At 45.2% G+C, this 72089-nt stretch overlaps 3 protein-coding genes across 3 annotated transcripts in view; 2 read left to right on the forward strand and 1 right to left on the reverse strand.

The window, feature by feature from the left end:
• The first annotated feature begins 6887 nt into the window (after positions 1–6887).
• Positions 6888–43508, forward strand: LOC306737705 (trinucleotide repeat-containing gene 6C protein-like). Its single transcript, XM_079219473.1, is given in 25 exon segments — positions 6888–6983; positions 9235–9336; positions 9584–9605; positions 19292–19693; positions 28430–30136; positions 30288–30290; positions 30293–31087; positions 31905–32159; positions 32719–32885; positions 33002–33076; positions 33296–33353; positions 33710–33852; positions 34109–34255; positions 35100–35246; positions 36141–36260; positions 36561–36644; positions 37081–37357; positions 37746–37910; positions 38803–38994; positions 39446–39595; positions 39818–39937; positions 40679–40894; positions 41712–41785; positions 42207–42346; positions 42989–43508. Coding segments are annotated over 24 exon segments (5886 nt in total). The 5' UTR covers positions 6888–6983; positions 9235–9273; the 3' UTR covers positions 43353–43508.
• Positions 43509–58532: 15024 nt separating this feature from the next.
• Positions 58533–64892, reverse strand: LOC306737624 (BUB3-interacting and GLEBS motif-containing protein ZNF207-like). The gene is made up of 10 exons (XM_079219373.1): positions 64767–64892; positions 63999–64125; positions 63674–63812; positions 63143–63328; positions 62484–62559; positions 62157–62218; positions 61674–61813; positions 60313–60564; positions 59769–59925; positions 58533–59323 (listed from the first exon to the last, which is right to left on the reverse strand). Exons 1-10 carry the CDS (start codon positions 64805–64807, stop codon positions 59172–59174), a joined length of 1332 nt encoding a protein of 443 aa, XP_079075499.1. The 5' UTR covers positions 64808–64892; the 3' UTR covers positions 58533–59171.
• Positions 64893–67404: 2512 nt separating this feature from the next.
• dtd1 (D-aminoacyl-tRNA deacylase 1) overlaps positions 67405–72089 on the forward strand; it is a gene marked incomplete at its 5' end in the record, with an annotated part of 13443 nt that continues 8758 nt past the window's right edge. The window contains 4 exons of the mRNA XM_079219070.1: positions 67405–67447; positions 67827–67917; positions 68251–68486; positions 69608–69705. Of these exons, the coding sequence (XP_079075196.1) occupies positions 67405–67447; positions 67827–67917; positions 68251–68486; positions 69608–69705 (468 nt within the window). The remainder of the gene's footprint in view (positions 67448–67826; positions 67918–68250; positions 68487–69607; positions 69706–72089) is intronic.

The following is a 72089-nucleotide window of genomic DNA, read 5'->3' on the forward strand; positions in this document are numbered from 1 at the left end:
ACTATTATCTATAGCATGATCGTTGACAGAGAAGGACTGTATTATGTCAGCAGGACGGTTTTGTTTCGTGCCCCTGCAACGTAGAGGCTGCAGTGTGTGTGTCCTCAGTGTGACACAATTTCACCCCATCGGTCCTGTTGTCACTCCTCTACAGTCTCTTTGGTTCATTGTGTAGCGTTATCGCGCCCTGGATCTTGCACACTATTGTACATTCCACTATACTAATTCTAAGTACAATATTAAACATAGCTGTTCTGGGAGAACACACACACACACACACACACACACACACACACACACACACACACAAGCTGGAGATACTGATTGAACTGTCGTCTTCCATTGCATTCCCCCCACCCTTCTTCCTGCATCCTGTCCCCAGGCACTGGAGTATAGCTTTTAATATCTCCTCCGCGTGTGTTAATTGAAGTACATCATTTCCCGTTCAATTTCGAACCCCCTTTTCACACCACACCCTCCCTCTCTCTCTGACATCTCTGTCACCACTGTCTTATCTCTATCGTCACACACCAGTGAGGTGATGAAATGAAAAATGCGTGCAAGCGGCTGCGGTGGCAGCACATAGATTTCCAGTCAGCTCAGGAGACTGTCGGGGCACATATTGGCGAGTGGGGTACACTCACATTTGTTTGCCCGTGTGTGTGTGTGTGCGCCTTGGAATGTAGTCGCAAGTGTTGTATGTTTGTGTCCGACTCAGCCAACGAAGACACAACAAACACGTGGAATGCCCGTTGCTCTTGCCATGGAAGTGCACGACCATTCAAATGTCAAGCTTGCGGCCAGCCGCCGTTGGTCAATGCCCTGCAGCTGCTCAAGTTGTGAGCCGCCTCCTGCATACCCTAAGTACCCAGCTGACTCACACACACACACACACACACACACACACACACACACACACACACACACACACACACACACACAGAGCCCTGTTCTTATCCAGGGTCAGAGGTCCTCCTCCCTTCCATGCGCACGCCCGTCTGTCCAAAAAGGCTGAAGAGCACGCAGTCAGGGGGGTGGCTGCGAAAAGATGTCGCAGGGGCCCCTGTATGTAAAATGAGTGAATAGGGAGACAAGAGCCTATAGCCTGGTGAAAAGGGGAGGAAGGAGTCTGCTAGGTTTCTGAAATGCCATACAGTCAGGCTCCCCGTTCCCAGACGCTGCTGCTTCAGCACCATAGCTACCACTGCAGCCACTGCAGGTGGCTTATCTGGAGGGCACTAGGTTAAATGCGGGGTGTGTGTGTGTGGGCGTTAGGTCACAGGCACTGGGGGTTGCCCCCGAGGCACGGCGTGTTGTGTTTTTCAATGAAGATGCCGGCAGTGTTTCTCTTTTGGAACCTCCTTCCAAACGTTTTGTCCACATAGTAGTATAAAAGGTTTTGGCATCTGCAAATCCACGCGCAGAGAAATTGCACAGAACTCTATAAATTATCTCCATCTATAATTGGTTCTTTTTCCTCAGTGCATCAAGACCCAAAATGAGAAATTCAGTCTCTCACCGGAGCTCCAGACTCAATGAATGTCATTACTACTTTTGCTATTTTGGCAGCGCACTCGCGGGAAAACCCATAACCCACGTTGGCTCTGGATCCAACCGGTGCTGTTGGCTGTTGGCATCTAGACATTGTTTTGATTAGAGTGTATTACTACAAAGCCATGAGGACAAACCCTCCGCTCGCAGCTCCTTATCACCGGGGAGGTGGGGCCATTTGGTTGAAAGGGAACTGAAAGCCGGCTCGCCTGACCCTTCACAGCCAAAAGATGGCCAGTGCGGTCTTCATGTTGCTGTCATTGGCCTGGTTTCCCCTACAGGTCTAAATCTAACTGGAATGAGCCTGCTTGTCTCATGTCCCAGTAACACCCATTAATCGTGTTGGTTCTCCTGTTTTGATTTGTAATGTCTTCACAGTAGTTAGGCTATACGCCCCGGGGACTGCAATATTAAATAAACAAACTTCTTTCCATCGCCCGTCAGACATTTTGTGTTTGCTCTGGTAAATCCCACTTAGTTGTGTTTTGGAAAAGTGGCTTGTGCTTTCTATCTCTTTTCCCTGTCATTGACCCAAGTCCAGGTCTGTCTGTGGTAGTCACTGAGCTGGTGATTATGTGGCTTTTCAAACAACTGGCACAGTCCTGATGGATAACGCGCTTAACACTGCCGCAGGGTGCTGCTGCAGTGGGAGAGTGGGGGGTGTTGACAGTAGAATCAGCTGGATTCACTGGGAGACTGCCAAAAGCTGTTACGTTCTTCCTCTGCTCTGTGGATGGCTATTTTGAAGATGGAGGTGGATATAAAGACTTGCCAGCCAGTTGTGTTGGTGTAGCTGTTGTAATAACTGATGGGAAAAGTGTATGTGGACTGTGGTGCTGGCAGTAGTAACCAAATGTAGCCAGGAAGACAGAAATAGTCGTAGTAATCTTAGGTGGATGGTAATCACCCTGAAAGCAAACAGTACCAATCTGTCATTAATAATTCCACGTGCCCAGACTGACATTTTCTGTGAGAGGGTGCTTTGTTTAGTTTTTTTGCATGTACGCCATTAGTGACTGGGTCTACACGGTTTACGCAAACCTGGGTTCTGACACTAATCTGCTTTGGAATGACGGTGATGTCGTGTTATGATAGTCATAATCTCCTCTTCTACAGTCGACACCTCCAAGTGTGTCAGTGCGAGAGCTGCACTCACTTAAAAAAAAAAAAATATATATATATATATATATATATATATATATATATATATATATATATATATATATATATATATATATATATATATATATATATATATATATATATATATATATATATATATGTGTGTGTATATATATATGTGTATATATATATATATATATATATATATATATATGTGTATATATATATGTGTATATATATGTTGTTAAAAATAATGCATCATTCTTCAGAGGAAGGTATAAAGTGTAGTTTCAGTCCCATGTGATACCCCCAGGTATGTGGTAGTGACCAGTAGTCCTGTACACAAAAACCAACTCGGGCTGACCTCCTGCTCCAGTACATTATTATGTCACAGACATGGCTGTTGTGCGGAAGAGGTATAGGAGGGTTGTATCCAAAGAGTCCAATGTGTGTACTTGTGTACCACTGGAGCTAAAGGGGGCCCACCGAGGGTAAACCAGGCCCGGGATGGAAGCAGAGTGGGGGGAAGCCAAGCTGAAACTGGCGAGCCGCTGCCTGTGAGTCTTGGCAGGGGTCCAGGAGAATGTTCAATGTGCCCGAGGTTCGGCCCCCCCATACCTCCCCCTGCTCTGTCGGCTAATTGGAGGGACGTGGAGAGGAGGAGAGGGGCCCGTCACACGGAGGATAACAGCGAATATACAGGAATACAGTGTTCCCTTTTTTCCTGCTCCAAACCGACATTAGACGGCCTAACTCGTTATGTAAAAGGACTTTGGCCCCACAGCACTCTCAAAGCCTTCTGTTACGTCTCTGTAAATGGCACTAGCATGATCCATGCCCCTATGACGAGACAATGGCCAGGCCTCGTCAGCTCAGCCCATTTTTTTTATCTTTTTCTGCTGTCTTGGGAATGTTTCATTTCCGTAATCAACTCGCTTAAGATCAATTACTGTTCGAGCATTTTCATTCAGCTTGTCTATTTTGATTGTTAGAGCACATTTTTAGAGACTTGGCTAGAAATGACCAACAAGGCACATCTTGCGATGTATGAGTTGTGACCTCGTTAAATTGTAGGCAGATGACGTTTTAACAACAGTTAACGCAGCCTAATTTATGTTGATTAAGACACTGAGTATCTGAAGACACTAAAGAATTTGTCAAGCTGTCATCATATTGTACCTTCTTTACTAATGTTTTGATACCCAAAATTGCTGTGCTGGTATTGTCTGTCTTTTAAGAACTGTGTCATGAGCTTTAATGCACATCTGCAGGACATAAGATGTAGATCTCGGGATGCCCATTCTCAGTATAGTTGCTCCAGATGGAGATATGTCCACGCAAGCGTTCCCTGGGTATTTCTACATCTCCACCGTCATCCCTGCAGCTCTACAGACGGGGCTGATGCTTCCATCTGTCTCCCTGCTCTTTAATGTTCTCACCTCTGTCCTTCCGAGGCTATATGAGAGTCTGTTTTATTGCTTCTGCTGTTGACAGCCAGGGATTTGTTGACTGACATTTATATGGGCCTATATGGTTTGCTGCATCCTGATGCATACTGAAGGCTGAATGTTGATCAAACTGCAGTTTGAGTCACAAACGGTGAACCGAACCTCTCGGTGGTCGCGATATGAAGCTCAATGAGTGAGTGTACATTTAGAGGTGCTCAGTTTTGGTCTTCAGTACAAATTGAGAGGAACTTTAGGGTAATCGTTGTATCAACGCTAATGGAACCTCATAATTATCCAGACCTTTTTATTTATATTTTGACAGGGAGTCACCTCGCTGCCAGACGGCTACACGGATTTAAAAAAAACAAATACGCAAAAGCTGCAGCCATATGCAGGCCACATTTACTTCTACTCGTAAACACAAAGCAGTCGCGAGTAAAGACCAACGCACACACGCCGACGCACTCGGCTTGACAGCTTCTCCTTGAATTCAATAAGCTTTGGCTGCGGTGCTGGCAGGGAGCTGGCCTGCTCGGTCTCGTGCATTGTGCTGTTTTTCCTATTTAATGAGCTGCCATCGCGTTAAAGTTTCATACCGACTTGGCAGAGGAAGCAGGCAAGACACTGAGAGCAAATTTTCTGGAGGCGAACCTCAAAGCTGCTATTTATAACGCAGGTCTGCCTCTCTCGCCGTCGGATTCTTTGACGCTCTCTCTTTCTCTCTCTTCTTCTCTCTCTCACATCGAGAGTCGCCCTTCATCGCCGCTCTCCACCCACCCGTTTGCCCTCGATCAGTCCCTCGCTTCCGGATTCCAACAGCCCAAGACTATTTCTGCCCACAGTTCATTGAGCAGGTCCGGCCTAGTAGCAATACCGTGTGCCGTATTATGTCTCCACGAGGTACACTCTCTCTCCACCTGCTGAAAGCGTAGCTGGTATGCACCCAACGCTCGCAAACCAAAGCGGCCGGGCGATGCTGTTGGCGTGACCGCGGCATGGAAAAGCGCACAACGACATTGTTATTGCTTACTTAACCCCCCGACCCACCCCCACCCAAGCCGTTCAGGTCGAGTAAACTTGAATGGCACAGCCACAGGCATTTGTGGGGAGTGGTTGAGATCTGTTTTTTGAGGACTTATTCCCCAGGTGAGGATGATAACGTTCCATGTAATAAGGCTCTGGAGAGCCTTGTGGCTTCTCTGACGCCACAGGAATGGGCCGGCCGGGCTGCATGGTGACGTTGGAGGAGAGTGGATTCACCACATTCTGCGGCCACGGACCGGACCATAACCCCCTCACCCCCCCGTCCCATCCCCCCGTCCCATCCCGTCCTTTTGTGATTGGAGTTGTGTCTGCGGTTGATCTGACAGCCTGAATCTGAACACGTGAAGCTACATGGTTTCCTTCTCTCTCTCTCTCTCTCTCTCTCTCTCTCTCTCTCTCTCCCCCCCCCCTCCCTCTTTTTAGTTCTCTCCCGGTTTGTCTCTCGCTCCGTCGTCACACGAGCGCAGCTCTTTCTACACCTCCCCCCCTCCCTTCTATTCTATTTTTCTATCACCCTTGCATGGTTTTCCCATCACCCTTCGCTTTTTCTGCATCTCTAGATACTAGCGATCAAGGCGCACGGATATTTCGGTGCACCTCTTTCTCTCTCCCCCTCCCATCTCGCTTCGTCTGCCAGCCTCAATAGTGCGATGTTCTGCCCCCCTCCCCAACTCCTCCATTTCTCCAGTGAGGATTCTTTCTCTATTTTCCCTCTCCCAGCACAGTCTCTCTCTTCTCTCTCTCTGTGTGCCCTGTCTGGTTCTCCGGCGGCTGTCGTTCTTAATTGGTGTTGCTCTGCGTCTGCTTTCATCCTCCGCCTGTTTTTCTTTTTTTCTTCCCCGTCCTCTCATCCCACCCCTCCATTCCCATCTCTCCTCCTCCCACCTCCCTCTCCTATGCATCCATGGCAGAAAAAGGCAGGCATCAGACAGACTGCCTCCTGTTTGTGTACATCAAGCTTCCCGTGTGTGGTTTTTATGTGTGTGTGTGTGTGTGTTGTGTGTTTCCAGTCCCCCTCGTTCCAGTACAGTGTGTTCCTGTTGTCATGCCGCCTCCTCTATAGCTTAAAGCCTTATAGTCCCGGGATATGGAGCGGGTGTGTGCAGCACAAGAAGAGAGGATACTGCCTCATGATGCAGTTTCTTCACAATTTCCCAGTGGCCCCAGTTTTGGGATGTTTTCCTACTCGAGTCTTAAGAAAAGCCAGTAAAGCCGGGCTCAGACTACAGAAGTTTTGAACCGATTCATTCAGTAAAGAAGTCTGGTCTGTGACCTTGGTCGGTACCGTGTTCGACCCACGTTGTCTTGATAATGTGAGGGGATTACAGATCCAACCGTAAACCTCTGACAGCAACGCTAATAGCAACTTCCAGCTTTGCATACAGTTGCTACTTTGGTCTTGGGACAACACACATCTGCATCTTGGACATATTGATGAGATATCTGACACGACCCATGTTAAAAACAGCAATGCATTTGCTGCAAAGCATATCATTCTTACTTACTAATTGAGGCTGGCTTTTGGGATTTAGAGTTTGGCTAAATGCACCACACAGCTGTCTTTGCATTAGTTTCTTTCTCCGTTTTGGCTGTGGGGATCTAAGCCTCTTCAATGTGAGGAAGAGACTCAATGACACGCTGTTGCTGTGTAGATCCGTAACCTCAAAACATGACATATTTGGCCTAATTGCAGTGTCATACTGCCAGTGAGGGTGAACCTGATGCTGGACGGCAGCACGGGGACGCCCCTGGGTCATCGCTGAGGAGGTGCTGGTGTCAGCAGTACTGAGTGAGAGGGAGGGAGACCGGTGGAGGCAGGTAAGGTTATATGTGGGGCAGAGGAGGGAAGCTAAGTTTGGCACTGGCTGCGTCGACTCAAAAGACAACAGTTGTCTACCAGGCTGCTGGCAACATGATGTTGAATAACAAAATAACAGCTGTTTAACTGGAGTCCTTCTATAGTATATTGACATCTCTGGAACGAGATGGATACTAAATTAAATCGCGCACATCTGGTGGTATTGTTGTAGTATTTGTAACCCCCCCCCTCCGTCCTCTCTGACAGTGTTTCTTTTTTAAATATCGGGTAGATTCACTATCATCTGGGGGGACCCCCGAAATAGAGACTTTTGAAAAAACGTCCTTTCCGTTTGCTTCCTGATTTGGTCCTATCAGTCATGAGGTTTCCTTCTGTGATTCGTCACACCCCGATCACGGAAGAAAAACAAATGTCATCAGCTTCGCTGGTTAATTCAACGTGGAAAACAAATTACAGAGCTTGTTGTCAATGCGAGCTGCTGTTGCTGTCTGCTTCTCACAATACTACTACTGGCAAGCTATTATTCCATTAATGTGCAACAAAAAACATTTGCATTTTCCGGTGCGTTAGCATGGACTTAGATGGTTTCTGACCGCTTGTGTGCACGGAAAGATCAGAACAGCGTATTAATGTGGGTGCCTCTTGCATAGCCTCTTGTCACTAGCAACTGATGGTGACAGAAAAAAAAAAAAATCTAGCACACAGTTTCTTCCCACTTATATCTCTCCCCCCTCTCTTTCTCTCTGACTCTCTGCCCCACACATAATTTGAGCTCCTATTTATTACCTGAGGGCTGCCTTCCCCGAGCTGCTGAGATAGCACAATGACACACACACACACACACACACACACACACACACACACACACACACACACACACACACACACACACACACACACACACACACACACAGACTCCTCAGTATGAAAAATAGCACTGAATGTAAGAGAGATAGGGAGAGAAAGAAAGCGCATTAGAGCAATGAAAAGGGGAACAGGGAATGAAGAAGAGAAAATCCAGATTGGATTTTCATTTTCGTTTTACCCGGCTGCCATGGCCGCTAGTCTAGTCTTCCCCAGGGTTTGGCTCTCACTGTTGATAGGTGTTCAATGTCTGTCTGCCTCCGTCTCTGTCTCTCTGCCCGTCTGCATGTCTGTTGAACGCATAGAAGTATAAATAGATAAGGAGTGCACCAGACATTACCATTCAAATCAACGTAGCCGGGTGGTGAGAGCAGTGTACATTTATACGTGTACCGTTGCCATTGCGATGTTGTAGCAGGCTAACGTATGAGCCTTGAGACTTGGGGCAAGTGGCGGACTTATTCTGTCTCTGTGGTCTAACCCGTGTCTACGTTCTCTCTCTCTTCCTCTCCCTTACGGCCATAGAGACATAGCCCCACCGTCGGGGAGTTTTCTGCCAGGCTTGTCCTGTCTTTTGGATGGACAGCTCCCTCCCCCTCCCTACCAGTGGGCAGCACAGTGTAGTGGGGGGGGGGGGGGCTGGGGGGCTTTCATTAATCTTCTTCATTAGTCATGTCCTTCAAGTTCACAAGGATGAAGCACCTATTTGTTGGCCATCCTGCTAAGAGTGCATGTACACACAGTAGAGTGTACATGCACTCTTAGCAGGATGGCCAACAAATAGGAATTGACCATTATTTTCGACTGGCATGAAGATGACTAATTGTATTTGCACATTTTGCTATCATTGATTTGATATGACACAGTCCAGTTTTAAAGATTAGTGTCCATTGCACTTAGTGAATAGTGTACACACACACACACACACACACACACACTCACACTCGGTCCCTCTGGCCCAGCTCATGCCTCTTAATAGTTTCCAGGAGCTGTCACTAAAGCTGAGCCAAAGGAAAGACGGGCTGAAAAGAAGCACTTATTTTCCGTGACCCTTCGGGCTAGCTATCTAGTTAGTTTGACTCGCGCCCACTAGAAACGGATTCTATTTTTTATTTTATTTTTAAAGACCTTGTTTCCTATTGGCCTTTTACGTTGTCGTCGTTTTAATCCCGTGCCTTTTTATCTTCTCGCCATTTCCGTCTGCCTTTAACCCAGCTCTTAACACTTCACTCTTACTGTCCTCTCTTTCTCTGCATTTATCTCTCTCGAACTCATGTGTGCCTTTTTTTCTTTTTTTAATATCCCTTCCATTCCACCTTTTCATTTTACAGTTTTTGAGCTGAATACTCTCCCTTCGTGTTTCATTCATTAGTCCCTCTCTTTCAGCAGCTGAGAGAAGCTAGCCACAGAAGAAAGAACCATTTGATGGAAGAAAGGAAAAAGAAAAAACAAGAAGAAAAGACCAAGACGGACGTCGCTCAGAAAACGGTGACGATGCACATGTTCGCACACAGCACACAGCACACCTGTTAAATAAGCTGCGCATATCTATCCACCAGCAGGCACTTGAACTCTGCACTGTATGTGTGTGGCTCATACAGTTAGTGCTAAACCTTTCTAATCAATGGCTTTTTATTAAAATCAATAGCAACAACAGCTGGAACAAGATTGGCTCAAATAAAGGCACGATGCGCTTGAGTTGCTAATTCTGTTTCTCTCTCTTCTCACCCTGCAGGCTGCTGATCAGAAACCCAAAGGTGAGTGTCATGATCACGTAAATGGCACCCTCTCATCTACCCCACTTTTCAAACTACATTCCAACCACTGATCTGCATTAATCAGCTCTGATTAACAGCACACTGACCCGTAAAGACACACACACACACACACACACACACACACACACACACACACACACACACACACACACACACACACACACACACACACACACACACACACACACACACATTATTCATGCATTACACACACACACACATAGCATTTAGCATTCTCGTACACAGATGGACACACACGTTTTGCACATGCATGCACAATTTTACTGTTTGACTCTGTTTCTCCAACACACACACACACACACACACGCAAATACAGTGGAGTCTAATGCAGAGCGATGCCGAGTGACGCCCAGTTCGCCCGTAGCACCAGGCAGTGAAGCGTGAGGGCACCCAGACAGCACACTGAGTGTGGGGGAGGGGAAGGGGACAGAGGAAGAGTGGAATAAAAGAAGGGCATAGAGTTCGGCTGAAATGCAAGAGAGAGTGAATCCGACAGAACGGTGTCCTCGCATGCCCTCGACGTCGTCTTAAGATGCTAAAATAGCCCTTGAGGGAAATGTTGACGAAACACAGAGTGCCTTCCGCGGTTGCTTAAAAAAATAGAAATGGTTGTACCTGTGATCTTTCTTTAGAAATCTATCTGAATACATTCAAAAGAAAGGAACGACTGTGAGCGAGTGCGCCAGGTCCCAAGCAGTTGATGTTCGAGTCCATATCTCCTCCATCTTGATGCCCTTTTCCTCTTCCCGCTGTCCCGTGTCTTTTTGGACTGATCATCGCACACGGCGTCTCACTGGTCCGGTTCCTGCGAGTTGGTCCGTGAGGCAATTCGTGCAAAATGCTTGAGGTCCCTCACAGAATTTGAGCACGGTGGCTACCTTTTTTTTTTTTTATCTGCTAGCGCCCGTGCCTACCTCTCCTCCCCCACCGCACCGCGAGCAACAGCTTGGCCATATGGGTGTCGCTGTTGGGCCTTAACAAAGGTCACCGCAGCTTACCTCCAATTCTGACCCGTCTATTTAATTGCCCTCCCCGTGTTTCACTCGCCCGACTGTGAGCTCGGCCTATTATCCAAGTTTCAAAGCCTCCACTCGAAGCTAGCCGCTTCTGATTTGAATATGCATTTAATGCCGCTGTGCTTGCTAAAGTGGTTTAAGATTGAAATAAATTCAGATCTTTCCATGCTTCATTACAGTTCAGTCCAAAATGTGTGAGTTATATCTGTATGTATAATAGCATTTAAAGAGCAACCGAGAACTTAAGGAGAGAACATTTTATTGTGTAGCGCTTCTGTTTTTTTAAATATTTTTATTATTTTACTGTTATTTACACTGGGCAGATCTGCTTCCCATTCACACCTGGAAGCTGTCTTTTACAACCACAGTCTTATCTGCTCCCCGCTGACCAGCTTCACTCGGGGCAGTTGGGCTTTAGAGGCTCAGCAATGAGCTCGTGGCCTTCGTCCAGGCGGTTGACTGAGAAATGGCCGATGAGAGTGATGTGCTTGTCAGACGGTGGAAATCCCAAAGTGTGATGTGGGCAACAATAAATGACACACGCTGAGCTAGGCCCTCTGCACACAGCTCTGTGTCTCTTCCTGTATGTTTTATTAAAAAAAAATTTGTGTTCGGCTCTGTGCAGCACGTTGGAACTGAAATGAAGTGAGCAGACACTTGGTGCCTTCCTCGGTAGCGCTCTGACAGGCTGCACCGCATTGCCTGGTCAGGTGACTGGCTTCGGTTCCAGTTTGGCTGCTGAACATCTCATCGGGGGTCTCATTTGTTTACGTTTCACTTTAAATAAAACCCGCTTGTTCGTCGTTTCAGTTCAAACCCAATGTGGTTATCGCGTGCATGTGGGCTGCGCCAAGTGTCACTGACGGGAGCGGCGAAGGAAATGCCGAGAGTCGAAAGGAAATATTGAAAACCTCTGCCTGTGGGAGAGGCCCGCAAACAGGGGGCACGGCTTGGAACGAGGCGGGGGGGGGGGGGGGGGGGGGGAGGAGGAAAGGAGAGTAAGAGAGAGTGTAACCGGGCATTCTGTGGCCGGATGAAAGCTAAAAGAAATGGAGGAAGGGAAAGAAGTAATGAAGCAGTGGGCACTTTAGACGAGTGCCAAAAATGACTGTCGGGAGTCAATGACGGTGCGAGTATAGAATCGGGCTAATGACGTGGACATTCGTTTTATGGTATGTTTAATGAGAGATAGAGCGAGAAAGAGACATAGAATGAGAAACTAATTGTGTGTATGTTAGCGGGCGCTCATGCAGACCCAGAGATAACGGGAGTAGGGGGAAGCGGGCTCGCGGGCCAGTTTGAAGACTAATCGTTCAGCGAGCCTTCAGGACCTCTGAGTTTGCTCACTACCTCCCAGCGGCAATATCTCTGAGAAGGAAGGTGGCATCAACCGGAGTGAGTTGAGTTTTCATGCGTGACTCTAAATAATAGAGGTGTGTGTGTGTCTGTAGGCAGGGAGGAAATCAGTATGCGGTAGTGATTTGTGTGTCTCCATCCATATCGGGGAATTTTGCCTCCCTTTATACACTCTCAGAAATTCATAGACACATGCACATCGCACCGCACCTCCCCCTCCTTTCAGCGCCTTTCTCTGGCTTCCTCTCCGCAGGCCTTCCTTGGTCCCAGGCATTTCAATTTGTTTGCAGTAATCGATCTCGGCCCGACGCGCGTTCATATGTATGAAAATGAGATAAAGCCTCGGCGCAGCGGAATTAACTCCTCTGCCCCCCATTAGGCATGGAGCTTCTCCAAACGCAGGGTTTCCAGGAGGCAGGGTCCCGCTCCCCCAACCCACCCTCCCCCCCCCACACACACACACACACAGACTGGACCTCTGATGCAGCCCCCCATCCCTCCCTCCTGGTCCCCATTACCTCCAAGGGATGCTGATTATTCACCCCCAGCACACACGCAGCTTCATCACAATCTCTGCCACCACTGCAATCACAATCAGTCAGTTTGACTGCTGCACACACCTGACAAAAAACATGCACATGCCAACACACACACACACACACACACACACACACACACACAGAGGAGTGCGTGCCGAGCAATATTAAAAGACCTGCGCATTTCTCCCGACAGCGACTTGCAGCAATTTAAATCTACTGTGTGACCCAAGAAAACGCTTTCGTTTTGGAATCGCAAAGGCCATTATATATATATATATATATATATATATATATATATATATATACATATATATATACACACACACACACACACACACACACACACACACACACACACACACACACACACACACAGTATTGAAGTTCGCAGGAAGTTGCACAAACGCAGTTCATGAAACAGCGGGCTTCACGCAGGCACAGAAAGTCCCAACAATACTCAGCGACGAGAGGCGCCCACAAACGCCAGTGCGTCGTACGACCCCGGCATTGGATTAATTCGCAATTTCACATGCTATTAATTGCGTCAACACTTTTGAAAAGGGTATTTCATGAATCACAATCTAATTAGAGGCTAATTTGCTTTAGCAGTCGGGCTGCTTTTCTCTTCTGTTAACCACAATTTATAAACACTCCATGAATTAATAGTGAATAGCTTGTGAATTACATCCCGTGGATTTATGACTGCCAAGCATAATTTCTTTCTCTAAGCCCCCCCCCATCCCCCACCCCCAGTGCGCTCACCCGGCATGCATGTCAAGTGCGAGAGGCGAGTGAACGATGGAGGGGGAGAGACAGGGGGCAGAGGGAGAGGAAACAAGAGGGGAGCACCAGCTCCAACAATGCTTCCTCCCTCTCTGCGTATTCGTTGTTGTATGATCGCTCACAAGCTGCTGACAAGCGAACCGCTTTCCCCTCCCCCATCACCCATCACCTCCCCAACAGTGAGCCGCTTCACGTCACATATCAGGGCAGAGTAATGGGAAGGAGCTCGACGGATATGAATGACAGTTCAGCCTGTGCTTTGAGGCAAAGGTGTTCACACACATATGTGTGTGTGTGGGGGGGGGGTTCAAAGACCGACGGCAGACCTTTTAAAAAAGGGCTCCTCATGCTCTGCCCTCTGGCCATTGTGGGACAGCAGTTAGACCTAAGCCAGTACCACCTTGCCAGTTGAATTTGACTCAATGAGATTGTTTCAGTGGGTGGTTATAATGCTCACGTAATGTCAGGGTTCGTACACTCATGGAAAACCTGGAAAAGTCATGGAGTTTTAAAATGGTTATTTCCAGGCCTGGAAAAGTCTTTGAAAAAAATAAAATGCCAAAAGTTTTGGAAAAATCATGGAAATTTGTTATATTCATATGTTCATGTGGTTCATAAACGCTGAGTTTGAAATAATGAATATGCTTTTAAAAGAAAGACGCTCAGAATATAAGCAGGCATACGCTCTCATTCTCATTGTTAGTTTAAATACTACATTTTCTCACTTTTTCATGTATACACTGAGATCTCACAAAATGTTTGGTCATGGAAATTTGGTTTAAAGTCATGGAAATCCATTGGTCAAAATGTGTATGAACCCTGTAATATGCAAACATGAGAAATGAATGAGTGGTGCCCCCCATTGTGCCCACTGTGTTCCCCATGCTCTTTGTCTACGGGCGCTCTGACTGTGGGAGACATCTTCAGCAGTAGCATGTTTAAAACACCATGCACCATGCTACCAAGTTCAAAAGCCCCCTCTCTCTCCCCTCAGGCAGTTGATGCCCCAGGCACTGACCTCGGACGGAGGTGTAGTAGTATGATCCTGTTAAGCAAGTTAGCTCGTATCAGGCTAAAGAGCACACAGGCCGGAGAGGCACAGCTGAGATGAACAACCAAGGAAAGAGCTTAGCTTTGAGAAAGAGGTGGGGGGTCACTAATTAGAGAGAGAGGAGGAGAGAGGAGCATTATGGGAAGAGGTCACAGGAGGCACCGGTGCGGGGGTGGGGGGGTCACGAGGCAAACGGAGGTGCGTGAGGCAACTGTCAGTCCCTATAGCAACGGCCCCGTCGTCGGAAGGGTGAGGGGTGAGAAATGTTTGCCCTTTTTTTTTTATTTTCCCGTGTGAGCGAGGGTGTTTCTGTTCTCCTCCACTCATACTGACAGATGGGACCTCATAGACACACCCACTCGACCCTCCCTCATGCGCACATTCATTTGCCTTCTGCGACAGCCCCCCAAAAAAAAAACACCTCTCTCGTTTACCTCCATATTGTTGTGATGCAATACTTTGTCCTGCTCCATGCTCCTTTTTTCTTCTTCTCGTGAGCTAAAAGAGAATGTATACAAGTGTTGTACACGGACGACATGCTGTAATTCCCTTCCTCTACCTTCCTTCGCTTTCATTGGATCAAGAAATGTCCCATTGTGTGGGGGGCATACAATACAGCCCCCCCCTTCCCCTATAAACACGGCTGCATAATAAAGTGGCTCTCTGCAGACAATGGACAGAAGAGATGTGGGAACCTGCGCCGCCTGGCACTCAGAGAGCCAATCCCAGTCGTTCTTGTACAACAGTTGTTCTGGTTCGATAACGGATGCCCCGCCGCTTTGCCTCCATATGGATTATGAACCCTATATCTGATTTCTTTATGCGTTTCCCTACCCTCCTTCCTTAATCTATGCTCACTTGCTCTCTATCCGTACACAGTTGCTCTTTCTTTCGCTCTGTAATTAACCATTTAGTGTGAAGAAGGGCTATAATTAAAAGTTTGGTGCAAGGTTGCGTAGAGCACCTCAGCTGGAGGGTTTAATGGAATTTACAGTGCTTAATATAAAATGCTAATTTAATTGGCTCTCCCTTTCAACCACAATTAGCGGTACCAAGGCCACAACCACACTGGAAGTCTACATTTGGTTTCCACAACACCGCTCTAACTCAAATGTGTCTGTGCCCGTACCTCTGCCAGTGGAGTTGGGGAAGGGATTATTTTTAGCAGTCTGTTTTTGTTTCATACCCAGATGATATCTAACGGTTACCAATGTCTTTTTCTTCTTCTTCATTTTCTCTTCATCACTTTTGTGGTGATTTGTGATCATTTGTGAGCCCCTTGATTTGTAGATTTCTTTAAAAAAACGAACGCGTCACGTGAATAGATAATCACAAACTATGTTTGATATTAGAAGCCATCAATGAATAGTTTGAGAAATAAAATTCTCCCACAGGGAGGGCTTAATAAGCGGAGAACCCCCGTTAGTCATCCTTGCAAACGTCACCACTTCACCGTGTGGATTTCATTGCCTCTCACTGGCAGCACACTCTTCACTTTCCTCATTTAATCTGTTACAGACGCACACACATACTTTCTCTCATCTAAAAGGGGGTTTCCCATCGTTTCTCTAATTCGTTCCTTGGTCGTCTTTTTCGTGCAACCCCCACCTCTTCACAAGCACTTACCCATCCTTCGTGGATTAAGAAAAGATCCCTCCTCAAAAATAATAAGGGGCGTCTAAGTAAATGTATTTATGTTTGTTCAGGGCAGAGGGGAGCTGTGTCTCACATGCTGCTGTTTTGCCGTCTCAATTGTGTGTGTGTGTGTGTGTTTTTTAGTGTGTGCACTCACACAGGAGAACATTAATTCTCACTGATCCACTTGTTAAATACAGACGACACCATAGATGGCTACACATTACCCAGCTGGATAGTGTTATAGCAGCACTTTTCATGAAAAATGACATAATTTTAGCTTCTTTCTTTATCTTTTTTTATTATTTGCAAGCACAGAATAATGTATTTGAACAGGTTCGTGACAATGTGGCTTTAAATGTATCATGATTATTTTAGAGAAGGAATGTCATTGCTGGCGCCAGAGAAATGAGGTGTGGTCATCAGCAACATGAGGGATTTGCAGCGTGGATACACCCTTGTTACTACGACAACAGAGACGCAGTGTGAAGCTGCAGGGTGTGTATGAGCTAAGGGACCCGCGTGTCTGTTCAGGGCCCACCCGCCTCCTCTAAGACCAGGTCTCAGGAGCTCTGGAAGATCCTTCAGCCCGTTTGTGTGCATGTGTGTGAATAGCACGGATTTGGCAAATGAGACGGATAACAGATTAAATGGGATTCCCCTTCGTTTGAGACGGACAAACTGTGATTTGACTGTTTGTCAGAGATGAGAACAAACGTGGAGGACGACACAATCTTTGATGTAGGCCCCCTTGCTAAAGCGTTTATATTTGGTTTATTTTCCTGCTTGCGTACATAACCGCCGCTCTCAATTTAGTTCCTTGCTTGTCATCTGCTCGGGACTTTCGGCACAGTAACGTCGTTTGAATCTCAAATACGTGAAATTAAAGTCCGTCTAATCTGAAGGACTCCTGCACACAATTTGCAGTCGTCAGTCTTCTGTTTGAGCAGCGAGCGACACCCAGTAGTGCAAAGTGCATCCCGGTAGCTCCTGGGCCATTGGAAAGTACTTCCTGAAGTCCAGGCCTAGAACCAAGTTCTAACTTTCTGAGTTCTTTTAAGGGTTAATGGGTTTCTACATAAAGGTTCAGAACATAATTTTGCATGACGTTGAAAAATTGGTTGGAGTTGGAAGAGGTGAAAGAAATGGAAAAGGAAGCAATGAGCAGGGTGGAGGAGAGATCTTTTGGAGTGAGGAGACGCAGGACTGGAAACAGGGGGAGAACAGTGAGGAAAGGGGGCGGGGCAGCGGGCATTCACCATCCTGCCGTCTGATTGGTCGAGGCAGAGTCAGGCGGGCCACGATGGATTTAATCAGAGATGTGCGTCACCAGCTGCAGTTCCAAGCCAACAGCCAGCCAGATACTGCTGGAGGGGGCAGTCTTTCTTTCTCTCTCTCTCTCGCTCTCTCTCTGTGTCTCTCGCTCTCTCTATTTTGTAAAAAAAGTAAAGCTGCACGTGTTTGTGCCCGTGTGGAAGTGAGTGTGTCTGTGAATCATTTGAAGAAAACAAGGTTTTCCCCTTCAGACGCTGCATGTGTAGTTGTCTCCACGTAGAGGGCTTTTGTTTAGGGATTGTATCTGGGTTGCCGCATGTTGAAGAGTTTGCTCCATAACACTGCCGTTTCTGTGTGTCAGCAGTTAGGCAGCCGTCTGCATTAGTGTTGTGCTCAATGAGAGGGCCTCTGTTTTTTTTTTGTTTTTTTTTCAGCTTTCAGACGAGCTCTTGGCAGGCACACTGAATACCTTTCGCTCTCCGAATGTACTTCCTCTTTTGTGTGTGTGTGTCTTTGTGGTTAATTGCCAGCACTGCAGCAAAGCACTATAGGAAGAGTTCTCACACTGGACATTAAACATCCCACTATTTCATGCTTTATACATAACAAAAACACACACACACACACACACACACACACACACACACACACACACACACACACACACACACACACACCATTGAGTGAAGGCAGTCTCAGCTGTTGTGCAGAACAGCCGTATCTATAGGGAGTATAGAAAACAGTATTCATCGCATTTACCCATTTAGACCAATTCACTACAGCTCTTAGTTCACCAGCAACAAGCAGCCATAATGAAAGCAGACGTTTTTTGAGCAGCAGGGAACTCTCAAGTAAAAGTAGTGCCATACTGGATGTAGTTCACGTTCCTCATAGGTGCATACAGCCGCAGGCCCCCTCTGTCCTCCTCTTCGGCTTCCTCAGTAGGAATTATTCGGTGTCGGACAGTATTTTTATTTTTTTTCTCCTCGCCCCCCCGGAGAGGAAACTTTAGCCGGGCCAATCTGTTTGGTTGCTAGCTGTTCAGGTCCTGCTAATAATAACACCTCTCGGCTAACGCTCAATTAGATGGCTGGCCGGTCACTGCAACCACAGGGAAGGGGTCAGGCTGAGGGTGTGTGTGTGTGTGTGTGTGTGTGTGTGGAAGAGGAAAGGAAGTTGTGTTTGTGTGTTCAGTCAGCAGAAAACAATATGACCTTTTCATAGAGTGCGTCTGAGCAAGTAACATGTTCGACAAAAGGCTGCATAAGGCCGTAAATTTAAAGGGACAGTCTACACCAGCGTGTGGTGCATACTAAAAGATTCAATTATTCCCACCTGCCGGGTACTATACATCAAATAGAACACACACATTTAAATTTCTGGAGACTTCGTGAACATTTGTCTGTTGCACATTCTTCCCTCAAAATTGGACCGTTCCATCACGTACTGCGATAATATAACTGGTTAAGATGCAGATATTATATTGTGAGACTAGATGTTGTCTTTTTGTGTATCGTAATATGTCATACGTGTTGTCTGTTCCTGGTTTTAAAAGGCTGCATTACAGTAAAGTGATGCTGCTTACTAAACTTACCAGACTGTTGAATTATTTGCCTTATTCCGCTTAGTCATTATATCCACATTACTGATTGTTATGTATCAACAATCTAATTGTCTCAATAATTTGAATGTTTTTTAATGTTTTCCTATTATAAAGTAATCATTTAACATAAAAAAAACATGATTTGGGTTACCATGGAATTGATTAAAGTGGACGAACGCTCAGGAAAACCACACTTTCAGACATTTCCACTGCAGGATTTACTTGCCCCACTAAATTCCAGCCACAATAATTTTTTGTCAGATGTCAGTACTACCCAGCCAAATATGTTTGTTTCTGTAAAGGTCTAATAATGAGTGAACCCAGACATTAATACCTTTGCTCCCTGCATGTGTCTTTCTCTGTGCCTGTGTGCTGTATCCATCCAGTGCCAGAGCCTGCTCCCACTAAGCCCAGTCCCGGCCCACCCCACCACCACCACCACCACCCCGCCAGCCCTACGCTGCCCCTCTCCTCCTCCTCTTCTTCTGGCAATGGCAAGCGCGCCTCCTCCAGTAGCCAACTCCCGACCCAGACTCCCCAGCAGTGCCAGTTGTCCTCTGCCAGTGCTCGCTACCCGCCCAGAGAGGTGCCCCCGCGCTTCCGCCAGCAGGAGCACAAGCAGCTCCTGAAGAGAGGCCAGCCACTGCCTGCAGGAGCCCTCAGCGCGCTCACCCTCGCCTGTTCCTCTTCCTCCTCTTCGCCCTCGTCGTCTTACTCCTCTTCTTCTACGACTACCAGCAGCACTTCCCCAAACTCTGCCACGTCCACTGCGGGCAAACGCCACCCAGGTTTGTGTAAAAACAGTAAACAAACAACAAAAATTTTTCAATTTTTTTATTTGAACTCTTGTGGTGGCTATGTGCAAATTGTTTCACCCTTTAAATTTCAGTCTGATTTTTTTATTTCAGTACATGTTGACTGTATTGTGTCTTTGTGTGATCTTTCCCTCGATGAGCTTCCTTTTTAAATATAACACTCTGCTTCCACCTTTGTTACGATCACTTTAATTTCCCCACATTTTGTGAGTCAAATCACGCCGTAACATGCAGAAAATACTCAATTGTTTTTTGTCATTGTTTTTTTAGGGTCCCACATTAAGCTTAATTTCAGGGTTTCAGATTTGCTGCACTGTAAGCGTAATAATTTACGATGATTATAATTGTAGTTTAAGGGCAAAGCTTCACTTCCTGTCGGTGTTAAAGTGATGCAGAGATACAGCTCTTAAGAGAAGTGGGTAGTAGGCTGACAAATCTAAAGCCAACTCAAAATGTAAGACTCAAGTTTAAGCTGTTTTCAATTGGCTGCTGCCCCTACTTTCCATTTCTTTGGCCTTCTGAAAGGAATCTGATATCTGTCTGCTCGTTTCCAACTCTGCTATTAGTGTGCAGGTCTGGATACAAGTGTGTCTAGCGTTGGCAATAATAACAGCAAATTCTTTCCGAGCCGTGGAAAGAAATCTTGTTTTTAGATGTTTTTGCCTAAGTCAGAAGAGCATGCTTAAGTTCTCCAAGCCTCTGCACGCTCTTCTGCTCCACCACACACACACACACACACACACACACACACACTCTCAGACCTCCATAGCCAGCGGTACTCTTTTAATGAAGTCATCGGTGGCCCCTAAGATCACTAATACTGAACCTGCCTCCAGGTGCTCTTTTGTGCGGCTGCTTGTGTGTATTTCTATGCAAGTGATGTGTTGATAAAGGATGGCCATGATTTATTTATATCATGGCCATTATACATTTTCTTTCCCCTTTCATTTTCTTTTCGCATGCACACTCAAGATTTATTTTAGATTATTTTTTTTAGACATTATTTCTTGTGTGTGCGCATATTTGTTCCAAAGTGTTTTTTCCCTTTGTAAAGCAATCACAACCATCTGCTTAATAATGTACACAGACACAAAGATGCACCACACCTCCACAGTAACTTTGAAGACAAAGACTTGCTATCTCACAGCATGCATTGTTTTCATGTCCAGGTTAGAAAGGAACACACACGAGTGTCTGCCGGCGTCTCCTGAGTTTCTCTTCCAACGGTCTTGTTTTGGCAAGTTGTTCCCATATTTAGAGGCTCATTTAATGAAGACTTTCTTTTCGCAAACAATATTAAACCTTTTGATTATTAGTTCCACACCTGAAACCTCCTATTCTGATATGTATTCTCTGTGCCTGCTGTCTGGTGCAGGGATTTCCCAATGCCTGTGGGCCAGGCACTACATTTGGCCGCAGGCTCAACTCACTCAAGAGAAGCAATACCTCTAAACCCTTGAATTAAAAAAGAATATGCCTCTCATTTTGGCTTCAAGTTAAGCTCCCCTGGATGAGAGTGTTTAACCTATCGCATCCTTGTTATTGTCCTAGTCCAGAGGTTGTTTTACTGCTTGGCCTTCACCTGGCCCCGCTTTTCCCAGGGGCGTCTCGGCCCGTGGCGTTAGTAGCCATTGGCTGGGTTTCTACCTCCTTCCCATCTCGTTTTGTTTTTCTATCGAGGGCTTCCCCTCACAGCCGGTTCCATCCCATCCGCCTCGCTTAATGGCCTCAAGCTAGTGGCCCTGTTGTTGCAAAGATTCTGGCAATGCATAATTTAAAGAGTGGACGTTAAACTTGCCACCCTGCACTTCTGCGCCGCCTCTGCTATATTTACATAAAACATTTCCGCTTTAGTAGAAGAAAAAGCTTGAGAAATATCTTCAAATTGACCCCAATAGAACTGCACTTCTTGCTCTTGTGCGGCCGTGGTTGTTTTTGTAGCATCGTGGCGGAAAAATAGAAGAATTAGACTTACAACAGAACACCTTATTTACGCATGACTTCTGTTTGTGCCAGGCGACTTATTTGCGACACTGTCTTTTGAACTTACTCAACCATGTAAGCATATTACATGGTTGATCATAAAGCCAAGAATCACATGCATCATCATCATCACAGATAAGATAATAATTTCCAGCTTCCCCTCCCCTCAATCTGACTTTTACCAAGCTGCGTCAAAATGTGTTTCATGAGTCCGGCCTGCGAGCACTGACTGAAAGTTTTTCAGTGCAAACTGTAAGTCAGGGATGAACTCTTGTTTCGAGGACATTTTTTCTGACCTCTGGTGAGGTTCCTGTGGCCCAGAGGGACGTGAAGTGATGTTCCCTCACACACACTTCCACTCGCACATGCAAACACGAGCGCATGCACATGGATGTAGTGGCTGCGCAGCAGTAAGAACACACTACTCTGACCTAGTTGTGTCCGCTCAGATCTGTGTCTGCCTTGCAGGCCAGCTGGCTGAGTTTAAAGGGTATGCAAGCGCACACACACACACACACACGCACGCACAAACACACATCCGCATGTTTAGTTTATAAGCCGCTGCAGTAATAGTGGGTAGATATCCTAAGGTGGTTAATGTGCTTCCTTTGACCCATTTATTTTTTATATTACTTTTCTCACATTTGGATCAGGAAAAAAAATACATACTGATTTCCTTCAAACGCCATACTGCATTTAAATGTGTGTGATTTATGACATTCCCGCAGGCCATACGCACACATCCACAAAGTCTGAAAGGTAACCCCCCCCTCTCTAAATTCAAGGGGCATTCACACCACCCCCACGTAACCTTCGCTCTCTGAAACCCCATCTAATTGGCCCAAACACCAGACAGACACCCCCTGTGCCCTCTCCCTCCATCCCAGTCTCTCCAGCTGACTGGGGACCATTAAGTAGTCCGGAGCAGCCAGCAGCCATCCAGACAGGCTCCCCAGTAGCAGGTGCTGGAGTGGGGTGGTGGGGGGTTTCTCAAGACTGTGGGAACTGCAGCCCAACAGCTGTTTGTTGGTCCCGAGACAGAGCATGCAGCCAGAAGGCACTCAGCTGGGTGCTGTTAAAACACTTGGCCCTTTCATTTGGGCCTTTTTTAGTTGTTGGGGTATATTATATATGTTTTGGAGTGTGTCTTATTTAAGTTAAGTTTAAGCTCGGTGTGGAGGAGTGTTGCTTTTAAAACGGTGTTCTGTAAAACGTGTAATGTTCTTCAAGTACCTGCTCATGGGCGTGTGGGTCTGCCTCTTCAAACATGGTACCATTAAGATGTGTATGTGTGTGTATGTATATTTAAAAAAAAAAAACTCCCACTTAGATCTTGTATGCTTTAAAATCATAATCACAAGAGCACTTGGCCCTAATGAAGCCTGTGAGGTATAGATTGCCCCGTGTGCACAGGCTGACACACACACACACACACACACACACACACACACACACACACACACACACACACACACACACACACACACACACACACACACACACACACACACACACAGTGAGAGAACCCCCTAGTGGCTTAATTAATCCAGCCTCTGTCAGGGAAACCGTAGAAGTCACCATGGTCTCCTCTCGTGTTTTTCCTCCTCTTGGCAGAGGTAAACAGACATGAATAATGAGCTTTTTAAACCCTCCTGTGACCATTCCCTCAGTCTTTCTTTTCCTCCCTGCTTCCGGAAAAACAAGTACGCCGTCTTTGATACGGGTGGGGGGGGGGGGGGGGGGGGGGCGTAAAGCGCCCCTCAAAGGGAGACGGAGAGGGTCTATTTGGGGACAAAAGGCTCCTAAACGTCCCATCCTGCTCTCGTTCTGGTCTTACGTCACCCTTCGGTTTGCTCCGAGGAGAAACCAAGCCGAAGTCTTCGGCTCGCCGGCAAACGGAGAATTCCATTTATTGCCGCACCGTTTCTCATAGTCTGCTCTGGTTTTCCCTCACCGGCTCCCTTTCTTTCCCCTCGTCACTGCGAGTGCCAACCCCCCTCCCCCCCAAGGCTGTCTCCCTTTCCCCTCACCCTGCCTCTCCTTTCATTCAAAGGGGAGGGGAGGCATTTACTTATTGGCTACCTGCCCGTTTCTATGACGGCAGCGTGTGTCATTATCGGAAGCTCATCTCCTGCGTATTTCTGTTATTTAGCTGTCGACCGGGTTCTCTAAAGAGAACAAGCCTGCATCTGAACGCATGGACAACAAAAGGCGGCCGTGCTCCCTGTTGGAAGCATGAGGAGCCACAGAGGGGCCCATAGTTTGTATGTTTCATTCACAAAGCGTAATAAGGGACTGCCCTCCTAATTGCAACCAGAGTGAAAGCAGCACCACATTACTGACACATGGTTGCGAATGGTCGACGGTGATAATTGTCCCCCTTTTTCTTTTTTTCCTTTTTTTTTCTTGTTGTCCCCCACCACCCGCAGCTAAATCGCGGCTTTGCCAAGAATCAGCAGACCTTTCTATTGGGAAGTCTGGGGAGCGAGTCGAAAGGGAAGCAATCGGGGCACGTTGAGGTGAAAGGAATAAAAAAGAGAAAATTGTGTTTTGCTTTAGTCTTAAGTGTGTTCCCATTTAGAGGTAGGCACAATAGCATTAGCATCGATACAGTATAATGCATTCCAATCCAGTAGTCCAGCGACAGCTACTCCTTTTGTGGAGCTAATATTGTCCCATTTTTGTTCCCCACGTTGTTTTCACTGCACTCAGTTGCACAAATGCCTGCACACACTATTGATCCAAGACACTTCTCCGGCTGCCAGCAGCAGCAGTGTGTTGCTGCGTAGTTAGCTCTCGGACACACTCGGAGGATATCTGTGTCAGCACTCTGAGAGTGGAGCTGGTGTACCTCTCCTCAGGTATTTTTCCACACGCTCTCTCGCTTTCTCTCTGACGGACCCCCCCTTTTTCTTTATTTTTTCATTTTTTTTTAATGGGAGTTTTACGTCTTGAAATTCAGCTTGTTCTCAGTGTCTGTGACAGGAGTGATAAAAAAAGATGGCTACTTTCCAGGCTTTGATTAACTTCACATGTAACCTATTTTTCAACTCTTGAGGAAACACAAAGAGAGAGAGGTCTGATAAAATGGCGCTTTGCTTGCAAAGATAGCATTGATGGAGCCGGTACGAAACAGACAGAGGGGCAACATCAGTGGCTTTTTAATGACGCTGGCGCAGTTCTCTCCCACCTACAAGCCAGTGGTAACTGAAAGGACCAGCTGTTTTTGTTCTTTTTCTTTACAAATCGACTGTGAAAAACAGTAGAGAAAGACTATTACCCCCCCAGGTAAAAAAAAAACACCTTATCAAAAAGAAATGTGAATGTCTTGGACCAATCTGTTCTATGAATACAGTAGTTCAGTTATTGTGACGTTATTGTCTAGCAGGGAATTTCCAAGGCCCTTGAATATCTCCAAAATGCTTCCTTAATTTGCTTCAGCTTGCTGTATTTTGGGCAGTTTCCGACTCGCATGTTTTTTTTATTCCCTTTTTTTTTTTAAGAATGAAAGTCTGTCATGCAAACTGAAACTAGATCTTTGCCTTGACTCTCAACCCCAACTTATTGTAGGATGACAGAGAAAACCTCCCCACTGAAGGATCACATCTGTCTTGTTTTTAAGTTTCCACAGCTCCTAAATTTCCTCCAACACAATTGGCACTGTCACAACAGTTGTGAGCGATCACTTTATGGTGATGTTTCAATAGCTTTTTGTATGTGTCTAACTGATCGGAAACGTGTGTGTGTGTGTGTGTGTGTGTGTGTGTGTGTGTGTGTGTGTGTGTGTGTGTGTGTGTGTGTGTGTGTGTGTGTGTGTGTGTGTGTGTGTGTGTGTGTGTGTGTGTGTGTGTGGCGATAAGGCTGCCTGGGGAGTGGAGATAAGTGTCTTCAGGCGAAAATTGCGTTCCCAGCCAGTGGCGTGTTGCGCAGTATCTTAAAGCCACATATCTGCCAGCGTGTTTTTTATTTCTTCCCTCGTTTGACTGGATTGTTTTGACCACTGGGTCTTTATCTCGTTATGGATAACTTATCGCCATTCTGGAAAATCACTGCAACAATTTGACTGAAACTAATAGCGGAGTAATGGAAGGTAAAACGGCTTAATTGCCAAACAAGGCAAATATTTTACAAACACAGCCTGGGTCTTCTAATTAAAGGTTAGTGAGCCACGCTTACTGCAGCTGCTCAGGAGGGTAGCCAGACATGTATTATTGTCTGGGATGCTTCTAATGCTCGCTGGAAATGACTGCTTTTCATTGGATGTGCTTTGACATCACACTTTGTTCATCGCTCACAGCATCTTTAAAAACAAACAAACACGTATCAAGGCGTGTATATATTGTGATAGGGAGTATAACATTTGTATAAGAATACATAGTATTCACATTCAGTGACAAATAATGCTGCTTCACCACTGAAACGTCCACTTTTGCTGAATGTTGAGAAGAAAAAAAAAACGGGATGAATATGTAGCTTTCATGTTCACATTTAGTCTCACGATACACGATCATTTCCCATTCTACGAGTTTCTGGATGAATTTCTCATTTTTATACGCTTGCCTCTGTATGTGCACTTTTAAGAGTCCTCGCGGTTCTCATTGGTGTTTAGCCCATTACACGAGGCCGGCCTAGTGGTTCGGATGTTTGCATGCTGGATCGATAACCTCCCTGCTCTCAGCCACTAGCATTAATAAGATCATTGATCAGCTGCCTCCCACTGATTGATTACCCCTTTACAGCATTGAATCCCCCCCCCACACCCCCCTCTGATTAGATGCTTTTGTGCCTAATGAAATTGCCTGTGTGCCTGATACCATGTTGGTAAGAGAAGTGTTGTAAATGCTCTGTTTTTGTTAGTGTCCTGAATTTGTTAATCATGCTTAAAGCCTGAAAGACAAGATTTAGATGCATTTACTTAGTTCTCTGATTATGATAAAATATTTATCTACACGCTTACTAGGGCTGGGAATCATTAGGCACCTCACGATCCGATTCAGAGGGCTACAATGCAATTATGAAACGATTATCGATTCATCGTGATGCATCGACAATTTTATATACATTGTTTTTTCTCATTGTAACTATCTCCTTTTAAAAAATAAAAAAAAACACTGCATATTTGGGATAATTCATAATTTACCTCCATTATAACAAATAGAAGACATGTGTCAACTGGAGGGTGAGCACCAACAATAAAATAAAAAAATTGGGCCTGGAGCAGCATCCTCGTAGTAAAAACACAGAATTCTGCATGTTCTGAATCATTTGACACAACAAGCTGCTCTTATTCACAAATACATAATAAAGACTCATCTTCGAACAAATCCCCTTGTTATAGACAATGAGCATTCAGCCGTCTTACGACAATAATCCTTTCTTGAACATGTGGAAAAACTAAACATACAGTGAAGTGCACGGTTACAGTGACACTATATTATAATATAATTATAACAGATGTCCACGTGTACCGTGTTACTGCCACCCTCCCCGCTTTCCTCAGTGACTCCATGACTTTAGCTTTGGTTTAGTTGTAGAACATCGCTGTGTCCATAAAAACGTGGACATGGACGTTGTACCTCGGTTCCAGAGTGTGCAATATAACGCAGATACGTTTGATTCTCAATGACTGTAGGGGTGCAAATCCTCTGCAAAAAAGTAATTAGCTTTTAAGCCATTGTATCAATATTCAACTGCTTAAGCTCAGCCGTTCTAATTGTTCAAGAGGGAATCACGATGCATCTAAGAATCGATTGGTTTTCACCCCCAAACGCATACACATGCGGTTTTATGTATATGCAGGTAGTGAGAAGTTGGCAGACACACATGAGGTAGTCAAACAGGCTTGGAGGAAGTGTTTTGTGGTTTCTTAGTGCGGTTGGAGGAGGAGTAGGCCCGGCGGAGCGTAGGAAATGATGGATGAGGAGCCGTCCTGGATTCATTCCAATAAATGAGCCGCGTTCCACTTGGGCTTCCCTTCACAGCCCCAGCCAGTGAAGCCACGATGGAGACGGATGGGCCTCTCACTGCTGGGTGTTAGAGGAGAGCAGAGGGGAGAGAGGGAGGAATTAAAGGGTGAGGAAAGAGAAAGTGAGAGGGGAGACATGGACAGAGGGAGAAAAGGAGGAAGAGAAGGAATAAGGGCAGCTTTCTGGTGAAAGGGAAGTACGGGCATAGAGGAGACAGCTAGGGAAGAGGAAATGAGTTGGAGAAAGAAGTTCAGGGAAAAGTGGGGTGGGAAGAAAGATGGATAAAGGAAACGAAAGAGAGGGCTCAATCTCCCTGTTTCTGTTTGGCCGACTGCACCAGGGCAAGGATATATGGATATGCCGTAGCTGGTCTGACATGTGGCACGCTTGGCTGTGCATTCTGATTATGTGTTGGGTTGTGGAACGTGCAAATGTGACCATCTCCTGCCAAGGAGTCTGATTGCTAGCATTAACCAAGCAAGAAAATAAAATTGGTCCTTGGACTTAGGGCGGCAGTATTACATGATTTTCCTTAGTCTATCTTAATGTATTTTTTCTTCCCACATCCCCTTTGACTCCCTTGTTATTTTCTCTACCCTTCGTCTCTAGTCCTGTTACTTAATCTCGTCCTTTTTTGTTTTGTATTTCTGCACCTTCATATTGAATTCTCTCTGACTCACTCATCAATTACACCTACTTTCTGTGTTGTATGCCGCTGTTTTACTCAACTATTCTTTTTTTCTCTTCCTTCTCTCTTCAGACATATCCCTTCAGAGTGGCTCTGTTGCCCAGTATGAGAGCTCTCATTGGGGAGAATCTTTGCCAGTTGACAGCGCCTGCAGTGCCAACACCTGGGACAAAGTGATTATTGACCGAAGTGACACAGAAGCTTGGTCCTCCATCAGTCGCAGTAGTGACCCCGGCCGCCCTGCAGCACCAGAATGCTCCTTGGGCTCAGCTAGCTCTAACACAGACACAAGTGCTGCCACTACCACCAGTAGTAATAGTTTTCTGAGTATGGCCACAGGTGCCGCAGGCCAGCAGGCCCACTACTCCTCTCTTAAAGCTAACAATAACATGATGACGGGACCTGGATCAGCCAACACGTGCGGTAGTAGAGGCTGGGGCTCAGATGGGAAACAAGATGGTTTGAATGGTGGTCGAGTAGGGGCACCCAATAACTGGGGCTCTACCAATTTGAACTTGAACCTCAATCCCAATGCCAACCCATCAGCTTGGCCTGTTCTGGGCCATGAGGGTGGTGGAGGTTGTGGTATTGGCCCCAATGTGGTGTCAAACTCCCCATCCCTCCCACCAGGTATTAATGGAAACATGGGAAATGGGAGCCTGGGAGGTGCGGATGATGGTGGGGGAGGTTGGGGTGGCATGATGAGTGCTAATGAAAATGATCAACAGCACCCTTCAACTAACACAAGCTTGTCCTTCAAAATGGACCCTTCTAACCTTAACACTGATGGACCAAACCCCACTAAGCAGCAGCAGCAAGCTCAGGAGCCTATGAGTCCTATCCATGGGATAACTGGCTGGGGAGGCCAGTCACCCACTGAATCATCCCAGCTGAATGGGGACAGAACAGGCAGCTCTGTATGGGGTAGTGGAGAAACCAAGGCAGTTGACTCTCCCAAGGACTCAGGCTGGGACTCAACTCCCTCTGGAGGCCTTTCTGGTTGGGGCCGGCAAAGCAGTGGTGGTGGGAGTAGTGAAAGTGGTGGCTGGGGTGACTTGAAGAAACCCTCTGGCGGCGGAGAGGCATCTAAAGGCTGGGACTCAGTAGATGCTGGTAGCTCTGGTTCAGGCCAAGCGCAACAACTTAGCTCATGGGGGCAGCAGCCCAGAACAGCCCCGGCGAGTGACGGTAGTGGGGACAGCAACGAAAGTCAATCTGGCCGAGACAGGTCCTCCAGCACAGATTGTACCCCTCTGCTACCCCGGCAGGACCTGGACCCTAGGGTGCTGAGTAACACGGGTTGGGGACAGACCCCGATCCGACAGCACACTGTATGGGAGATGGAAGAAGCCAACTTGGATGAAGGGAAGATCAAAAGCAGCTCAGCCTCCACAGGATGTTCCAGCTCTAATGTTAGACCCTCATCCATCAATGGAGGTACCATCAACCCAAAAATTAGCCCTAGTCAGAGGCCTGGGTCTGGAGAAAAAAGTGATAATGAAGGATCATCATCCTCTGGCTGGAGAGCGCCTGCACCTCAGCCTATCCAAACTGGATCAGGATGGGGGGACCCCCCACAGTCACTCAGCAAAGTGCAGAATGGCACTAACAGTGGCTGGGGGGAGCCTTTGCCTCCCAATGCTCCCAATGCTCCCAGAAATGGAGGCACACCGTCCTGGGGTTCTGAGGAAAAGTCATCCGGTTGGGACGATGGCATGACGAAAAGTCAGCCGACTAACTGGGGAGAGGGCCCCAAAAGCTCCCATGGATGGGGCAACGGTAATGGCGGCAACGGTCATGGCGGCCAAAGTCATGGCGGCAACGGTCATGGCGGCCAAAGTCATGGCGGCAACGGTCATGGCGGCAACGGTCATGGCGGCAACGGTCATGGCGGCAACGGTCATGGCGGCAACAGTCATGGCGGCAACAGTCATGGCGGTTCCAACGGCACAAGCACAGGAGAGTGGGGAGAGACGGATGTCAAGAAGAATGGATCATCCAGCAGCATGTGGGAAGGTGAAGGGGGTAATGGAGGAAGTGGTGGATGGAAGGAGAGCCCCAGGGGAGGAAATAGAGGTGGTGGAGGAGGAGGCTGGAACAAGCCTCCTCCTGCTCCTGCTCCTGCTCCGGCTGTGAGTAATAGCAGCTGGGGGGAGATCCCACGTGCCAATGGCCCAGTGCAGGGGAACTGGGGCTCTTCTAAGCCCCAGGAAAGCAGCAGCAGCAGCAGCAGCAATGGCAGCGGCGGAGGTGGCAGCATGGGTTCATGGGGTGGTCCTGGTACCGTGAAGCAGAACTCATCGAGCTGGGGAAATGGCAGCAAACAGGACCAAGGCATGGATCCCACTGGCACTGGCTGGGAAGAGCCCTCCCCTCCCTCTATCCGCAGGAAGATGGAGATTGACGATGGAACGTCCACCTGGGGCGAGCCTGCCACCTTAACCAAGACTGTCAGCATGTGGGATCGCAAAAATCCCAATAATAACCCAGGCAACAGCGGCCCACCGCCCAGTAAGGGTGGTGTAGTGATTATCCCCAACAATAACAACAACAATCACTCTGTCGGCCCTGGCAACAACAATCACCATCACGCCCACCACATGCACCACCCTCATCATAGCCAGCCCCCACCTCCCCTGCAACACCATGGAAACAACAATGGGTCATCCAACAATGGCCAGCCACATCCAGGTGCGGGCCCCCAGGGTAGACCCCCCCTCGCCAACCCAGGTAACAGAGTGTGACAGTGCTGTTGTGTTAAATATTTTTTTATATATTACTTTAAATGAAAGTAATGATTGATATTCAGAAACTCTTATAACCTGTTTATGTTTAGAACAAATACAAAAGACATACGAATGTTTACAAAAATGCAGTAGGTATATATCAAAAGGATTTTCCTAACATCCTAAAAAACTCATGCTTTCAGGATCCAACGTGTTTATCTGACTACATACGTATGTTTTACTTAATCGTATTAAGCCTCAGTCTGTCTTGATAAGGAGCCGACTGAAACGGGGAGAGAATGCGTTGTTTTCACTCATTGACACACATAGTGATAACATTACTAATTAAAAGCATCAATGGTTATTCCATTCAAAGATTATTCCATAAAATGATTCTCTCAGTAATTACTAAGCAGATGCTTTCGGAGGTATTTAAGGCCTCTGAATGGCCATGCATACACAATTTAAGACTCTGCACAGCAAGCTCAAGTCACCTCTGCAGCCAGTTCAAATAGGTCTTTTTGAAGACAAAGGCGACACTTATAGAGATGCACAGTTTTAACACCCCACGCTCTCCTCTCCTTTTGGATTGTGAATGAAACCATTGCCCCCTGCTGTTTACCAATTGCAGTGCAGCGACCAAAAAGCATCAGCATCATTTCAAGGTGATTTCAGACATGTCTTCAATTCAAACTCCTGCTACTTGGGAGCTTCCTTCCTTCCATTTTTAAATTAAGTATAATTGCAAGTTAAAAAGTAAGAATGTATTTTGGATAGAGATTTTGCTGCAGTGAAATTATCCTCTCTTTTTTTTTTCCAAGGTTGGGGAGAAGTTCCCAATGTTCAGCCCAAGTCTGAGCCTGCTTGGGGAGAGCCAGCCACTCCAACATCTTCTGTGGACAATGGCACCTCTGCCTGGAGCAAGTCCACAGGGGCGCCCCCTGGTGGAGGTGGAGGTGGTGGTGGTGGTGGTGGTGGAGGTGGAGGAGTAGGAGGATGGGGAGACGGTGGCCACGAGCCCTCTGGACCCTATGGCAGGGCCAACGGACCCACAGGTTCTTCAGCCTGCAAGCCAGGTAAACGCCCACAGACGATTTACATGCACAGTGTCAAACATGGGAAATTATCGTATACAAAGATGTAGGACCACCTGTTTTTGCTTATACTCACACACCCTTTCTGTTACACTATATGAATTATATAGTTTTACATGTGCTAAAAGTCTATCTATTCGAAACAATACCACACATTGCCACCTTGACAATTATAGTATTTGGGATTTGTGTTGTGTCCAGTGGCGCCACACCCTGTAAAATGCTGGTTGATGGTTACTCCCAGTCTGTGTGCACGTGCACTTGCACTTTTCAGTTAAGGGAACAAAAACAGGAGGTGTCTTCAGACCTGTATCATTTGTGCCAATTAAGAAGTTTTTTTTGTTTGTCAGTGCTACTGTAGTGTTGCTGGGATTAAAGCAATTCCACTCCTCAGTGGATCTTGGTTATTTGTGCAGTCGATTTGAAATGTTGGAAATGGTAGACGGAGGTGTGTGGGGGGAAAATGCAGCATGTCAAATGGCAACAGTGGCACCAAGTGGTGAAGGTTGAAAATCATAATGTTATTTTATCACTTTCCCAGGTCCCAAACCTATGCAAGATGGCTGGGGAAATGGAGGGGAGGAGATGGGCATGTCTACGAACCAATGGGATGCTGAGGATGGAGACATGTGGAACAGCCCCACCTCCCAGGAGAGCAGCTCTTCTTGCAACTCCTGGGGCAATGGCCCCAAGAAGGGCCCGAGCAAGGTCAGAGAACACACTTCTCTCGCCGTGAATATACTGGCAGATGTTAATGATAGGAATTAATGTTATTTAAATGATCATTTAATAATGTTTTTCATACTTTGCTTGTGTGTTGTCAGGGCAAGATGGGCAAGCCAGATGAAGCTTGGATCATGAACCGTCTCATCAAACAGCTCACTGACATGGGCTTTCCGGTAAGTTCAAGGTTTTTTTCCCTCCCAACTAAGCCAAAATTTGGCACTCTTTAAAAAACATGATCCTCTAATTAACACTGTAGAAACATCTGAGAACATACATAATCATTTAAGGAGGGCAATATACCATCTAATGATAAATACAGCCATCTAAATGCATGAAAACTGTTTAAAAAATGAGAACTATTAAAACATGCTCATGTTCTCCATGTGGTACAGAGAGACCCTGCTGAGGAGGCTTTGAAGAGCAACAACATGAACCTTGACCAGGCCATGAGTAAGTTCGCTGTGTGTGTGTGTGTGTGTGTGTGTGTGTGTGTGTGTGTGTGTGTGTGTGTGTGTGTGTGTGTGTGTGTGTATTGCAAAATGCTGACATGAGATGATTTTACTTAATGTTTTGTCGAAATAATTAAATAATTTGTGCCACATTTCCACTACAGTTCAACCGGGAATAAAACCAAGCCATGCTTTTCTTTGTCTGTAAAGTATTTAATCTCCCTGAATGCTAGATTTAGCTTGCTGTCAAATTGTGACATCACTTTTGATCAAATGCAATAATATGTTATCGTTGCGTTTTGTGACACCCTGTTTGCTTGACTATACTTAAGTCCGCTCTACTCTTTCTGCTCCCAGGCGCCCTGTTGGAGAAGAAGACGGACCTGGACAAGCGGGGCATGGGCATGTCTGATTACAGCAACGGCATGAACAAGCCCATGATGTGTCGGCCCTCTGCTCTCTCCAAAGACCCCTCCGACCGCACATCCTTTCTTGACAAGGTCAGACATTTGGCCTTTTTCCCAAAATCTGTTGGAAATGATGAGTGTGGGTTTTACATTTAATCTTTTGGGGCATTTACCTTTACATTGTAACTACTTTGACCTGTTACACGTTTGGACTTTCTTTATCTGGTCATAATCTGTTGCCAATACCAGCTTTAATATAGTCTTCTCTCACTTGACCGTTCATGTTTGTCATGTGGGATGATTAGTGCCTTTATTCCCCCGTTAACCCTTTATGTTTGCTCTGGTCCAGGACGGTGTTCTGTCAGATGATGCCCCCCCATCACCGTTTCTGCCTTCCCCCAGCCTGAAGCTCCCCCTGGCCAACAGTAGCCTTCCTGGGCAGGGTCTGGGACAGGGCAACCCGGGGCTGGCCATGCAAAACTTGAACAACAGACAGGTAACAAATTGAGCATGCACGGTTATACCACTGTCAAATACACGCAAAACATGTCTGATCAGCAGTCTTGTTTATCACACTGCATATGCATCACCCTTATTGTGAAATCCAACAGCTTGTGCAGGAATAAGTGTATATGATGAAGGGAAAGCAACAACTGATGAATTTAAGTTGTTTTACACACACTTCTCTTCCCACGTGCACTCTCAAATCTCCACGTTTCTATTGCTCACTTATGTGTGTATGACCTTGCATGAAGTGCTCATTGAAATCAGATAGTTTTCCGCGATCAAATATCACCCCCAGAGGCGGTCATGGCCCAGAAACACTACAGTATGTCCTTGTAGTCCACACAAAAGGCACTGTAAGAGGGCCTCTTTTTTTTTTTTTGCAATGAATAGAAAGACCTTTTTAACAACATGGAATCCGAAATATGGATGAGGCCATTTGATAAAAGATAAAATAGTAACAATGTCATGGTCTATTGCCTTGCTGCTCTGAGTGTTCAGTGTGCTTTGCTGAACAAAGTGTAGTGTGAAGTTCGACCTTGAAGGAAAAGGCTTTAAAAATATGTTCTGTGTGTGTTGGGGGTATCATAGACCCATGCTTAAGGCTGGTGAGTGCACTTAAAGTTGTTGTTTTTTCATTCAATTCAAGTGCACTCATTCATGTATTGAAAGAACCGATTAAATTCATAGAGGCCTGACAACTCGTATCCTTCCTCTTGAGCTATTCCGTTTGCTGGAGTGGCCACACATTTCTTACCAACTCGGTGGCTCAGCTCTTCAGTTAAGAAATGGCCCCAGTGGTCGTTTCATTGTACCTTCGTTACTCCTGCTTATAGATACCCAGTGGAATGTTTGGCAGTAGTGGAGCAGCACAAACCCGGGTGATGCAGCAGCAGCAGCAGCCTCCTCAGCCACCAGTGCCACCTCTCAGCTCCTCCCAGCCTAGTCTACGTGCTCAAGTGCCTCAGTTTCTCTCCCCTCAGGTAGACACACACAACCATGTGCAGATTTAATGAGGAACATGGAGATGTATTGGTTCATAACACACAAGACCAGATAAAAGATGGCTGGCAGATCTTATTGTTCATAGAAATGTGTTCTTAAGGACTTGCCTTGTTGAATACCGGTTTAATAACTAAAGTTTTACTGGTTGTCACATAACCAGGGAACACAATTGGACTTCTGGTCAATCTGAGTTACGGTACATGCATGACGAGAAGCCAACAGCGAGTTGTATCATTTCAGCATCGGGTGAAATCTCTTTTTATTTGCCAAAAAAACAGCCGGAAATCACCAGCATGGATATCTGCAAAATGACCGTGGAGTTGTACAACATGGATATCCAATTTGCAAACGTGTTCCGGTTTCCTTTCAAAATGTTATCGTGATATTATAAGAGCAACTGAGGAGGACTGTAGGTGGGGCTGTTGTTCTCTGTGTAGCCTACATTCTGTGTAGCCTCATATAACCCTTGTACATTATTGTACACTCTAAACTGGATACAGTTGATGATGATAACACATACTTGACTTCATGAGCTATATTAGAAATATTCTGATTAATTATCATGAAAGACGTGAAATCAGGACATTTGTCAAAATATTTATTTTACATGATGAATAAATCCGAAGATATATATTTTGAAGACTGGCACACCTCAACACCACCACAACATTGTTTTTCCCCAGCTAACCACATACTGTGCCTGTCGAAACCTCTTCGCTTTATCCGACTCCTCTGGCAGAGCCTTCCTCCCTGCACGCATGCAGCAGTGACTAGTTGTACCTTGTCAGAAACTGCTTTTGCACAGTGGTTGTGATTTGCAATGACTAACTTGTCATCTCAACTTTCTGTGTCCCCGATTTTCTCCCCCAAAGGTCCAAGCACAGCTCTTGCAGTTTGCAGCAAAAAACATTGGTCTGAACCCTGCACTTTTAACCTCACCAATAAACCCTCAACAAATGACCCTCTTGTACCAACTTCAGCAACTGCAAATGGTGAGTCAGGGTCCCTCTTTCCATCTGTATTAGCAGCTGCATTTAGGTCTGAGGCATGTGTGTTGGGGACTTAACTTTAAAGGAGATTTTTTTTTATATTAACACACAAGCATCCTATGAAGAATTAAGAATGTGTCTGTTTGAAAACACGTGAGAAAGTAGAGGTCAAGTGAGTTAGAATCACAAAAGATGTATCAGATTTAAGCAGCCGACCCCTCTCTCCTACCATGGTGCATTTGTTTCTCTCCATCATTGCCTTTCTTTAATCAGCGTGTTGTGCTTTTGCTTCCCTTCATTTAGGCATACCAGCGTTTACAAATCCAGCAGCAGATGATGCAGGCGCAACGCAATGTTTCCGGCCCCATTAGACAACAAGAGCAGCAAGTGAGTCCACGGATGCATCATTACACAAACATTATGATTTTCACATGATACCGTTACGGCAACAGAGGGGGGAAAAAAACATCGTTTCGACAGGAGTTACGCAAATGTTTTGAAGAGATCGGCATGTGAACAGGTTACTTACTTCTCGTTTAACGTTAGCTGGCAAGTCTGTCTTCCTTTTGTTCTCCTTTTTTGAAATATGGACTGATATCAGCAGCATGCTGCAAGAAAACAAGCCTGTTGAAAGAGGGGAGTGCTTTTGTGCTTCCTCCTCACTTTTCTCCACTTTCCATAATGCATTGTTCAATACCCTCAGATCATCCTCCCCTCCCCTTCTGTTCTATTATTATTTTTAATCTTCTTGTTTTCCTGCCCCTCGCTGCTCAAAGCGTCTTTTATGACACATTGTTGTGACACCGCCTCTCTTCTCTCCCAGGTTGCACGTACAATCACCAACATGCAGCAGCAGATCCAGCAGCACCAGCGTCAGCTGTACCAAGCGCTGCTGATGAAGCAGCAGCAACATCCCTCTCACTCCTCTTCCTCCTCCTCCGCCGGTCTGCATAACCCCGGCGGCCCCTCCGGAGGCCACGGTTCCGGCAAATCAACCCACGACCCCTACGCAGGCGCACACCAGGCTCCGGGCCTAGCCGACACACTGCACACCAAAGAGCCGCCGTCTTCGCCCAACGCCTACAGCAACTACCCTCTCTGTGAGTCCGGGATGGGGACGGCTGAAACGGGGATGTTTTGGCACTTTGTCAGTTTTGCTCAAACCATTTGTTGCAGGCTTATTGAGAATAGTCTTTTTCCTCTGCAGCCTTTTGAGGTGATGTCACGCATACATTTGTACTCTTACCACACTGCGTTGTCACCCACAGTCCATTCAGTGAATTCCTCCAACTAGAAACGGTCCATAGTGATTTGTCTTGAACAAACGCATGCAAATTCACATTTAGGAGATTCCATCTCGACGTCTGACAACATATAAATGCGTGTTTTCCTGTTTTTTAGTTTTGAGCTGCTGGGGTTTTAAAATCTTCTCCCACTGACTTCTATATGACGAACACTTTTTAAGAGATTCCTTTTCTGTGTGTGCAGCTGGACTGAATCCAAACATGAATGTAAACTGCATGGAGGTTGGGGGTATGTCCCTGAAGGAGCCCCCCCAGCCCCAATCCCGCCTGTCCCAGTGGACACACTCTAACTCCATGGACGGCCTCTCTGGCAACTCCTCACACATGGAGAACAACCTCAATAAGCACGGTATGTCGGAGAACAACACATTATTCTTGACAGCCACGATCACACATATGTTGTTTTGTGAACTTCCACTCTGCAACACGTGTTGTACAATTTCAGCGATCCTTCAATCATTTCTTTCAGTAGATTCAATAGTTTGTTTCTGTGCACATATCGGACCGGTTTTCAGATGAGGAACTCAGCAGCTGACATCTCGTCATCACACGCATTTCCCATCAGCCTTTTTCTCTGCATTTGTTGTTTTCACACATTCTGACTGCAAGCTCATTCTCGCTTGAGCTCTCTGTGTTTTTTGCTCTGTAATAACTGAGCTGCTAAAACCCCTCCTCCCCTGACGCCACAATTTTTCAAAGCTGGGAACATGGAGATGTCATCCTTGAATATAATATAAACAATTCTTATATTTGGGACAATGTGGAACCAAAAGTACATTTACACATCGAACACAGAGGCGTGACGGTAACCATCTGCCAAACCACATTTTGACTTGTATGTGAGTAGAGAAACTAGCACGAACACCAACCGACAGCAACTTGTTGACTCCTACACTTTGAGATATCAACAGCTCCGGCCGTTATTTTCCACACGTTCTGTCTTCAGACCTATGCTGACATAATAGTCCTCTCAAAGCAGCATCCTTTTTTGCCTTCCATGTGTTGCATATTGACGTCCTTGAAAGACATTCAGAGCATCACCACACACGGAGATCATCTTACAGTAGACATCACAGTCAATACAATGTTATTCTGGAAAAAAGAACTTCAATGCAAATTCATAGCGTTGATGTTGAAGCAAGACTGAGTTCAAAAGAGTAATTTCATATAAGTTTTGTCCTCATTATGAAGTAAAATAAAGTTAAATTTCATTTAATTTTATTTGTCTTTTGCATATCCAGGTGCCATATCTGCTGCCTCTAACCTGGGCCCCCCCGGGAAGCCCCCTCATCTGGAGGACTCGTACAGCCCTTACAATCTAATGTCCAGATCTGAGTCCCCCACCAGCCCCATGGTGCCCCAAGACAGCTGGGGCCAAACCAAGAGCCCCAATGAAAAGATCTCCAATGGGACCAACATCAACTGGCCCCCAGGTTAGGACAAGATCCAAATAGATGGCCACTCACCGATGTTTCCAAATTAGAAAACGCCTTTTGAATGCTTTCCATTTTCAGTAGTGTTGCTGATAACAAAGTGAGGTCCTGAGTAAGTCCAGTGTGACTGAGAGCCAGCATGCACAGTACCTGGACCCTGAGAAGGAAGCGGCTGAAATGGAATTCAGACATTATTAATTAGATTATTCAGACCTGTACTTTCCCTGCGGTGAAATGTCCTTGGGGAAAACGGCCTGTGGTCAACTGCTATTCCACAGTAAAAAAAGAAGAACTAACTAATTAATGTATGGCTTCTGCCTCAGTTGCATCACTCTGAGGCCCGAGAACATTGCTCAAACTGTGGAGAAGTAATGAGGTGGCAAAAACTTCCTCGAGGTCCGATCTTGTTGCTTTCAAAACCCTTAATCGAGCGCTTCTTTTTTGTCTATAGAGTTCTGCCCAGGTGTGCCATGGAAGGGCCTTCAGAACATCGACCCCGAGAATGACCCCAACATGACCCCTGGCAGCGTGCCCAGCGGCCCCACCATCAACACCAACATCCACGACGTCAACCGATACCTGCTGCGCGACAGGAATGGAGGTATGGACAAGAGCAGGGACACAAATATTCATTTGAGACAACCAGGAGCTCTGAACCAAAATGTGCAAATAGAGTGTAAGAGACTTCCCTTCAGACGTGCTGCCGCCATGTTGCTGGCTGGCCCCAGTATCATGTGCTTTGTGCAGATGCCTACGTGAAGTGACTCGTTTGTTTTTGTTTTTTTCTCACCGTCTCTGGGCACTTACCTATACGACAACATAGCCACTTCCCCAGCTCTGCCACTTCCGAATGACTCTCTGCCTCCGACCAGCAGCGACTGGCCCGTCTGTGGCTACTCGAGCTCTTTTCAGTCTCTTTCGTCCTCTGACGGAGACGGCTCAGGTACACACCCAGAGTATCCTCCCTCAGTGTGTGGACCTGCCAAACCTCTTCCCTCCACGTTGGAGCCCTGATAAAACCCTGTCCTACTTATCCTAAACCTTACCCGACCCCTGACCCGTGTTTATGACCCTTTTTTTTTGTTTTTTTTACTCAAAGTCGAACCTAAACTTGTACCCTCGGTGCCTCTTTTTTAGACGAAACCTTTACCGACACTAAGATAGCAACCTCAGTCACCTTCACGTGACCTTCAAGCATCTGTGTGTTTTTTGACTCAATTCACACAGAAAAACAAGCCTCACCCCAGCCGGTCATGACATTAGTACACACCCTGTGTTTGTGGTGTTTTGTGTGTGTGTTACGATTTATATATATATATATTTTTTTTATAAATTCAGGTCTCTATGTAATGAATATGTCATTTGAGATGCAACTCTTAAAATGACTGCTGTTAGACACTATTCTTCTTTTGCATTTACTCTAATTTAGAAAAGACACATATATATAGAGGTTGGATGTATGCGTCTACTTTCACTTCAGCGGGTATTTGTGTCTACCTGGTTACACTTTGACACAATGTGCACAAAGATATTTGTTGACTTTAATTACATTTAGAAACATTTAAACCCACTGAAGCTACCGTTAGCATTAGCTTAGTGCCTTTTGACCAACTTAGTTGTCGCGTCCCATCGTCATCGTTACTGATCCTCTGTCCTCCATGTCCTCCCCTCTCTCCGTGTGAAGGCAAGATGTCTGACATGAAGTCCACCTGGTCCCCGGGGCCCATCTCCCAGGGCCAAGGCTCTTTGTCCCACGAGCTGTGGAAGGTCCCTCAGGGGCCGCGCAGCAACGTTGCCCCTACTCGGCCCCCACCGGGCCTCAGCCACAACAAACCCTCCTCCACCTGGGGCGGCAACTCACTGGGCCTGGCCCAAGGCTGGAGCGGCTCCTACACCAATGGTGAGCACGTGCACTTATTTAATTTCTATTATGTAAAATATATTAACATCATGTTGTTGCTACGCTTTTTTTCTTCTTCTTGGCTCGCAGAATTGAAAGCCATGTAAGGCCATGTACAAGATGTGTTATTTGCAATGAGATGAAATAAAAGAATTTCCACATCGCCTTGAATTGAGGACAGCTTTCACCAAAATAAAAGCAAGAGATGTCAGATCTCTTTGCTGTATTTCACGCCCTGCAAACACGGGCGTAACTGAAGATGTGTAGGTGTGCCGAAGTTCACAGCTGCAATTGTGCTCTGGCAGCACTCGCTATGTGAGGTTCTGGGGGAACACACCCTCCGAAACTGACATCTTGAGGTTTACCGGCTCCGCGAGGAAGCCTCATTCAATCATCATATACGTGACCCTTTTTTAATGCTGATTGAAGAGGAAGCTCTGGTGTTATTGTTAGAATCATGTGCGTAGAAATGGATAACGGTTGGTGGATGGTGTGTTCCTCTGTTTTTGAAGTTAAACCCTCTGACCTCCTTGAAAAACAATAACAGTGGCAAAAAAAAAAAGTCAGTTTGAACAGTTTCCCCTTTAAGAGCTCTATTATAAGGGTACGGTCACTTGAAATGTATTTGTCACGTAGTCTCTTCATCTTCCTGTTTTCCTTTTGAACCAACTTCACTTGACTGTAACGGGAAAAGTATCGCTTATTAATAACTAATAACTAATTTGCTGACGGCATTTTGTCATGACAAACTCTGCAGCGCTACTGCTCTTCTTCTTGCACTTAATACATAACATTATACCTGACATTTTTCTTCCAGAGGGAACCACCTGGAGCACTGACAGCTCCAGCAGGACCAGCAGCTGGCTGGTGCTGAGGAATCTCACCCCACAAGTACGTACCCGGTGCCGCTGATTCTTGCTTGATTGAAGCCCACGATGTATTATATTGTTTTAATTAAATTTGATAAAAAATTGAATTTGTAATATAAAGATCTGGTCATGGATCATTGCCGTGTCTCAAACAACTCACCTGATGGTTTAGTGGGGAGGGAACTCCAAATGTAAAAAAAAATATATGATTCTGGGCTTTTAGTTTGATAAAGAGGTGTGATACAAAACACTTAATAGAAATGAATAATGACATAAAATCAATAGTCAGAAGAAAATATCAGCACAACAGTAAAAAAATAAGTAAAATAAAACATGGATGGTGAGTAAGGGAAATAAATGTTGACTGAAACTACAGTGTAATATGGATGAATAAACTCTAAATGAATATGAGCTGTAACTAATATATATTTTTTGTGCTCCAGATTGATGGTTCGACTCTGCGGACGCTGTGCATGCAGCACGGCCCTCTGGTCACATTCCACCTCAACCTGACCCAGGGGAACGCCGTGGTGCGCTACAGCTCCAAGGATGAGGCCGCCAAGGCCCAGAAGTCTCTGCACATGTAAGCAAAGTCTTTTAAAGTGAAATGAAGGAAGCGTTCGCCCTTTCTTTCTCAACTTCTCCTGCTTTTTTTTTTTTTTTTTACAGAGAAAAATAATTGGTAGCATTTGGAGGGAACCTAATGTTTTCCCATGCTCAGCTCAGCTCAGCTTTTTTTGGATGAGTGCAGACGATGTTATTTTGGTCTGTGGGCTATCACATGGTGATGATTCATGCTGTAGTCGGCTGTATTGCAATATAACAGTTGTGGTTGTAATAATCACATTGAAAGTGGAGGAAACTCCGGCTCTGAGGTCACTTTGACTGCATTTTATCTCTAATTGTCGAAGGTTTGACCTCAATTTTTCTTTGCTAATGGTGGCAGCCACTGCAGCTGGTTGCCATAGAAACAAAATGCAAATTGTGTGACCCATTTTTCATTATCAGCAGCACGACATGTGGTTGTGGCAGGGCACAAAAAAAAGCATAATGGCGTGGTTAAGCCCTTAAAAAAAACAGAATCCTGTGTTTAAAAAGTATGTCAGCTAGACGCTGCCCCATTTTAATTCAAGAACACCTTTTCACAACACGAGAAGATTGTTTCCTTATTTCTGGTGGAATCGTCACGGTGAGACTAATGGTCTCCTCATTTGTTCTCTGTAAGGTGCGTGCTCGGAAACACCACCATCCTGGCGGAGTTTGCCGGCGAGGAGGAGGTGAACCGCTTCTTTGCACAAGGCCAGTCCCTGGGGGCGACCACCACGAGCTGGCAGGCCAACCCAGTAACCAATCAGAACCGGATGGGCGGGGCAGCACAGTCCCACTCCATGAACCAGTGGACCGGCGGAGGCGGAGGAGGTGGCAAGTCCGGTGGCGGCGGCGGCGGCGGCGACCTGCTGTGGGGCGGCATGCCCCATTACTCCAGCCTGTGGGGGCCGCCCAGCGGAGACGACGCCCGCGTGATCGGGAGCCCCACCTCCATTAACACCCTGCTGCCTGGAGATCTGCTGAGTGGAGAGTCCATGTAGGACGGTGCCACCATACACTAACCGACCAACCGCCACCACCATGTCATGTAAGCCGTGGTGGTGGGGGAAGAAAGAAACAAAAAAATACAAAAAAAAAATATGAACAGGAGCAAAACCCAAGCAAATCATGTGGCGATAATCAGTATCAAGTTGAACTGTGAATTGTGAATCAGGCGGCTGGAGTCCCAACCACACAGACTGCAGACTCCAGTCCTTCTGGTTCGCTGTTGTCCGATTTTTGTTTGGTTTACCTTACCTTTTTTTGGTATTTTCTTTTTTTTAAATGCATCGTACAAAAAACGAACTGAAACGAGACACAATACAAAGAAACCTTTGAAGTGTTTTTAGTTTTTTTCCATAAGTATACATGACATTCTGTGTGAAATGGTTTTTGAAGACTGTTTTTAGGAGAAGCAATCAAAGCTGCCATCTGAGACTTTCCTTTTCCCTCCAAAAAAAGAAGAAGAAGAAGAAGAAGAAGAAGAAGAAAAATCATCCCAAAATAAGACTTAAAATGACCATTCCCAGCATGTCCATGGCCAATGATGTGGTTCAAAGACCTTTACTAGTTATGTTCACGTTTGTTTCTCAGCACTAATATTAGCCTTAAGTGCTCTCTGGCCCAGGTCCTTCCCAAGCAGCCTTTTTTTTGTTTTTGTTTTTGTAACTGAAGAAATTGCTGAAATCTTGCACAGTTTCACCTCTGAACCAGCGAGTGGACCAGGACATGACTGGTGACCAGTAAGAAGTCCTGGCCACGGGACTGGCCCTACCAATCATCAGCTTAATTATTTAGGTTTCTCAAAGGGATTGACACAGCTGTAAAATGTTCTCTTTTTCTTTTCTTTTGTAGTTCTAGACCCAAGCGCGTTTTTTGATATTTACAATATATAAGCTGAGAGAAGATTATTCGTCAACCTCGCTGCGTGTCTCTGGTTCCGTCCAGTGGCACCCAATCACTGCAAGCCCAGATCCTTCTGGTCACCTTCAACCCAGTCGCTTACTGGTGCTTTGTGGAATTTTCTATTGTCCGATTTGTTATGAAGCCCAGCGGCCAGTTCTTCGGAGGACAAAGCAAAAGAAAAAAGAACACAATTTCACCTTACATTGTGCAATATACACCATAGACCTTTCTTCCGTCCATACTCTTTATGTCCACCGGAGCTGGTTTCTCTTTTGTTTTTCGTTTTTCTTGATTGTTGCTGATCGCAGCAAAAAGACATTGGAACTTCACAAACCTTACTTACCCCCCTTTTCAAAACTTGGATTCACCTCCAGGCCGCCAATCCCCCTGAAACTGTTGAGAGGGGGAGGGGACTCTGCAAAGAGGAAGAAGCAGCTGTTGAACTGTGCACGCAGCAAACTGTACTAAAGAGTGACACAATAATGCACACTTCCTCTCTGCACGCCACAGCCACACCCAACAGACTGGATCCACAGTGGGGGATCAGGCGGTTCTGGGTATCTGGCACAATACCAAATAAGAGGGGTTTCTCCTAATGCAGTAGACCTTCGAGTGTTCCTTGCGTTTGGTACTGTACAAACAGAAGAGACGAAGACTTTTATACATTCAAAGGGTTTTATCATAGCACTTATGAAGAGCAAATCGCTTCACCTGCAATCCAATGAATCAAAAAAAAAAAAAAAGGAGCAGCATGAACATTGAAAACCACAACAAACACAAAACTGCTCTTTTCTGTACTATATCTATTCCTTGGACATGTGTCTGGCATTGTTCCTCTGGTAGCAGGACGAAGGGAAACAAAACTGAAACGCACCGTTGGACTTTGGTGGGAAAACTGCTGTCGACGTTTTTGTTTCCCCCCCCCGTCTTTGAACAATATCAAAGTGAATATCACTGTTACTCCAAATATTTCGCCTTGTTCTGTTTGGAGGCACTAGACTTGCAACGTCGGGCCGTCTCTCGACACCCGCCCCGGCCAGTCAGCCGGGCGGGGGAGGAGTCGGAGGGGAGAGGGAGGGGAGCGTCCACCGAGTGCCTCTCCTGCTGTGGCCGAGCGGCAGCCCCACAGCGCAGCACTTCCTCCTGGGCTCCACTTGACCCTCCCTCGGTCCCGGCTCCTCCGAGACCGGCCAATCACGGCTCTCCGCGTCTCCAAACGGGGCGAGGGGGCCCGCCACCACTCGACCCCCGCCGTCGTCCGGCCCCCTCCCCTCTCATCTCTCAGTTCTTTGACACACAGATCACTTTAGCTGGAAGATGTAATAGTCATATTTCTGGAATTTTTGCCAGTGTTCTTTTTATTATATTTGTTTTTTTTTGGACGAGATCATTTTTTTTGACTTTGTTGGTTATTTTCAACGTGTTTATATTGTTGTCGTTTTTGTCTACATGCAGTGGTCTACAAAATACTGGCTGCTGAAGTAGCCCTTCACTGTTGATGTGCAGAAACACTTTGGTCAGAGGTGCCTCTGTACGTTCATCCTGTGTATTGAATGCAAACCGAGGATCAATACTACAGAGCGTTATTGATTGTCTATTTGTTTTTAACTGATCATGCTTTTTGTGTTTAACAGTATTCTGTAGTACTTCCAGGTAGTATATTGAGATGTGTTTAAAAAAAAAAAATCAAAAAAAAAAAAAAAAAATGGGGTGTCTCAGACAGGGAGGTGGGTGTTTGTTGCTCCGAGCTGCTGTCCCCCCTCGCCCTTTGCCTAGCTGCTACGCTATGACCTCCTCCTCCAGCGCCACCAGACCCAGTAGCCCCGCCCCCACCCTGACCAGGCACCAACAGGCCCTCCCATCTGTTTCTATGCAAAAGACTAGAGGCCGGGGCCCTTTACAGCACGCCAAACCTCACTCGGGAATGAGCACTCGTACCCGGGGGCTCGGCAGACCCAAAACCCTCGCCCACCCCATCCCCCCCCACCCTGTGCGCTTCTGTCAGCACTTCAGAATGGCCGCCGTTTCTGTAAAGTCAGGCGACGCCACCAGAACACTGTCACGTACTGAAGTCCGAACACTTTATCAAAGATCGGCCTTTCTCTCCGCGCTGAAGACACTTCTGTCCACTTGATCTCAGGGTAGGGGAGTAGATGATACCAAGTAAGAGATGCAGCTCTCCGTATCTGTCCTTTCTACTGTGAGAGCAAAGTCTTAAAACGAAAAGGCCATCTGCGCAACATGTACGGACCTCACGCCTCGAACTTAATCCTAATTGGAAGGGGAAAATGCTTGTATTGAATCTTTTTTTTCCTCAAAAAGGTGGCCTATATTTACTGTTTCGGGGGCCCATTGTTGCGTGAAAAAGTTGCCAACGTAATGTGCCAATATAGAGTTGCTGTGTCATACTGTCTCTACTTAGAGAGCACTTCTGTTCCCTGTTGGGAGGAGCTTTGATGACCTTTGCAGAGGGTGCAGCGGGGGACAGGAGGGATCAAACACACGGGCAGCAGCATCACACCCTGAAGCGGCTGAGAATTTGTTCTTTTCTTTCTTTGTATGCTTTCGTGGGGAACGCCCCGTGCGATGGAGAAAATCTCTACTCAGCTGGGTGTTCCAGTTTGCTACAGTGCACAGTCGATGATGGGTAATCCCGGGTACATATTTTTTTAAACCAAAAATGAAATTGCATTTTAACGTCATTTTTATGAAGTTTGACATAAAAATCTTGAAAATGCAAAAAAATCTAAGTGAAAAAAGAAGAAAAAAAGATCTATAATATGTTAAAGCTCTGCACTTCTAGCTGAAACGTCTCCGGCCGCCGGCCTCTACCGCCACCATCTAAAGGAGTAGACCGCTGGCCGGGGTGCCTTTTTTTTGTTTTGTTGTGGATGCTGTATTTATCTGGATTTTATGTTTGTGTCCCGCTCAAAGCGGGACCCCTGAACTGTACATTTCCACGGACCCAGATGGCTCGGGCCAACTGTATCAGCCTCACGCTCCTCGCTCTGCATCAGCAGGAGGGGAGGGGCACATTTCAAGAGGTACAAAGTCTTAAAAAACATTTGAAAAACTACAAAAGTTTTAAAAAACTTGGTTTTAAAAAATACAAAAAAATATATATTAAAAAAAAAAAAAGCAAGAAAACGGGACAAGGCTACCTTTCAGGACTTGCAGTCCTGCAGCACACAAGCAAAAATCACTATTGCCTGTTTCTGTAACTGCCTTGATCCAAGCTCAGACAGACCCAATAGCCGAGGAAGACCTCCTCCTCCTCCTCCTCCTCCTCCTGCATCCTGCATTACCGGAGAACCCCGACAGTGAAGGGGTTTCCCATGCTGCACCAGCATCCAGAGGTTCTCTCTACAGCTCTGTTCTAGATGACGGTGTGTATATATATATATATGTATATGTGTGTATATATATGCATATATATACACATACTGTGAGTTTGGTGTGTGTGTGGTAGCACCTCTTCAGACTTCTTGGATCGATGACCTCCGAAACGTTTCACTTTTGTTTCATCGGTCTTGGTTTCATACACCTGAAAAATGAGCAATATGTATTTTCCCCGCAAATAAGTGAGAAGAAGGAAAGAATTTGGGTCGGGCGCGAACGGATACTCGACGGCTTTCTCATGCGGAGTTGGATATGCACGTTCCGGTTTTGCCGACATATTGCAGTACTTTGAAGCGCTCGTACTGTACATATGTGTATATGTTTGTTAGTGAGCCTGTCTAAAAGCCCAACCAGTCGATTTTTAAAAAGAAAAAAAGAAATCACAAACATATCAAAACAAGACAAAATATTAAACACAAATACTTGAATAATGGAGCGCCAATAATGTAATGTGAAGCCAGTAATTCTTTTTTTTCTTTTCTTTTTTGTTCTCTCCATCTGACAGGTACACCTAGGGGCTTTTAGAGAATATTAAAAACATGTATTGCATTGAGTTACAAATACAAAATCTTTGAAAGAGAGAGAGGAAGAAAAAAAAATGCAAAAGTCATCTTTGATGTGTGCTTGGAAGTCAGATGTTTGTATGAATGTGTGCGCCAGAAACTGTGTGTGCCGGGCACATGGCCCGCTGTGCTGTTCCACTCAGTATGCTATGTTTTGAGTCCGTTTATTATTTTTGTTTTTTTTCTGTCCAAAACTATTCTGATGGCCGTTGTTATTATCTTCTACCGTTGCACTGAGTGTCTTCTACCCCTCACTCAGCTAATCGTAGTAAACGAGTTTAAGTACTGAGGGGGAGACGGCGACAATTCATGTGTGCGTGTTTACTCAAGGACTTAATGGATTCTTTTCATTCTATCTGTAAAAAGTTTATCTACCTTATAGTGGCTTTTATTGTGGAATAATCCAGTACAAGGATTATCATTGAGTATTGCACCATTTTTGTTTCAATTATACAAGAAGAAAATGGAGAAAAAATGTAAACTATGAAAAGAAAAACTACAAAAAAAAAACTACAAAACAAAAAAAAAAGGGAGGAAAAAAAAAAACCACCAACAAAGAACTGTGGCCATAGATAGCTGTAGAGGGACTAGTAGTCCTGACGTTAACTTCATGGAGAAATAGAAAGGGATAACGTGTGGGTGGTGAGTTTGTTACAAGACTCATTTCAGAGGTGCCTATCTTTTCTGTTTGTTTGTTGTTTTGCAAAAAGCCACCCGTCGTCGTTTACAAGCATTTCATTCGTCTGAGGTTCAAGGAAATAGGAATTTATAACGGGAATGTTAGAAGAAAGGCAAAAGAATAATTTCATCTTGGACATGGAGAATCTTTGCAAAGTGAAGATTTATGCTACTTTAAGAACTCTGGGATTGATCAGTGTTGTGTCATTTCAAGTTTCAATTTTTTTATTTTTTATTTCCGCGTCGACAGACTATCTCTGTGTGTTTATTGAGTTGTGGTTTTGTATTTCCTGTAAGCGACACAGTTTGCTCAATATCTTGCACACTCATAAAAGATGTGGATTTTTGTCTCAGGAAGGCCAGGGTTCCAGATAGCAACTCCATCATTTCTAGATGTAATGTGTGTGTTTGTTTTTTTGTGAAAGAAGCAACTGAAAACAATGAAAAACTCCAAGCAAGCACTGAAGGTCATGAGTTTAACAGAATATAGAGAGTACCAAGTAACAACAACAAGAAAACGTGTGTAGCAAGTTATATATTTACCAAATAAGACTTAAGAATCAACTTTGAAAAAACAAAAAGTGTAGTGCTTTACATGTGAAATCTAAATATAATTGCTTTTACATTTAAACCGATCAATGGTTTGATTGTGAAAAGAAGAAAAAAAGACAGTGACAGAAAATGCATTCGTATGTTTTGACTTTAAAGTTTCCATCCTGTCGTGCAAGTATTTTGTGTTTTTATTATTTCCAAGTCATCTCTCCTGTCTGTCAAGCACGTCTGTTTTTCCGGTGGCAGGTATTTCAACAGTGGAGAGATGCGTCCGCGAGTCACGGAGGGTTTTCAGAGACGGGTTTGAAGTGGAGGAAGGAAGCTGGTTTTTAAAGGATCATGATCTATGCACAAAGTGAGCGGAGGAGTCCAGACTGCTGCTCTCCAGACTCTGGGGTTCAGGGTTTTATGTGGGCTTGTTCTTGTTTGTTTTTCCTCTTGCTCAAATCTCCTCCAATCGATTCCCTTCTCATCATCATCATCATCATCATCATCATCATCAACATCTAATGTTTGAGTACAACTTTACATTGCGTCGCCATGCTGTGTAATCCTTAACCAATGAGCGCTTATCCTTCTGCTAAAGCACTGTGGGTCGTACCGAGAGACGAGAAGCCTTCCACTTCTCCTCTTTTCTTTTGTGTAATGGAGGAGTGGAGCAGGGCGATGGGCGGTACTTTGCCTTTTGCCTTTCTCTTTACTTTGGAAAAAAAAAACATTAAGAAAAAATGTCTGTAACTGAAATACAAAGTTGTGGCTTTTAATGTTGTTCATTTTTTTTCTCCTCATAGAATGTGATTGTTAAGGACATGCACCGGGAAAAAATGTTTCCATGGATTATGGATCTTCTTCCGGACTATATTAATAAATTACAAATTTTCTTGGCTGTTACTGGGTGTCTTGTCTCTTTTTATTCTTTTTGTGTACATGTTTTTCTAGTTTTACTATGATTTCATTTAGTAATTTTAATCAATACTGAATAAGTCAAGTAGAGAAGCAAAAGTGAATATTTAACAGTTTATTGGGGATATGACGATGAACGTCCTCACGAGGCTCCTGCCTGGGTCAAACAGCTGCTCGCGTATTGGGTTATTTTGTGCAACCTGCAATCTGCATCTTGTCAAAATTCCCCAAATTCTGGTGAGCAATTGGACCACGGGCCAAGGATCACATGACTAGTTTGGTTTGGTTTTCTCAACATGGCATCACTGAACATTTTCACTATTTACATGAGCTGATCTCAGCTGAATGAGGCCGTTTAGAGCCTTTGTTGAGTCCTTCTGGAAACTGTCTTCTGACGACCCAGAAGGCCTCCGATCTAGCTAAATCTTATCTAAATCTAGATCTTATCTAAAACATTAAGTATGTGATTTAAGAGCAATTACTTCTGGATTTAGATACCCACTGAACACCAAAATCAGTATATACTTTGTAATACTTGGTCAGCCTAAATAGCTTTTATTACAATTCTACTAGGTGTGTGTGTGTGTGTGTGTATGTGTGTGTGTGTGTGTGTGTGTGTGTGTGTGTGTGTGTGTGTGTGTGAGCTCTTCACGGTTTTTTTACGCAACAACTCTGCAGATATCAATTTATAGAGATCACGGTTTACAAAACTTTGCAGGGTACTTTTAATTTATCTGAAATAGCCAAAAACAGACAGTGGCAGTGGAGATTTACAAAGAATTTGAAGAAAATGCCAAAAATACAGTTCAATACACATGAGATCAGAGACAATACAGGGAGAGTCGTTCTGCTACAATCTGTTGGAGAAACCTCAGAGGGCCGTCTGGAGTCTGGAGAGTTCCAGGCAGCTCAAAGTCGAATCTTTCATTTCTGAGCCTCACTCCTGTCGCTGACGGCCCCGTTGGGGCTTTCGTAATGGTTTTCAGGACAGGATTTCTTCACGAGGCAGTTTGTGTACTCTGTTTCCTCCAGATGCCGGGGCCGCAGTTTCCCACTGACCATCTCCTCGTAGATGGGGGCCTGAGGGCTCTTGACACTGCGGCGCGCTTTACCCTGACAGTCAATGAAACAGGAAGAAAACAAATCAGTGGAGGGAACAAGCAGAGTCAACGCACTCTCGATTTCCTGTTAAAATCAGAGTTTGTCATTTTCTCTCGGCAGCATCTTGAATAGGAAGTCCTAACAGACTCACATCCTCACTCTGATGTGCTTCACTATAACTTAAAAATACAACGTATTTCACTTCTCATAACAGTACAAAATAAAGTTAGAACTAAACTAAAAGCAGAGTGTAGATTTCACAGCCTGCAACATTGAATTGGAAGAAAAACAGTGACAAGTGACAGCAACAAGTTATGAAACTGGTGTGGTTTTGTGGCGAGCGCCGAGAGGAGCTCTGGCATGCTCTCAGCAGGCAGCTGCTGCTCGATAACACCCCCACCTCTGGGTGCACTATCAGAGCACTTTAATACAAGCCGCAGGGCCACTCACTTTGTAGATGGTCACGAATGCGAAGAGGAGGAGGAGGATGAGGAGGAGGCCCACGGCGGAGGACAGAGCATAGAGCAGAGTGGAGTAGTTGGAGCAGCCGCACTGACCTCCTGTGAAGAAGCAGACAGAGAAACGTTGAGCTGAGAGGGTCGGCTTCACCGCTGCTGAAGAGAAAATCAACACACAAAAACACTCGGGGCCTCCACATCCCCGCTGAGGGGCCACACTGACACCGCTCGGCTCCCTTGTTGCGCTGCATCACGTGTGCGTTCACAAAGTTGTGCCAGGCGACGTGAAGAAAAGCAGTATGTTCACACCGCTGTGGTCAAAGGTACGATGTGTTCAGGGGAGCTGCAAAAACCACGGAGACGTTTGACCTCTCGAACGCAAGACTCTATCGTGTACTGTCTAATTATATACAGTATGTGAATGTTCTGCAGGGTAAAACAGTGGACTATGATTTCTAATTGTGTGTTGGTCCGTCTCTCAATTGTTTCTGACTTCTCGACCCTGTGGCCCTCGGCTCAGAGCCCATTTGCTGCAAAAAATGGCCACAAAATAAATGATTTGCTTATTATTACTCAAACTGAAGTAAATTGTGTATTTTCTGTGGACTATTCTCAGCATTGACTGAAAGTTTACCCCAAAAAAGCTTTGTGTTGCTATGGCACCGAGGAACAAGCTTCACCCGACTCTATAACACTAGTAGGAGACATTCATTGTTGGTTTTGGTAATTGTTTACGTCTTATGGCACCATGCTAAATTTCACCAGAGCGGTCGATGGATTAACTTCATAGATAAGATTTACTTCTGCAAAAGAACCCGTTAATTTCATGCGTTGGCGATGTCTATTATCGTGTTAGGGATCAGCTGTGGGCTCATCCACACACATACAAGTGAGAGAATTGGGGAACTTGGCCCTGCTTGTGAAACTGATGGAGGAGATATAGAAGGCCCTTTCACGTAGGTTTCTATTACAAATTATTACTCAAACAACAATACTGCTCGACCGTTAACTTGGCAAATATGAACATCAGTGGAATCTTGACTGTTAGATTGTTAGTAGAAGGCTGACATCCTGAGATATCAGAGCTGGACTGATCGGATGAACACTGAAACAACAGCATGAAGGAGAAGAGGGAAACACAAAAGAACAACAGTTTGTATGAAAAGACGTTTTTTCATTTTGAAACGCCTGGAAAACCCAAATCACGGTTTTGAAAAAGCAAAGATGGCCAACCAGCCGCTCCGGGGCGTGACCCACCTTGCACGGACACAAAGAGCGCACGCCTCCCGAGGCCGGCGCTGCCGTCGGGCCCGCCGCGCAGGAGCAGCTGGCAGCTGTAGAGGGCGCTGTCCTCCGGCTGCAGCTGCAGCAGCGTGAGGTTGTAGGTGAGGCCCTTGGGACCGGGGGCCGAGGACAGCTGGACCCTCTCTTCAGGGAACTGGGAGGAGGAGGAGGAGGAGGAGGAAGAGGAGGAGGAGGAGGAGGAGCTGCCGTGGTGACGCTTTGAGTGGTACAACAGCTCCACAGGGGCCCGGCCCCTCTGCCGCTTCAGAATCACCCCCTCCACGGCCAGGGCCTCCCCGTGAGGGGCGAGACAGGGCAGCACGGCCGAGCCGCCAGAGCACGTCTCTACCAACCCAACGTCCACCGAGCCCGGGGCGTCTCCAGAAGGGAAAGGGAGGAAAGCTTAGAACACGACGCATCGTCAAAAAAAATCCTGTTTCCTCTGAATAATCAAAGCCATGAGGCTGAGCTCTCAGTTGAGTATATAGATTATTTAGAGTAGTGGCAATATGTACATTATGGAGGGGAAAAAAGTGAAATCATCTCTATCCATTGAAGGCATATTCAGGGTGAAATTGAAATTTAGGATGGGTTTGTATTTCCAGACCTGGAACCAGCATTCGCTGCCAGGCAACCATGTTCAGCGTTTTAGCTCATTTTAATAAAGCATTGATTTTATAATGCTTATGAGACGTTGTCACACGTAATAACATCATTATTATGGGACACTTTTGGGGTTGCGAGAAATCCCTTCTTCTTGGTGTGCATCCTCCACCAGCACAGTGTGCTTCATATCTTTACTTCCTCTTTAATTGGCCCTCAATTTACACCACCTTCCTTCTGGCTGCAAGGCACCTGGACCCAACCTGAATTATTGACAATAATGATCATTTTCAACCCCTTAACAACGTTTGCCTTCTCAGGCAGTGGTGTGAGCACTGGTTCTGAAAGAAAAAAAGCACCCTTCCCAAAACATCAACAATCTTGCCCTGTGGGTGAAAACCGGTGGTGAGTGTGATGTGAGTGTGTGTGTGTGTGTATATAGACACTCACCAGCATTAACCAGGAGGAAGAACTCAGTGGTCCCACGTATGCGTTGGTCCACAGAGGAGGCCGGGTTGGTCACCATGAACTCGCAGTAGTAGTGGTCCGTGTCGCGGGCGCTCAGATGCGAGATGGTCACATTCAGGGAGTGGCTGCTCGGGTCTCCACTGACTCTGATGCGCGGCTTGTCCTCGTCATTTTCCACACTGAAGTCTGAGCCGGTGTACTTGAACAGCAGCTCGCGGGGCCGCAGCCAGCTGCTCTTCAGGTAGACTCCGTAGGGAGAAGGGTTCCTCTCCTCGACCGCACAGGGCAGCAGCACAGAGTCACCCTCGTTCCTCTGCAGGAACTGAATCTCACTGCATACTTGATACAAAAAGGAAAGGAAAAACTTTTAGAACACTTTTTTTGGTCGGGTGATCACAGTGATTCTACACTTACATATATGTGTCAGTTGCAAAGTATAAGTTGCTATCTAAGAAATATTTCCCAGCTAATTATCGTGGTATAATATCATATAATGATACATTTAACTTCTATTTAACTATGCTCAAAAGCAAAAAGCTAAAATGATCCCACGACATACTGCAGCTGCCCAGAAATGACCAAAGGCCAGTTATTTACAGGGGTGCATTACATTGTGAAGTGTTCCTGTTTTTCTGTCCACCCCCTCGGTGTAGTACAATTCATTTTGGGGGTAAAGAAAAAGCAAATAAAGCAAAAAATGATCAACTTACCAAATCCAGTCTGTGTGATGAGCAGAGAGGCCAGACCGGCCAGGAGCCGGATCCCAGTCATCGTTAACACCTAGAAGACCTAGAGGGATCCAGTGATGTCAACCATGACAGGACAACACGCAACTGGTTAACAAAATCTTTCGGGTGACTGTAAATGAAACCAAGAGGAACTCCATGAAGCTCCACCTTCGAACCTCAAGACTTAACGCAAGAGGAAGCACGCACGAGCGCACACGGGGTGGATCAGCTCCTTCTAAGGGGCCGTTCAGAACAACTCTTCACTTCAATTAGTTGCTGTTTTTCTTCAAAAGATTTGCATCAATCGTGTCTCTCATGGTTGAGAAAAAAACTTTCCACAGCAAATCCCAGAAGAAATGATTGTGACGGCCTGTTTGCGTTCTGATCATTTGCATCATGTTTATCTACACTTCACATATTACATACACAATTTGCATTTTTGCACTCTCCTATTGTTTGTTTATTTACACCTCACTTAATATACACATACACAGTTTTGCACTTCTACTGCTTAAGTTTAATTTAATTCCTAAGTAATACTGAATAGTACTTTTTTCTTTCATCCCAGCTATGCTTTATTTTTATTAGTATTATTATTTTATATATCGTTCACCCCTGCTGTTTTTATATCTTATTTTTTTGTCTGTAAATTGCTGCTACTCGACACCAAATTTCCCCTTAGGGATTCATAAAGTATATATTCATTCATCAGGGTCAAGTCTGTGAAATAAAAAGGCCTCAAGCGCAGCTTCACTACTGGATTGGCTGCTTTTCACAGGCCGTGTGGACGGAGCACATACCCCAACAAAAAGACTTTTGAAAGTTGTAGAACCTCTTTGGCAGCTGGATATCTTTACATTTAGGGATCCAAAGACATCCAAGCTCATCACAGAGGCTTCTACATTTCTGACTCGCAGGACTTTTTAACATTGCTCACACAGACATTAGAAAAAAAGGTTGAGATGAGAAAGAAAATAATGAAGATAAAAGGCACAGAGGACGACTTTAACTTGAACACATGCAGTCTGCAACAGCATGAACGATGCAGGTTTATTATTATATATTTATTATTTAGACTTATGTGGCACTTGAGCAAGAGTCTTAACACGAGAGGCAGTTTCTTCTTGCTTTGTGGTTCAAGTCTCTCTTACTAGTCCAGCAGGAAACCACAGTTAGGTTGTGACTTGTTTACTGAGTGTTCAAGAAGGGGACGCAGCTTAAACGCTGCAGCTTCGAGTGTCTTTGTGCATTTAATACTCAGAGGGGGGGATCGCTTTGAGGGAAACAGTTTTTGAGGTCTCAAACTACTCGTGCTATTTATGTAGAGCGTGCTCGGCCTCACTGATGCTTCTCACCACAACTTCTGTTTAAAAACAAATGTATGACTAATTCCTGGTAATGTGTAGGAAACAGCCCACCACGCACAACCTCCTCCTGAGGTTTCCATTTCATGATATTTTAAAACAACGGTTGTTTTTGTTATATATATATATATATATATATATATATAATATAGGAGGAAACAATACTAACTCAGCACTGGGTAATATTCCTATTCATAAATACAGAAAACATAATTTATAATTTAATAAATTGTTAAACTAGTATTTTTTCAGAAGATGTTTCACTACAATTATCTTTATATTTTCAAATGTTTATTTTTTACTTTGTGAAACAAGAAACTACAAATAGCGCTTTATTAGACGCCTCAGGACTTCCATCAGGAGAGCTGGGCTAAAGGTGGTCTTGTTCAAGGGGCCAGTAATACCAGCCTGTGCCACTAGGGGGCCCCAGTTCAGAACAGTGGATTTCACATCATACTTTAATAAAAATAAAAGGACACAATGTGGCTCCAAATTAATGCAATCATTTTATTACCAAAAAAAACACGAATGTGACATTGCGATGTGTAGCATTTTTATTGAAATATCAAGCTCCAATTGCTCTTCATAGGGCAGCTTCTTTAAATACAAATACACCTGCTGCAAAAACAGTTCCTACTAAAATACTTCAAAAAACTAAGAACAGAGTATCGGCGATAAGACGAAATACAGCTTGTCAACTTAATTTCTCAACTTCTTAAAAATTAATTTGTATTACTATCAAAGAAACATTTTCTTCAGGTAAAGAGCTCATTTGCATAATTTCACTACTAAAGTACACATTAGTGCAAACAACTTTTTACAAAAAAAATATTTAATGCAACACACAAACGACATCGATCTGAACAAAACCCATATAAAATGTTTCATGTCAATGCCCAAGTCATACCTTTTAATCGCATGTTACATAACCACATGTTAATGTTACTGAAGGCATACACTCTTCTCTTCGACACCCATTTAAAAAGTCTTCAACACATTTAACAAAACAGCATTGAACACAAGGCCTCGCGACTAAAATAAACATCAGGTACTTACTGGGTTTAACTGACCTGTTCATGCCAGCTGAGTGGGTTTTAAGGCTGATATGGATGGGCTACAAACAAAAACAAATACAAAGCAGTAAGTGACGTGTGCAGAGGAAACTCCACAAACACCAACCAGACCGAGTCTCGTGATCCTCGTGTGCACCGCCGCCGCCGCCGATGCCTTCGCATCAACAGTCAGAGATTGCCTTCTACAGCAATCTCACACCAAGGATCATGGCGGTGGACGTTGGAGTGGCGATTATGAACATTTAACAAAATAAAGGAAACCACCCAGCAACACAAACTAGCGCTGCAGTAAATAATCAAGCAACGGAGGTTTTTGTCTTGAGAAATCAGGGTTTCCTCACGACCGTTCTCTTGCTGATGCAGTGTTTTTTTTAGATTACATCATTACATTTTGAAACACTTCTGCATAATATTGACAAGTGATTCAGGGAATTACTGCCGCAAGTCACAACCACAGACGCAACCCCAGTGACCCTTTAGCGGTGCACGCCTGCGCCTTGAGTTTTACCGACACAGGTCGTTTAAACAAAGGAACTGTACTTTAATCACCCAGAAATTGCTGATTGCCGAGCGTCACAAAATTGGAATTTAACACAGTGCTAGTGTGTTGTTGGGTCTGTTGTGTTGCTCGCCCCTGCAGTGGGGACAGAATAGCATTCATGCATGTTGTACTGCTATGTATGTAGACACAAATTAAGTTAATGAACTTTAGTTCCTCTTTCACTCCAGTTGAGTGCATCTACAAGTCTTACATAATCTGCAGTCATGGCCGTCATTATGATGAGGTAACATGCAGTATTTAGAACCAAAAGTTGGCCAACATCTTAGTTTTGTGCTGGTGAAACAAAATATTTGAGAACACTGAATCTTTTATCTGTTTGACCTGCGGAAGAGCATTTTCTGTAGTACTTCAATATCCAGTCTTTTACGATGCAAGGTGGACTCCACAAAAAAATAATTGATGATGGCAAACTTGGTTTTTAAATACCCGATGAAATCCTGTAGATATTAAAAAAAAAAAAATTAAAATTTTAAAAAAAGCGCACCAGTACAAACCTTCTTCACTCACCTCCACGCACGTCAGGACAAACCAGCATTGAATTTCAAGATGAATTTTATTACAACAGATTCATAAAACATTACAAAGGATGCATACAGGTACCCTCTTGACCAGGACATATTAAAAGCAAACCTGAAATAAGGATAAAGCTAGAGGCTGATGAGTCGTGAATATTTCTTTAACACTACTTAGTTGGAATCATTTTCGTCACTGAGACCCTCACCAACCAAGGTTGGGGACGCAAGTCCAACAGCACCTAAGCGTGCTGTGAGGGCCTCAATAAAAGCTACCAAAAAGAAAAAGAAACAAAAGAAAAAGAATCAAATGTTTACAAGAGAAACTTGCCTTTGTAAGGGGTTGGTACGTTCATGTAACTCCAGCAGCTTCAAAAGAAATATGAATCATTTTAACACACTTTACTTCTATAAACCTGAGTGAAACCTATGGGGAGGGGGGAAATATATATATATCCTCACATGAAAATCAGATGACAACAAAATAGCTTTCAGGAACGTGTGTGGCGTTTCCCAATAAAGATGTTACATTAAATGTCCGTTAGTTCTAACAGATAATGTTTGTCTTCACCACCACTGGTCTCACTGCTCTTTGCTTGCAGCTAGGTTTGAAAAAGCACAAGGATGAGAGAAAGGTGTTAACCTCAAACCTAATGCGGGGGCTGCTTCAGTAGCGCCCAGCCGGAGACATGACGGGCGGCCGCATGCCCATGGGAGGGCCTCCCTGGTAAGAGGGCACCATAGGAGGACCCTGCCCGTACGGAGGCATCCCTCCGGGCATGTAGCTGGGCATGCCCTGAGGAGGAGCGCCATACTGACCTGCAGGAGGCACACGGAGAGCAGACGAGAGTTACTGATGCAAGTCTAAACGGAGTCAACAGTTTATTTAAAAAGCATTGGGAGGCAGACTTTTCCATTTTAAAACAAGGAATTAAATAGCAACTTGATTTAGCACGAAGCAAGATATGCATTGGGAATGTAAAATGAAGACCTCTTTGTTCAGGACATAGAACTTTTTCTTTTGTGACGCACTATGAAAAAGCGCCATGGTTTAAAAATGTTTGGGAACCGCAGATCCTGTGTAATGAAGCGGTCGACTGCGGGACACCATGAATTGATAATATAATAAAGATAGTGACGATTAAGTTATTTCATTTCAAGTTTGGATCATTAAACCAGAGGAACATCTACTGCGAACATCTTTTTTAATTATTTTTGTTTTGTTTTACACACGGGCTGATTTCCAAACCAACATTGGTCTTACCATGCATGGGATGCCTCATGCCCGGCTGCTGGGGTGGCATGCCTTGCTGTGGGGGCATTATGCCGCCCACAGCCACCACAGGGGGAGCAGCCACCAGGGCCTGACCCGGCCTGGGTGTGAGTCGCTGGTAGCGGGGCAACTGGGCCCTAAATTCCTCCTGTTGGCAGGGACAACACACAAAGCGAACATTCAGACCCAAGAAAATCTATTGTGCCCCTTACAGTACAAAGATAAACACTCACAAAAATGACGAGGAATTGGGTACCAATGTTGGCGTGCCCTGATTTTCACACTGAGGATATTCAAGTTCAGAACCATCCTTTAACATAACCACAAAAGAGCAACTACTAAGGAAGTGTAAGGCAATACAATCTAAACGCTTGGCGAATAGCTCCATAAAGATCTCACTTTACGGTGACCATGATATTGATGTTCAGAACCTGACTGATGGTCTAAACAGTCCTCTGATGGATACATGTGCTCTTATAAGCATCAATCATTACTTACTGTGAAAAGGGCAAAATAGAAAGCTCAAGCAACTTACCAGTGAGATATCCTCATCAGGATGGATCAACTTACTAGTTGCACTCGTTGTGGTAAGGGTGGCGGGTTTGGTGGCCACTGTGGCCGGGGGTTTGGCCACAGTGCTGCTAGAGGGGTTAGAAGAAGCAGAAGTGGAAGAGCAAGAAGAGACAGAGGGCTGGGTGTAGGCGGGGAATGTTGCTTTGGGAGGGTCGGAGGACGCGGCTGTGCTGTGGGAGTTTGAAGCTGCAGCTCCTGAAGTGCTCTGCTGGGCCTGTGGAAAGAAACGCATTCAGGTAACAAGCTGGTCATCCGAGCTCCTCAAGACACAGAAGTCCTCAGCCGATTATACGGCTGGGACGACCATTGTGTCACGGATTTCCATGAGACATATGACCTCTCTGCCCAAACACAATTTTCAAAAGTTTGTTCTATATTATTCCAATGAATCAGTCTTCTAAATGTGAGGAACGAAACAATTGCCCTATACACTTTCAACTGGATTGAAAATTTGGAGCGACATGAACCCAATGGCATCCAGCGTAGTACACACATTACAAAATCCTGAGATACAAGTATAACCAGTGTGGGGAGACCACTGCAGCACAAAGTCAAAGCATGACGAGTAATTATTTATTGCGGAAATCATGCTTCAGAGGCCAGGAGGAGCGAATGCAAAATAAGACCCATCACATCTAATCTTGCGCGTCAGTCCACGTTACTTAAAAGCACATGCACAGTAATAAAGCTCACAGACAAAGAGTGTGTCTGTTGTTGTCGGGGATAATTATCCGACGACGACATTAGAGCCAACGTGCTCTTTTTGATGCGCAGGGCAATTACCTTCGACAAGCAGCCTCGTTTAAAGCTTGACAATTTACAGGCAGAGTTCATAAATGAGCAACATGCAGCTGCCACAGACAAGCCAGAGTCCTGTCTGTGAGCGTACTTGTGGCGTGTTAGGAAAGGGAGGCAGAGAGGAGGCAGACTGAGGGTCTGCAGGTGGCGAGGAAACGGCGGCTGTGCCGCTGTGAACACCAGCGCCCATCTGCAGCATGGTGGAAAGGAGATCACAGCGTTGGCGTGTAGCATGTCCACTCGGTCCCAATTCAATAAGGAAAACAAAATATCCTACATAATAGTGACACTGATTTAAAAAAAGAAAGAAATGGGGCTGAGAAAGACCGAGAAAGAGGAACTGCCGACTACATAGAATGAGGAACCAGGACATCGGACATCAATAGAGTTGAGAAGTAAACCAATATCCCTCGGTACCGGTTTCATAAGAAACTGCAATAAAGGTTTAATAATAACAGAAAGCTCTCTGAAAAGGGTGTGCACGTGTGAACGGGTGTTTGTGGGTGTGGGGTGCATGGTGCCCACCTGCGCCGCACTGGGGAAGAGGGGTTTGGTGACCGCGGGCTGGGCCACTGGTACTGCCGGTCGACTGGGCATCGCTCCGGCTGCAGCCGCTTGGGCCATGTGGGGCATCCCTGGCCTTGGAGCCATGTGAGGAAGCATTCCTAAACAAATCACCCAAACAGGTCAATCAACCTCTCTGGCACCGGTGCATTGAAGACATATTAATGTCAGTCTGAAATCATGCACTTAGCAGACGACAAAATGTGTTCAAGTCAGCCCAACCTGCTGAACAGTCTAGAAAGGTAAACATGGCTATGATTGAAGAATGGAATTAAGAGGGTTAACGTTAAATCTTCGCTACATGGGCATAAACTATGTATGTGCAAGCTTTTGGTGGTGCGGCTACATTCTCTTCAAGTCAAAATGTGGTAAAAATTAAAAATGTTGCCGACATTACTTTTAAACTACTTTGTAACCCGAGCCGAGAACACAACCACAACTCACCGTGGGGCATACCGGGCATCCCTGGCATCATGGGAGGCATCATTCCACCCATCTGCATCATGCTGCAAAAGAGGAAACAGAGATGATGCATGTGCGGTAACAGAGCCAGTTGAGGATCGGCGGAGTTTCACTTTGGTGGTTTATCACTGTAGCAGATGACCGTATAAGCGGTTTCCACTGTCAAATTAAATCTAATTTAAACCACACAACTGAAGTTTTATTAAAAGGGGCATGTAATCAATTGAAGAATCAAACAGAAAAATAGCATTGAAACAGAAATGATGTCATTAAAGCCATCAATGTGTCAATCAATAAGAGATCTCTTACCCTGGTGGCATTCCATGCATGTTGGGGGGCATGCCGTGCATCATGGGAGGAACGCCAGGCATCATGGGAGGCATTCCTGCAACAGTGAGTAAGTGGAACTCAACACTTCTTCATCCAAACCCCTCAGACGTTTCTATACAGCGGCTTAGCCAGTAGCACAAAGAGGCCAGCAACAGCAGAGACAGAGGTCGGACAACGTGTGTGGAGAAGCTGCACATTTTCACATGTAACTCTGAATTGTGAGTTTTATTTTGTTTGTGGAGTTTAAATGAATGTGTTTTACGATTAGTCAACCAGGAAACTAAGAGGTGTAAAAGAGAGAGCATTTTATTCAGAAGGTGTTCTGTTGTATTGTTCTGTATGAGGAAAATGTAACGTATCACCCAATCCTAAAATATAACCCCCTGAATATCAGACATAGGACCAGTTGAACGTTTTCCCATTCAAGTCTAAAGAATAGGTTTAAAATAATGCACATGATGAATGCTTAGGTCCAATACCGTAACCAACATATTACTTCTCAGATATCCATTTTTATACATGGAGTAGTGAGGTAGGTGTGAAATGGCTCTACTTCAGAGTGGATTTATGATCATTTATTGGGTCAACTTGAGTCAGTGCTGATCCCCAAATAGTTTTTTTCACAAAGAGGTCCTTACCTTGATATCCTCCATGGTGCATCCCACCGCCAGCCACAGGAGGCATCCCAAGCTGGGCCATTGGAGTGGAGTAGCCCGGCTGCGGCTGGACAGCCGCAACCTGCTGAACTGATGGTCCTGCTTCATCGTCGTCATCATCGTCGTCATCAGAGTCGTCCTGATTGTTTGACTTCTTCTTTTGACTCTCTGAAAACCAATACAGACAATATGTAAGCTACTGGTGAAGCTTAAACAAAATGTAAAGGACCCTACGCTTCTAAAAAAAACACTTGGAAGGTTAGTTTTAAGTTAAAAAACATCAGTTATAGAACAGACACTTAATCAAGATGAGATGCCACAGGATTACGCTGCACTTCCTCTCAGGGCTTACCACATAAAAATGCTACTCATCATCAGGAATCTCCCTTAACCGTAAATGATTTAACATACACAAAACCATTACGAAAACAAAACAAATTCCTAGAAAACCATTAATTCCCCCATCTAGCATTTACTCAAATTTGCACTCCAAGTACATCGAAGTGTACAAACCTTGTGATTTCTGTTCTAATGTCCGTCTTCTTTCCTGCATGTCTTTCTCTGGAATCCCCTCCATGCCGTAGATTTCCAGCTCGATGTCTACTCTTCCAGGAATTGCATTTGGTACACTGTCAATCGTTTCCTTGTGGACCTGAAAGACATGCAAAGTGAGCCAGTGAATACCATCATAGCAAGCAAAGTAACATGACATCCACTGTCTACTTTAAGACAACAACTGAAAACCCTGTATGACCAAAACATTGCAGGAACTGTGGAACCAAATACACTTAAACTAAATAACTAAAGTAGGATGAATGACACAGACAAATGCACCTACCTGCATACAATGGATAGCCAAGCCTGGGCCTGTGTACAACTTCTTGTGGCAAATATGGCATTTAAAATGCTTTGCCTTCTGGTGCTGGATGAGAATCTTTTCGTCATCAAAGTCTCGATTACAGTACCTTGAGCGAGGAGTTAAGGATTGTGTTTGAAAGAGGAAGCACGATCAAAACAGCAAAAATACACAAAAACACAACGCCCCGAGCCTGTGAATCTCATGCAAGCCTCCAACATGACGCTAATGTTGCCGAGCTGGTCAATAAGACGGCCCGATCTGAGGCGTAGTCGTGAACATCCTTCATGATCTATGACCTGGCAGCGCGGATTGTAAATGCACACAACTGGACAGCTACAACGCTTCTGACTAATCCGACTCGAGACGTAACGCTGTATCACAACGATAGATGTTGCCCTGAATCATCAACGCACTGCTAACAGGCTAACGTTGGCTAGCTAGCTAGCTAGCTTAGCATCGGAGCGGAGACAGCTCATGAACTCTGCTCTCAGCTTAGCGTAGCGCGGACACAACGCAGTCTACTCCTGCGTAACAATACACGAGGCTAAATGTGTTTGCGGTACTAAACATGAAGCGGATTTTTTTTAAGCAATCCTCAAAGCGGTCTCCTAGTCTGCCGTGACCGAACCGTGAAGCTAACGTTAGCTTGCAGACCGATAAACCCTCCGAGAGGCTAACGGAGGCCTTCCTTTTGTCAAGCTAACGTTTAGCCGCTGGCATTTAGCCGTCCGGGCAACAAAAGGATACCAACACCATGGCTTCATCTGCTTCTTCTTCTTACGTCCCATTTCGAGCGAATACTGAAAGAGATGTCTTGCAACGTTATATGCGGGTCTTATTATCTGTTTGACAACAGCATGCTGTAGTCCCGTAACAACGCCGAAAATGGCGCTCCGCTGGAGGAAGTTGTAGACTGCCAACTCCTCAGCAAGGGAAGTCGCTATTGGCTGTCCTTAGAGGTCGCTAGAAGTCGCTGAATTACGTCATCGCCTAATTTGCATAATTGTAATGTAAGTAATAATAATAATTTGCCCTGGTCCTGGTGCATAACATAACATTTAACATGTAACAATAAACATGTAACAATACACAGAGTGCAATAAATGGGAGCATGAATATTACGACAGTAGAATATAAAATTAAAGTTAAATTAAAGTGCACGGAATGTAAGTGCTATGTGTAGGTGACAAGTGTAATGATAAAGTGGCAAGTGTATTTAATACACCATTTTATATATTTGTTTACTCATTAATGGTTGCTTGCTTTGGGTGGAACTGTTGAGTATTTTTTTTAGTTGTCATAATAATAATAATGCATGTCATTTATATAGCGCTTTTCGTGGTACTCAAAGACACTTGACAAAACATTTTTAAAATCATTATATAAGCTATACAATAAAAGCAGATACATAAAAATAAAAACAATAAGAACATGGAGCACACAGTCACACAATGAAAGCAGTTCTGAAGAGGTGGGTTTTGATTTGTGTTTTGAATATGGGAAGCTCAGTGCAGTCACGGATGAGTTTGGGGAGAGAGTTCCAGAGGGAGGGGGTCATGTGTTTTGCTATATCACAAAGTTCACAAAGAGCTTGGGAGTAACACAAAAGACAATCTGGCAGGGATCAAGTGCAAGTGAACAGATATAAATAGAAGGACTAATGAGGGAATGGGCTGCAGGTGAGATGGGCATGGGAGGCCAGGTGGCAGGACCTGAAATGACAGAAGAGTGAGATAATCAGAAAGGACCAAAACAATCCAAGACGTCGCGTCAATTATTTTTCCCAAAGGACCACATGAGAAACAGGGACTGTTGTGGAGGGCCAGACCAATAGACTGACCTCATGCACTATTATTTAGTCCCATATATATTGAAGTAGCTTAACAGTTGTATTAACATATAGTCTACAACTGACTGTCAATTCAAATATAGAACATTTCATTTAATAATATCAATTAAGTCAAACAATATTTAATAAAATGCATTACAGAAAGCGTTTGAAAAAATCACTTAATTTTTATAAAATGAACTGAACTGAATTGTCCTGCAGCATTAAATTCAGTTAATTCAGGTTCCTCTCTGTTATCCTCATTGTTGGGCAGTGAATTAATGTGTGAGGATTCAGATCATATTGGGCTCTTAGATCTATTTTTCTGTGCCTTTACATTGAAACCCTGGAAAGCCCTGCAGCTGCTTTTTTTTTTGCCAGAAAGAGCCCTAAAACAAAAGCTGTTTCGGGAAAGTGAGCATGACTGCAACCACGAGAGGCTCTTGAGCATGCAGCCGTAACTAACCACACAACATGTTATGCAGTTTGCTGCAGCAGAATGTAAGATTAGCAGAGGACAGATACAGAGGTGAACACTCACTCACTCACTCACTCACGCACACTCAAATGATTGCATTACTCTCCTGGTGGAGATGAAAAAGAAGGGCTTCACAGGTACAAAACTTTAAAAAAAAACACTTCATCTCTTCGTCTTTGTCTTCCAAAAAATAGAAATGAAGGCCTATGAGGTGGGAATAGTAGAAGCACCGTTTGCTTTTCCGAACCAGTGAGAGCAATGATATCCATTCATGCAATACCCGACACATCAATGCTGCACTATATTGTAATATTGTAAAATGTTTACAGCATTATTTCTCCGATGCGTCACACAGTTGGGTTGTTGTATCAATTAAATTAAAGAAGCTCTCTCATTCCCAGCTCTTGGGATGCAAAATTAATCAACCTCTAATGCATAATTAGACGTTGCTATTATATTCACAAATTCAGATCCATTACTGAATTGAGTGATGAAATACCTCACTGTAAAAACAAAATACTCCATTACATTTGAAAGTCCTGCTTTCCCGAATTAAGTAAAACAAACATACGTGCTTATGCAGGAAAATTAGGTTTGTTAGAGTTAACTGTTGTACTATTAATTATTTCTGACGTATTAGAGGCCCAAAGTCATTTGAGATTTTTAAAATACTGTTGGTGTGTGCATGTACTAGTGAACAATGCATCACATTATATGTTCAAAGGTTTAAAATCTTTATCTGCAAAGTAAAAAGTAGAATATTTCCCTCTGAAATCTGGTGGAGTCGCCTTCAGGCACAAGGCAGCAGGAAATGAAACAACCCAAGTAAGGTAGAAGTACCTCAGAATTTACTGGAGTAACTAAACTTGGTTGCTTCCCACTTATGAGAAGAATGAGAAGAATGAGAAGAAGAAGGAGAAGAAGAAGAAGAAGAAGAAGAAGAAGAAGGAGAAGAAGAAGAAGAATGCGCTGCGTGCTCCGGCCGCTAGAGGGCGTCAGCGTCTTGTCCACGGCGGAGGTGTACGGAAGCCGAGAGAGAGAGCGAGCGAGCGAGCGGCCAGACACGCGAGCCCGTAACGATGAGAGCTATAATTCAGAGGGTCACCAAGGCGAGCGTGACGGGTAAGCGACCGCTCGGACCTGAGCGAGGTGGCGTTGTCTTGCACCCCATTCTGGTAGTGTCGCTAAACCGCCTTCGTTTATTCCCGTCCCCGAGCATGCGCGTTAGCTCCCCTAGCTGGGTTAGCAGTAGCACTGCACTGCACGGATAAGTTAGGCGCGCGACCCCAGAGACGGACGGACGGACGGACTGTCTGTGGTTCAAGCTAACACGGTGACCTGCTGCTGGCTCTCGTCCTCCTCGCAGTGATGGCGTTCAGCCTGTCTGTCTGTCCCCCGTCTGTCTGTCCGTCTGTCTGTCTGTCTGTCTGTCTGTCCCGGCTGCTTGTCCCTGAATGAAGACAGTATGTAGCTGCTCATGTCTTCTCCTGTGTTCCTGCAGTGGGAGAAGAAGAGATCAGTTCAATAGGACGAGGACTATGTGTCCTGCTGGGCGTGTCGGTGGAGGACACCCAGAAGGATGCGGACTACATGTGAGTGTTTGTGGTAGGGGCCTTCAACACCAACACGACCTCACAAACCCATGTTTTTGTGCCAGAAATGATTTAGTGTTCAGTTCAATTTCAATTTATTTTGTATATCCCAAATCTGCCTCCAGAGAGCTTTACAATAGGTGTCGGCAGGACCAGGGTCCAGATGAAACTCTGATCCATGTAAACATAAAGACATCTGACTGTGTTCATAGCATGCATTGATAATGATGAGCAAAGATAGAAAGTAGCCATGATCAACAATACAGGAAATCCGTCTTTACACGTGTGGTATAAAGTCCCTAAAGTCTCCGCTCACGTTGTTGTTTTTTTCAGAGTACGAAAGATCCTCCACCTGCGGCTGTTCGAGGACGAGAGCGGCCGCGCGTGGGCCAAAAGCGTCATGGACCGGGACTTCGAGGTGCTGTGCGTGAGCCAGTTCACGCTGCAGTGTGTCCTGAAGGGCAACAAGCCGGACTTCCACGCGGCCATGCCCGCTGAGCTGGCCCAGCCCTTCTACGGCAGCATCCTGGAGAGCATGAGGAGCAGCTACAAGCCGGAGCTCATCAAGGGCGAGTACACCCGCCGCCGCTTAATGTTTTCCTACCGGCGGCTGCTGGACCTCAGAGGAGAGCTGAGACGTCCGGCTTTAGATAGTGTCCCTGTTATCCCTACACATTAAAGGTCAGCCCAAGGTCAGTTAGCCAGTTAGCCACAGGACCCATCCGCGTAACTAGAATCCCGTCTGGTGGATTCTAGTTATTCACTATTTGACTTGACTGTGGGGACCAACAGCTGCTTCTGAAGTAAAAGGCGTCTCCAGCCATCAATAAGGCTAAAAAACCAGCCTTACCCATCTGTTGCAGGTCACATATTGACCTTTTGTTGTGGCTCAAAAACTCTGCAGATTAACTCCAGACCTGATTTGGTTTTGATCCACTGAAGTTGGGGAGGGGCGACCGAGTGATACAACTCTTCTTCGTGTGGGCGCGCTAGATGGAGACACTGCACTCTACTGAGTTCACGTCTGTAGTTCTACGACAGCGTGATAGATTTTGTGAAGTCGGAGTTTCGAGTTTCCAGAGTCAGTGTGGGTCCCGGGAGCCCGTGAGGACAAGACGGCTGAAGAAAAGAAAGCTAGATTCCGAGCTTATTAAACACTAAAGTGTCGAGGGTCATCGTTATTGCCGCCCAACTCATAAATTTGGATCGGTACCCCTGCTCCCCCTCCCTGCTATTTCATTGCGGTACGGCGTGGTGGTGACTGTGACCGTGAATTGGGTCAGCCCACCGGGGAGCGGGTGCGGAGAACACCTTGTCCCAGCAAAGCAGGCATAAGGCTTCCTAATTAGTCCTCCACCTCCAGAGAGGAAACATGATGATGCAGCGCTTTTCAAACCGCGGCCCACGGCTTCATTGTGCAGATGGCGTCATTAATCTCCTGGACCCTGTTTGAAGAAAGGAGAGCACTTAAGTTGAAACTTCCTGTCCTCCTACAGCCCCTTCGTCTTTTGTCCCCATTGTCTCAGGGGTCCACGCCGTCCTCGTGGAACACTGACTGCCTCTTGACGCTGAGGTTACTTACATGATGCCGACGGATGAAGCCTGGCTTCATCTCGCCTCTTTGATGTTTGATGTCCAGGTCTCGTTCTTGACGGCTTGTAAAATGTCTGTTTTGGTCTTGTGTCTCCAGACGGGAAGTTCGGGGCCTTCATGCAGGTCCACATTCAAAACGACGGACCCGTCACCATCGAACTGACGTCCCCCACCGGCCCCTCAGACCCCCGACAGGTACGTGTTTTTGTGCATGAAGGCTCGGACAAAGTAGTCTGACAGAGCAGTTTACCTCGAGGTCCACTTATTAGCTCTCAACTGGAGCTTTCAGCCGCGTTATCATAAAATATGAACTTGCTTCTTCTCAAAGCCCTTTGAGGGAAACCTCTGATATTTGGTCATATAACTAAATTTGACTTGACTGCTCAATCAAATCATTCACAGTGTCATCCCTCTTTTCATTTATCTTTCTGCTCCACTAGGTGGTGACATTCACTCCCCTGTTGTGCAGAAACTCTTGCTCCCCCTGTTACATGTAGAGCAGGTTTTCTTTTTTTTATGATAAGGATTTTGTTAACATGGATTTTGCAAAGACATGATTGAGAAAATGTTGTTTTTATTTTCAACTTCCACTGACCGCTGTTTAATAGTTATGTAGCTAGAAATATGAAATCAGATCTAAGCTCAACTGACTTTTAGATCAAGAAAAAATCTCCATCCAACATTTAAAGCTGCTCTCATGACGACCCAATAAAGAATCCTCTCAGTCTGCAGCTCTGTGAGGAACCGTTGGGTTTCCGGTTGGCCGCTGTCAAATCTAACGTCCTCGTGCTGGTTTCTCCAGTGTTGCCAAGTCCATCTCCAAAATAGACACTTCTTTTTTCTTCAGTTGTATTCTGCTGCGAGCTCCAAGAAATGATTCCAGCCATGACTTATGTCAAACATTTTGGTGATGGAGGCACGAGAGGAAAAGGTCAGGAGATCACCCCGCTCCGTCGGCTTCATCCATGATCTACCTAGACTCTGGTGGACCGCCACAACCTTTTTTACTCCGCCATAGTTTCATAATGAGCCGAAAAATATTGTTACTCGAGGCTCCGGCCGTGTCGGCGTTCCAGCAGCTCTCGCCCCCGCACTGCGTTTCATCTGCCTTATTGCTCGCTGAGCCCTCTCTCGCTGTGGGGAGGGACGGACTGGGACTTTTTATTTTTACTGAGTCGGCACCATTCATATTTCTATGACCAATGTGTTCATGATTGTCTTGTTTACTAGAGCGCCGTGTAAAAATACCCAATTACAAGTAAAGGTCCTTCATTCAAAATGTGTACTTAAGTAAAAGTACGAAGTCATAAACTTCGAAATATACTTATAGTACCAAAAGTAAAAGTATAAAATTGACCATTTCAAATGATTTATTCACAGTGGGACTTAATCATTGGTATGTAATTATTGATGCATTAATGTGTTCATGGATTAGAAGTATAATGTTACATATTGTAACTACTTAAGTAAACTACCAGTACCTCAGATTGTACTTAAGTACAGTACCTAAGTGCAGGTACTTTGTCACCCTCCGCCACTGCTAAAACAAGAGCACAAAGTTCTTCGTATATCTGTCCTCTTAAAGTTCACCAGTAGTATGCATTTTACTTTAAAATGTGCAAAACCTTCTCCCCGGGCAGCAGGAGGACCCGACCCCTCCATGGTCTTAGCTCCGCCTCTCACAGCATCCGGGGGGGAAAGTGTTGAAATCTTTCCGTCCTGACTAAAGTGTTGGCGGTCGCACATTGCTCACATTGTCTCATGCTCAAAAGGTTTTATTTATTTGATTATATCTTTGGGTTGTAAATCTGCAGAATTGATTTACTATTTATGACAATTTCTCACAAATGATGCATTATGATTAAATGATGACATTTTAGACCAACATGGATGTTAACTGCAACATTCAACCTGAAGGTGGAAATTCTAGTTTGACACTAATATTAATTGCAGTATGATTTAAATTAATTGAAAAAGATTGCGTGCTGGTGATGGCTAGCTAGGTTCGATTCCCAGGCTAGACGAGCCTTCTACGTGGAGTCTGCATGTTCTCCTCATGTCAGCGTGGGTTCTCTCCGGGTTCTCCGGCTGACATGCAACTGAGGTTAAATGAAGACTGTGAATGTGTGAATGGTGGTCTGTGCTGGACAGGGTGTAGCCGGCCTTAGCCCATTGAACAGGATAAAGATGATGGATGGATGGAAGAAAAAGATTGCTTCTCCTGCTTTGGAAGCCAAAACAATGTGTTTCCATCAACTGGCAACAACATTAGTTTCATTAGTTGCTGTTGTGCCAAAAGCACATTTGAACCATTGGATGGCTGTCTTCCAGCAATTAAAGCAATACAACGTAGGAATTACTAATGTTTGACCTTCTCCTGTGTTTGATAGCACTTTGGATTCACTCCACATTGCTCCTCCTGTAACTCAGTTTGAAATGGACTGCTAATAATGAAAATGCTTTTTTTTTGGTGGTAAATTGAGCGTAGTTTTACAGGTATGTTATTATTGATAATAATTAAAACCCAACTAGATGTATTCACCTCTATCCACCTTGAATGAAGCAGCATTGTCTGCACC

This window comes from Taurulus bubalis (genome assembly GCF_910589615.1).
Source record: "Taurulus bubalis genome assembly, chromosome: 6".
NCBI classification, from domain to species: domain Eukaryota; kingdom Metazoa; phylum Chordata; class Actinopteri; order Perciformes; family Cottidae; genus Taurulus; species Taurulus bubalis.

Excerpts from the sequence above, each read along its gene's own strand:
- LOC306737624 (XM_079219373.1), bottom strand. The coding sequence starts at position 64,807 with ATGGGACGTAAGAAGAAGAAGCAGATGAAGCCATGGTGTTG. Across the intron at positions 59,926-60,312 it reads CTGATGAGGATATCTCACTG|GAGGAATTTAGGGCCCAGTT; the intron begins GTAAGTTGCTTG and ends CCCTGCCAACAG. Across the intron at positions 59,324-59,768 it reads CATGAGGCATCCCATGCATG|GTCAGTATGGCGCTCCTCCT; the intron begins GTAAGACCAATG and ends TGCCTCCTGCAG.